The 56,283-nt window shown below is 41.9% G+C and overlaps 4 protein-coding genes across 4 annotated transcripts; 3 read left to right on the forward strand and 1 right to left on the reverse strand.

Annotated features, from left to right (window-relative positions):
• The first annotated feature begins 777 nt into the window (after positions 1–777).
• Positions 778–4,802, forward strand: LOC115391170 (uncharacterized). The gene is made up of 5 exons (XM_030095291.1): positions 778–1,911; positions 2,177–2,986; positions 4,239–4,304; positions 4,416–4,526; positions 4,644–4,802. Exons 1-5 carry the CDS (start codon positions 778–780, stop codon positions 4,800–4,802), a joined length of 2,280 nt encoding a protein of 759 aa, XP_029951151.1.
• Positions 4,803–7,780: 2,978 nt separating this feature from the next.
• On the forward strand, positions 7,781–18,613 carry strc1 (stereocilin 1). Its single transcript, XM_030095292.1, has 19 exons — positions 7,781–7,822; positions 8,088–8,270; positions 9,823–9,861; positions 9,959–10,150; positions 10,525–10,665; positions 11,387–11,448; positions 11,610–11,745; positions 11,848–11,936; positions 12,601–12,730; positions 14,037–14,233; positions 14,343–14,433; positions 14,709–14,880; positions 15,086–15,261; positions 15,369–15,524; positions 16,303–16,445; positions 16,589–16,737; positions 17,234–17,331; positions 17,521–17,671; positions 18,072–18,613. Exons 1-19 carry the CDS (start codon positions 7,781–7,783, stop codon positions 18,164–18,166), a joined length of 2,442 nt encoding a protein of 813 aa, XP_029951152.1. The 3' UTR covers positions 18,167–18,613.
• A 1,037-nt stretch (positions 18,614–19,650) lies between these two features.
• Positions 19,651–25,285, forward strand: eif3jb (eukaryotic translation initiation factor 3, subunit Jb). The gene is made up of 8 exons (XM_030094736.1): positions 19,651–19,769; positions 19,917–20,008; positions 22,492–22,549; positions 22,635–22,741; positions 22,836–22,926; positions 23,572–23,742; positions 23,848–23,921; positions 24,376–25,285. Exons 1-8 carry the CDS (start codon positions 19,757–19,759, stop codon positions 24,502–24,504), a joined length of 735 nt encoding a protein of 244 aa, XP_029950596.1. The 5' UTR covers positions 19,651–19,756; the 3' UTR covers positions 24,505–25,285.
• A 208-nt stretch (positions 25,286–25,493) lies between these two features.
• Positions 25,494–32,346, reverse strand: cilp (cartilage intermediate layer protein, nucleotide pyrophosphohydrolase). The gene is made up of 9 exons (XM_030094438.1): positions 32,315–32,346; positions 31,355–31,501; positions 30,569–30,622; positions 30,220–30,489; positions 29,963–30,139; positions 29,540–29,845; positions 29,328–29,436; positions 28,409–28,557; positions 25,494–28,289 (listed from the first exon to the last, which is right to left on the reverse strand). The coding sequence occupies exons 2-9, from the start codon at positions 31,416–31,418 to the stop codon at positions 25,930–25,932; spliced, it is 3,489 nt and encodes a 1,162-aa protein (XP_029950298.1). The 5' UTR covers positions 31,419–31,501; positions 32,315–32,346; the 3' UTR covers positions 25,494–25,929.
• Positions 32,347–56,283: the final 23,937 nt, after the last annotated feature.

Here is a 56,283-nt window from a genome sequence, read left to right on the forward strand (position 1 = left end):
TGTGGAAGTTGTCAAAATGATGACTTGCCTGATGTTAAAATTGATGTAAATAGAAGAATTTGGAAGAAAACCCATGAGCAAGTGTAAATGACAGCTGATGGAAGAAAAAAAAATCTTATTAAAGAGAAGACCTCCACCCGAATCTGACTATGGTGAGGACAATATGCTCAGATCAACCGGGGTTCAGGGTAAAGGAAGAAGATCAACGCTCAAGTTCGATTTAGTGTATGCTGATGGGAGCAGAAACTTCAGATCAGAAACTTTTAGCTTTTCAGCCTGAAATACTGACAGAAAAGGACAGAGAGACTACAGAGGAAACACACACAGGGTGATGGTGATCAGTGGAGAGAAAGAAAGAAATGACTGATTGCATTAAATGGAGGTAAAAACTTACAGCAGGTCACCAAAAAAATCCATCACCAGCAATCAGAGCCAGTCTGAACCATGAGCCTTATCAAGTAGGGAGAGTTTTGCAGTCTGTTCTAACCATCCTGTTGTCTTTTGATTGACAATAATTGTAAATCTGTGTTTTGCTCAAGGGGAATACAGCATAATGTGAGCTGGTCTTTTGGTGTCCCCCTCATCGACATCCTCCTGGAAATCCTCCTTCCTCAGGAAGAGTCACCGTACACTCATTCGGGGTCAGAGTGCCAGAAACCTCCTGACGGACCTTTGCAGCGAAGCACCTCAGAAGAAACAGAGGATGTTGATTTCCACCCTGAGGTCCTGTGTGAAAATCACAGTCTGGCAAAGTTCAATGACACACTTTGCGCGGACATGGTCATGGGTTCAGGAACTGGATCTTCTCTCTCGGTGTTCACCTTCTGCCAGGCGCTCAGTTCCCTCAGTCCCACCCAGATAGAGAAGGTGTGGGGCAACATGTGCTATTTTTTTCAAGAGGTAATGTCTTCACTTGTCAGCAGGTCATCGGACTGCAGCGTTGGGGCCACGCCGCCTCCCTCTACCTCCAAGGTTCTCCCCGAGTCTCCTCCTGTACCTCACAGAGTAGCCAGAGAAGCGTCCAACCTCAAACAACTCGCCTGCAATTACAACAGCTGGTTCGAAATGGACGTGGTGGACGCCGTTCACGTGTCCCTGTGCAGCGACAATGAGCCTGCAGAGTTTGTGAACCAAGTGTGCAACAATGACTTGTTGATGAGGAAGCTGCTCTTGGACAAAATGAACAACTGGCTGTACGGATACTGTGCTAACTCCTCTGCAGACCTCGCACACATGGTCAGTCGCTTCTGTGTTTATGAGCAGTGGATTGAAAACATCGGCGTCTCGGTGGACTCCTCACTGCTGCAGTTCTGCTTGAGTGTGGATGGTCCCAGACTGACTCAACACATCTGTACACACATCGGATTTTTCATGCTTTTAATGTCCAACCCTGAAAACTGGCCAATAATGCCTAATTGCACAAATATCGACCCTCCACCACAAGTTCCGGGCTCTGGTGTTTTGCACTTACAGTCTTGTCAATACCATGAGTGGCATGATGTGATGCAGATCACAACAGACGATCTGTCAAAGTGCATCCTTCTGGATCAGGCTGGCTTCAGGAAAGAGATTTGCTCCAACAAAACCTTTTTAAATGCTCTTCTGCAAAATCCTGAAATAAGCTGGCTGGAGGGACAGTGCAACACTTCCTTTGACTTTCAATATGAGGAACCTATGACGCCAACTCCAACACCAGTTTTTAACCTGTCAGACTGGTGTGACTACCACACGTGGGAAAGACGGCCTGTGGATGTTTCTGTGGTCGCCCTTTGTTGGCAGCAGGATCAGCTTGCATTTCAGGAAAAGGTCTGCTGCAAAGCGTCTGTGTTTGAAAAGCTGTTACAAAATCCTCTGAACAAATGGCTTTCATCAGCCTGCTCAGACATAAAGGACATCACTGTGCCACCTCAGGTGAGTGTTTAATCCAGATATCAACAGTCTGAATACATCTAATTAGCTCAAGAAGGATGACTGTCAGTTGAAGTATTGGTACAGATAAAGCCCTCCAGTTCCTAGGATGCCGAAATAATTCATTTTCAATTTGAAAATTATACATTTATCACAAATCTTTGCTGAAAAGTGTTTTGTTTTGAGCAGGAGTACACAGTAAAACACGATGGACAGACTAAAGACAACCAGAATGCATCACTTGCACTCATCTTTGTCTCTGCCTCAGGTGTGCAGGTATTCTGAGTGGACTCAGCCGATCATCGTGGACATGACTGAACTTGCTTTCTGTGCAGAAGTGGACCCCCTTAACTTCACCTCCAAAGTCTGCGCCAATGATACCGTCCTCCAGAACCTGTTGGCCAATCAGGACAACACCTGGTTAATCCAGCACTGTGCCAACCATTCAGACCCAGGGGTCCCTCCAGGTGGAGAGGAAGGGCAGAATGGGTTTGACCCTGATGAGCAGTGTCAGTACTCTAGCTGGGTGATTTCCCCTCCGGGCGTAGTGCTGCTGACTTTGTGCTGGGAGCACGACCAGAGCAATTTCATCCCAGCTATCTGCTCTAATGATGCTCTCCTTTCCTCCCTGTCGCGGGAGGCATCCAGCATGTGGGTGAGCAGCATGTGTGCCACCTACGCCAACTACACCACCACCACGGGACGAAACAACACAACAGAACCTGCTTCCTGCCAAGCACGAAATCTGGTGAAGCAGTTCAACTGGAACTGCTCGACATATTTCACCTCAGCTTGTCAACCTTGTGCGACTCAGAATATGGTCCTGCAGACGATAGTGCGCTGCTGGGTGGAAAATCTGAGTTCCAGGGTGGAGGGTCTGCTGACCCCGACTGTGACGACAGTGTTGGAGCAGGCAGTCAGCACAAGTGTGGTCGTCCTGCTGACCCTGGAGGACTTCCAGAGCTCCTCCTGGCATATCACCGAGGCTGTAAGACAAAGCGTGCTGAAGTCTGTCGTCAACTATTTCAAGACGAAAACCAACTCTGTGAAGAAGACGGTCCTGCTGCAGTGCTTTGGGGTATAGCACTTCTTCATAGTGTCTTGGGTAACATGAAGCCTTAGCGTCACAGTCATCTTAGACGTCCCATTAGGCTGTGCAGCTCAAGCATTTTGGCTATACGTTGAAATAAGTAGCAGAGCTTCTGAGATTTGTGGTCTGCAGTGTGAGTCTGCAGAGCTGGGCCGAGCTGCTGTGTCCTTAATTGTCAAACAGGTGAAACTGCTGCTATTAAGCTTTTCCGTTTCAGGACAGAAAACAGTACAGCAGTGTTGAAATACTCAAAATGATAAAAATCAGCAGTGAACATTGAAATATTTTATGTACCACTGTATTTATAACACAAAAATATGTTGATTAGTGGTCATATTTACAGTCTGATAGTTATAAGCGATGACAGCGTTCATCTGAAGGTGACAGAATAAAAAGTGTATTGGCCTTCGTAATGTAATCAAGAATCACTGAAGTAAAACTAAAAGCCTCAGTTCAATGGCCGGAATATCTCAAATGAAAGTGCTTTGTTTCCCTCCATCCATCTCATCTACTTCTTGATCGAGGTAATGTGTTTCTGGAGCCCATCCAAGTTCACAAGTTCTGTGTGAAGGTAGTTTACTCTCAGAAAAGGTCACTAGTTCATCACAGTGGAAACACAAAGACAGTTACACTGGCTCACACGCAGAAAATTTAGACTTAAATGCATGTTTTTGAAAGCAAGGGTATCTGAAAATAAAATGTTCCATGTACAGGGAGAAAAGACCCTCAAAGAGAGCGAGCACCACTACAGCAGCATGCAGCCCCTGTTGCTTCACACCACAAGCTATTTCTGTACCGAGCCACGATGACTCATTTGCATTTCACAGTTTTGAGTATTTGCTGTATTCAGTGCGAATCTGTTGCTCAGTGATGAAACTTGAAGTTCTTTTTTTAGTACCTCTGAACATGAGTCAGTGCTCTCAGAGAGTCTCACTCATCTTTTATTCAGATTAAGCCAATATGTTTATGGGTGCGACAGTTCGTTAACTCTGTAATTTATCCAATTATTCATCATATCAGTTACCATTAGTGTCGCTGTGTACGGGCAGCCTACAGCCGGTGTCCAGTTACATGTCTGTCATCGATATCGACATGACGAATCTCTTCCTCCGCGTGTAATCTCCACTGCCTTACACTTGATTTGACAATTATTGTAATGTGTCAAAACAGACACCCGGATTACATGCTGCTATCTGATTCTCTTTAAATACTGTTACACCTCTGTGTCGGTTCTCTGCAGACTGCGCTGACAAACTTGATGTTGACGACAAGAGACGTCACCAGTGATGAATTACTTCTCATTAAGGTAAAATAAATGAGGACGACGCTCATCTCAGGTAGAAAACATGTGCGTTGTGTGGCGCGTTTGTTTTAAGCTGTTTGTTTTTTCTGGTTGGACATGCTTTCTCATCTGCAGGAGTACTTTGATTTGCCTCTGAGCAGCGTGAGGCCCGTCTTCAGTGCGGCTCACATCCGCACTGTCAGACTGATCCTTCAATACTACAGCAGCAACAAAGACACGCTGCAGGTCACCGCTCCCCACACGCAGCACTTACACACACCTCATTAAGGAGTTTTTCGAATTCCTCTAGTGCAATTCTCTAAAACTCTCTTGTTTCTGACACTAATTGCCGCTGTTTGGCAGCTGTCCGAGGCGTACCTGTCCAGCATGGTGTCAGTGCTGCTCCAGACTCACCTGGTCAAAGATGAGAAACTCATTCCTGAGCTGGCGCCCCTGTTAGCTAAAGCCAGCCCAGGGGACATCCAAGCTTTTCCCTCCCTGCAGAGCGATCCCAGTGTGTGAGTAATGCCATCTGATCGTTTTCTAATGAGCCGTACATAATGGACCCTGAAAGGAAAAATAGCTGCACTACAATTCCTGATCAGAAATACAAACAAAAGTTTGAAGTTTGAAGTTATGTGATTAGGCATCATTGCTGGAATTTGCTCATTCATGTCTCCATGTGTTTGTTTGAACAACATGGAGGAAATTACACAGTATCCTTGTCATCTTTCCAACCACCGAGTATTCAAGATCTTTTAAATGCAAACATTTTTTTTACTGTAATGCATAACTGGCTGTAACTTTGGAAGACATAGTAGTTTTTAATGTACCTCAGGATTTATTTCAGTGGCGCACAATCATGCTGTGTCGCTTGCCTACATGCGTCTTCGCACATCTAGTGTCAGGCGTTTAGAAGAAGTGACGAGCCACCACCCCTTCGCGTGCCAAGAGCATGCATTATATATAGAAAGCTCAGGAAACTCTTTCACTGACTCGATTTCAATCTACAGTGGGGGAAATCAAGTCCACAACAGAAAGATGATCACACAACCCTCACAGAATTAGCCCTTCATGACACTTTGAGTTCCACATTAATTTGAAAAAGAGGTGTAAAATGTTAGCTTATAGTTTCAGATTTAGGATTTTTTTTTTTAAATCTGTGTGACATGTCGACATATTATTCATATTCAAAAACACAGATTGATATCCCTCTTTTAAAGCTATAAGCTATATGACCTATTGTTGTTCTTATCTGTTTTAAATAAAATGTTTATGGCAGGGTATAATCACTCCAACTCTACCTTTTAAAACACATTACCTCTGTCTCTCTGTGTATCTATCTGTCTGCACAACAGGTGTCAGTCTATTTTACTTTATGTATTTTTTTTCTAGACTGGACACCATCAACAGGAACCTGGCCAGCATGCCTCTGGCTCTGCGGCAGGCCTTCGGCTCGTGGTACAGCAGAGTTCTGTCCCCGTCCAGCATCATCAGAGGTCATCAGTCGCTCATTAGGAACACTGGGAACCTGATCGCCTATCTGCCCTTCCAGTACTTCCAACACTTCTCAGCTGCTCAGGTAACGGCCCCTCTGAGCTCCGACACCTGGCTGGGAAACCCGAGAAGCCGGGCCTCGGCTCGATTGGCCCCGGGGCGCCGCGGCGCTGCTTGTCACATCAAAAGAAAGCACAGACACCTCTGTCTCTGTCACCGATGTGTGCCATTTGTTGAGGCTAACGTTCAATAAGTAAAGATAGGACAGCATGAATTAAGAATGACCAGAGGATACACACCTTTCAGTGCCTGGCTGTAAAGGAAGGATCTACGCAACTCTTCTCATTGCAGTTGTTTTGTCTTATGTAAGTCTTCCCCAAAGGTGGGTCAGTATTTAGCGCTCTCACCTCACTGATGAGGTGCCCGGTGAGGACTGGCCACCTGTCCTGGTGCATCTTGTCTGGGATTGACTCTCATTCCTCACAACCCTGGCCCTGGATTAGGTGGTCTAGAAGAAGAATAGATGTTTTCTGTTGGATTATAGAAATACTTCAATCCTGTTCATTAACTATATAGATATAGAGGCCTGTAGGAGAAGTGTAGTTCTCAAGGTAGAAAAAATAATTTTACCACAAACTCATCGCATTTTTTTTTTTTTATTTGTTGGAAAACTACTAAGTAAAAGTCCAAGAGCACAAGTGAGTGTTCAAATGTGAGATACAGCTAATCTAAAGACGCAGTATGTTATTTTTCTTTGTTTTTTATATTGAACAGAAAACGTTAGTCTTTATGTTTTTTTGTTTTTTTTGTTTTTTTTTTATGTCAATATGTGTTGGGTACTGAAGTTAACAAGCTAAACCAGGTTGTCCGTTCATGAAAATGCAGCCTGTAGTCTGTCCTCAGCCCAGAACAGAAGATTAAATGACAAATGTAACTGAGATATATGACCATTTATAACTGGAAAACAACTCTGAAAGTCAAACAAGCTGGGCAGAAGGCAGCTGGGTCCTGATGTGTTACTATCACACAATGCATGAAAAAGATCCAACTGATTTTATCTTCAAAAGAGAATCCAACCACTGACTTTGCTCTTTCCATGTGAGTGGAAAAAGTATTCAGAGTGGGAAGACAGCTGCAGTATACATGAAGTATATATAGAGTATATTACGTAAAAATCTTGACTATCGTCTATATTTATTGGAACAATAGTGGTGTATTTGTTGTCGATATGTGTTTCTTCAGTTGTTAGATGGGTTAGATGTGCTGCAGAGAAACACTCTCACTTCTCTGAAGAAAGAATTCATCGCTCACACCCTCATCAGCACCTACAAGAACCTGTCAGCTCAGGACTTTGCCAGGTTAGAAATCACTGTGTGGAGACATTTCACACCTCTCCTCTATGCAAAATCTTCTCTAGACTCAACTTCATGAGATCAAACCTTTTAGAATAAAGTGATGTTTGGTTTAGAGCTTTACAACAAGTTATAGGGTCACGGTTAAATCCTCTGAAAGATTCTGTTTCTTTGGAAAACATGTATGTAGATGAGAAAATAGTGAATGCATGTGAAACACCTGGGGCAGATAACGAAATCTTAAAAAAAAATGTTAGTGTTTCCATTTATTTTCAGGATTTGTCGATATTTTTACACTATGAACTTCTAGACTTTATATTTTAATAATACATATTTTACAAGATACTTACCTAAGGCTCTGTCTAGAATGAGGAAATGTGTCTCAGTAGGACTGCCTGTACATATAAAGGACAGTAACTCTATATCAATATTTACAAAAGTCTTTAACCTCTTGCTTTTGCTTGCAGTCTTTCTTTCTTTCTTTCTGTCTTTCTCTCTGCCTCATACCGGATGTATAATACAGTACATGTGTCCCAGGGTTGTTCATATCTCTGTTATATTAGTTTGGGTGACATTTCATGCCTGGCGGACCCCGAGGGCCTCCTTGTGTACAAAGGCACTGAAGCCTTCAGTGTCATTCAGGACAGCATCATGAGCTGCAGCCGCAGAGGACTCAGCCTGCCCAGCCAGATGGTAGGAATTAAAAAGTTAATGTGGTCTTCACTATCCAATTTCTCTAAATCATCCAATTCTTTATTATTATCTATATTTCAAACGTGTGCCTCTGTGTTATTTACAATTTTTACATTCATTTCAATTGTTTCAATATATTTTCTTTTTTTTGTTTGAGCGTTCTGTCTTATATCATCTCATATTGATTAGTTTTATCATAAGTTTTTTTCAATACACCGTCATAACATCTGAACGTCTGTGCACGTGTTTGACTTTTTGGTTGTAGATTTTGAATTTTCTGATGAGTGGCTCAGCTGTAGGAGAGCCGTCCTCGCTGACGGTGGACAGGCTGATAGCGCTCGTCCCCGTCATGCCCTCGCTGGGTGTGACGTTCCTGCAGAACCTCACGGCATCACAGCTGCACGACGTCCTCCCCGAAATCACCTCCACTAACTTCACCCCAGAACAGGTAGAAGAGCGGCCTCAGCTGCTGATGTGCTGCACAGAAAGGCCACAGGATAAAAGGCATATAAAGAAAATACTAACACTAAAAAAAACCCCAACTATATCTCATTTACTAATTACCCAAAAAAGAAGTTAAGAATGTTTATTTCATCATGTATACATAACCGCATAGATATCTGTGCTTATCTCGATACAAATCTACAATAAACTCACAAAGATAGCAGAATACCATTTCATTTTCCATCTGTCATCTCATATATCTGTCTCATACTCGATTTTGCAGACCTTTTCCTTAAAATGCATGTTCCTTACAAATGTGGCTCCATATATGATTGAAAAGGGAAATAAACATGCTTCCCTGTGGCATAAGATGTTATTTCCCAGCAGAAATGTTATAAAAAAAGAAATGCTCTGTCAGACACAGATTTCCATACCTTCTTTTTGATATATTTTTCATTTGTACATAAAGAAAAACAAACATGTAAACATGAATATTTGCTGTAGTGTCTCAGTTACCCAGCAGTTTTCAGAGTCTCCTTCAGTCTTGTACTTCTTATTCTGCTTCATGTTTTCTTGCTGCTCCTCAGTGAATTAGTGATCTGGATTGATAGGAGCTGAAGGTCAGGTGTCAGTGGCTCGGTGGGGCATCGCTCCATTTCACAGCACAAACCTCCACCTGTTGTAGACGGTCGGGGGTCCTAACAGCTGCGAGAGCTGCTCTACCTGAGAAACAGCTGACAGGCACTCTGTCTTCAGCCTGTGACCTGCGGAGAGGAGGGAACCACCTGATCTTTCCTTCATCTGTGGTTCTCATCTGAGGAGAAGTTTACTTTTATCTCAGCTTCACAGCTGTTGTCTGGATTTTGTGTCATAAGGGGCTTTAATCCTTTATAAGGTGGAAATTTAAGCACTTATATTTAATGACTTTTTAAAGACAATAGCACAGCTATTTGTTTTTCACATTTTTGACTTCAAAATTTCATTTGATGAGATGAATATCTTACAGAATTTGTAAATATGAAATGTCTGCTCTTATGGCCATTTCATTTACAGCTTTTAGTAATGCGTTCACATATTAAGATAATGGTAAACGTTATACTGTGGCGTGCAGTCAGGTCATGTTTACAGTGTGTATGACCAAATGGGCTCATATTATACAGTATGTTGAATGGCATTCATGCTGAGTGTGCAGCAGGAGGAGAACATTTTCATAATTTTATAAATTCATATTTTTTTATAATGGGATGACACATTGGTGTAGTGGTCAGTTTGTCTCATGGCGAGTTCAGATTCTGGTATTTCTGTGTGAAGTTTACAGTACATGCTCTCACTGTAGGTGGGTTTTTTGTTTTAATTTATTTTGTTTATGCAAAAGTCTAAAGACTTGTATTTCATGTTATGTTCCTTGTATGTGTGTCTCTTTTTCTCTGTTTTTGGCCTGTGATGAACAGGTGACATGTTGAGCTCGTACCTCTGGCCCAAAACAGCAACAAAGATGGATGGATGTAGACAGATCACAGTTACAATTAGCAGTTGATTTTGTTTTTCCTTTTCAGGCTTCTTTGATAGTAGACAAGCTGGCTTCGAGCGACAGAGTGAGTTACCGTGCAAAATGCAGCAAATGACAGTTTGACTTCAGCAAAGCGACTTAAACCTGTATTTCCTGATCGTTGAATCTTTCTGTCTTTATAGCTGAACCCAGATGAGTTGTCGCAGCTCGGCTCTCTCACCGTAGGCGTTAAGACGGAGACTTTGCTGACGCTCATGCCCGACCGGCTGCTGCCCTCGCTGACCGCTTTAGCTCGGCACACGCCAGACCTCTGCTCGCCTCTCAAACACCGCCTCCGACCCCCACAAGCCAACGCCATCACCACAAAGCTATGGGTAGAGCACACGCTCAGAGACGCTCATTGATAAAGACGTAGAGGAGTTCTTTAGACATTTTCCTGGTTTCAGCAGTACAAATGGTTTTATTAGTCATAAAAATTATTGTTTTGGCAACTGTAAACTTCAGATTTGAATTGAAGAGGAAACACATTCAGGTATTTTTGGACAGTTTATTCTAATAATGATTAATGTTGATTCTTGCTTTCATACTAATGTGTAAAAAAAATTATTAAAATCTTAAGGAGTTGATATAGGCTGTCTGATGTTTAACAATGTGTGTTTTCATTCAGCTTGTGCCTCAAATAATAAGATAGCATTTATGATACCAAGAACACAAAGTCATGCTCGGTTTTGTTCTTTGGATTTATCAGGGCTTCCCGGCAGTGGTGCACTGGCTGAATGACGTGGAGCCTTTGCTGTCCTGCACGCCGCTGCTCAGTGTCCGATCCAGGACCCGTCTGCTGGTCAACAACACACTCAACACGTCGGCAAAGTCCTGGAACACGCAGCAGGTATCCGACACAGCCCAGCTCAGGCCTGGACGTGTTGAAGAAGCAGCAGAAACCCAAGTTTTCTTACTTTCAAGTTATTTTAAGACTAAAGTAAGAGAAAATCTGCAGGGAGAATTTTTTGAAGAAGGTAGAAGACGTGAAGATGTTCAGATTTTCACTGTGAGTGATCAGAATGGATCAAAGGATTAAAAATGAAGTTGGAGAGGACAGGCTGGGTTGATGTGGACATGAGGCCGAGTGGATATATTGAACAAAGGATGTTTTAGATGGAGCTGGCAGACAGGAGGAGGAAAGAGGAGATGAAGTGAAGGAGGACAGGTTGTTACAGTAGAGCCGGTGCCTCATGAACATTCAACAAGGGAACAGGTTCAGAGGAAACATTGAAAGCTTTGAGTATTGGTACAACTACAAGCTTTTTTGGGGGACTTTTTGGTGTTTTTTTTTTTTTTGTGTGTTTTCATGCTTCCTATAATAATTATCCTTTGACGCGAGCAGGTGTGTACGACAGTGTCTTAATCCGCTGCTAAATTATTAATAGAAGAAATGAAAGGAAAGACGTCATCATCAGCGACTGTGAATGGACTGGCCCGCGGATACTAACAACATGACCTGGAACCTGTCCCGATACCCGATATCAGCCTGAATGGCTTGTGTTGTTAAAAAAGGGAAGCAGCACCAAACTAAAAGGTCACAAAATGATGTTTCATTTTTGTCCCACCAGGCTAAAGCAATTTTCAATGAAATGCTTGAGAACAGCCCAAATCGAGTCAGACAAGATTTCCTGTAAGTATGAATACATGACATGATAAAGACATAATATGTTCAGTTTGCTCTATAGCAGATGGTTTTGTCTTAATGTCTTAGAACTGTGTTAGTTTTAGCATGGTTTTGTAGATTGGTGGGTTCGCTACACACACCTGCTGACTGCCGCTCTGTTTGAGCAGGCGCCTGGGTTCACTGGGTCAGGGTGTGAGCTGCACGTTCCTGCAGGAGCATCTTCGGGCTCATCCAGCGCCGTCCTCTGTAAGAAGTGTGCTGAAGTTCCTCAGACAACAGCCGACTCTTCTCCACACCTCACTGGTAAAGTGTTTACGTTCACTAACCCTGTTTCAGACACTTCAGTAATAATAAAGAAATGATGTATATTTATTGGGGTTTTTTTTATGTTTGTGATTTGAACAGAAAACATGTCTGATCAAGGAGTTGTATAAGTTTGAGTTCTTGTCTGATCTGGTGGAGGATCTTGGAGCTGAGATTGCTCTGTCCATGCCGTAAGTCTAGCATTAACCTTTACACATTATTACATGCATTAACACATCAGAAAATTCACACTAATTGTATGGTTTCTGAAAATAGTCCCACATTAAACTTATCCACACCAAATGTCAGAGAAAACTTTCCATAGTCTCCTTGAATCTCCTACAAACTTAGATTTTTTTTTTGTTTGTTTGTTTACTAGCTGCTGTGCTATGCATTGCGTTGCATATGTGAGATTAACAATGTTTTCCTGTATCTGTTCACCCTGCACCAACGGGAAAAAAAAATCAAGGAAGAGTCTCAGTCTGAAAGCAGATAGAGGATGTGGTTCAGCATCTTTGCTCTTTTCAAATTCTAGAACTCCTTTTAGGTGCAACACATTGTGGTGACTCTCTGATTGTCACATCATTATCTCTAGAGTTCTCTTTGTTGTCGGTACCATCAACTCCTAGCTGTCTGTGGCAGTAGCCGTCTGTGAAACAGTCTCACTGCATGACATTAGACCACAGATTTAAAACCACAAAGATCACCTCAAACGCCTGTCTTTCATCTGAGCCAGAATCACACAGTGTGCAGCTGCCTTTAGAATAGATATGATGATTAGGAAGCGGTTTACTGAGAGAGACTACATATTATTCCTGGCTTCAGTGTCTTTGTGTTTGTGGCATTTCCCTGCAGGGTGAGCAAGATTAAAAAGTTTCCAAACATGGACTCTCTGAGGAGGATGATCATTGAGGATCCTCGACATTTTCTCTTACTGTCCAGAACAAAGCAGGAGCTGCTGGTGGATAAAATGGTTCAGAGGATGGTAAGCATCACCATACTTCCCCAAATTCCTTCATTTTGTTTCTTTGTGAAACAGCAAAGCAACCACAACAGTTTCATTGCATGAAAATTGGTTCATACAGTCCTAGAATAATAAACATCAATCTAAGTTATTGTCATAAACAGCCGATCATGTATTTCAAAATGCAAAATTTAAACAGCTAAATGCTGGAAAGGTAACATAAAGTGACCTCAGAGATGAGATGAGATGAGATGTTCTTCAGTCCCAAATTATAACAGTCTGTAAATATTTGAATATGGACATAGCTTAGTACTCTGTCCTAGAACCACAAAACAAAACTTTATTGACATGAAAACCAAATGTGAAATGATTAAGGTATTTTTCAAAGGGATATTGATATGTCACTGTAGGTATAACAGGTGGAATTCAGTCTAAGTTGGTTGACATGAACTGTTGAAGAATTTTAATCTAAATAACAGGAGAATTACTTTCATCTCAGCGTAAAGTTCAAATCTTACAAAGTTAAACATATTGAGTTATTCACGCCAAAATCAGAATATTGTTGAAAAATCCTGGGTCGGAATGAACAGAAATAGCTAATTTATGTCTATATGCCATAAACAATACTGCAATTGCCTGTTTTCTGTGCATTGCATTAAAATAGGAAAAATAAAGACGCATTTGGGTTATTGAAAGATTTCAAACTTAACATTTTGTTACTTCTCTCTACCACAATTAGATTTTTGAGTCAATAAAATATTTACATAAAATGGACACTTGTAATTAACTGTAATTTGCAGTAGCAGAGCTGAATTTACTCCCTCATTTTATCCAAATAAATAATGCCCATCTGCATGATGTCCAGATATCTGCATTGGATATATAAGTGACAAATGATAAATAGGGAGCAGCCAACCAGCAGGAATAATCTACCAATATGCAGACCTCAAAAAGGTAAACTAACATTTATTTATTGTGCCTAAAGCATCACAGGTTCCTACAATATTAATTTTCATTTACTTTTGGACTAATAAAACACAGGCGCTTCCTCCAGCACAACCCGAGTTTAATGAAATATCAACAGTTTGTCCTCATCACACGGCTTCATAGATGAGAGACAGCAGCACTGCAACTCAGCCACTGTTCCCCGTTTGGAAGACATAAATATCAAATGAAATGCTCACTGAAGCTGCATTACTAATGTCAGAATAGTTACTAACTCATTGCATCCAGGTGTGATGGGGAAACAGCAGCCCCTCTCTTATCATATATTATCATATTGCACATATTGCAGATTTTCAGTGTTTTCTCGGCCCACCCTCTGCAGGCCGTGTACCCGGGGGTCTTCACCGAGGAGGAGTTTCGCTCGCTGGGTGTCATGGCCTCGTTTGTTGGGGATGAGATTTTTATTCGGGTGGACCGCCACTTCTTCATTGAGAATCTGGATCTTCTCAGGGGACTCTGCTACAGCTACACCAAGATGGAACTGGTTGCTCGCATCCTGCAAGAAACTGCTGTTTTTGGGTAACGCAAACCAAAGTTTTTGAATGAGTTTATTATAAGAAGAGCTGTTTACACAACAGCGATTCAAACAGATGGCGAAGTGATAAAGTGTCCTCATGTTTCACCACAGTCCAGTGAGGACCTGGAGCCAGACGACGCTCAGCCAAGTGGACCGCTTCCTCTTCTTTCTGCCTCACGACAAGCTGCAGGAGATTTCACAAGTGAGTTTGTATCATCCGAAAGATCCGAGACCAATACGTTTTCTCAACAGTGTCAGGAAATATGTGAACAGTGCGTTCACACCAGATTCAGTGTACAGAAATGCCCAGTGAGGCTTCATGATTGGAACTTGAGCGCACGGCGGCTTTAGGCGAACAAAGGGTGTAAAGAAACCCCCCCTGGTGTCACATCTCCAGTCAGTGACAGGATCTGACACCAGGTTTCTTCTTTGCCTGTCAGCAGTAAACATGTGTGCTGCTGTTCTGTGTTTACACAGCCGTTGATGACCGTGGGCCGGATAGAGAAGCTGTTCATGAGCCAGCGTCAGTGGGAGCGCGGAGACGTGGGGATGCACTGCCTAGACGAGAAGGAGAGGGAATATCTGTTCAGTAAGCAGCAGTTTCTGCTGCAGTTTTACCTGGGCTTCCTCAAAATACTGCCTGACTCAGGTGAGCGTCACTGTGGTGCAGTCAGCTCAGCGGAAAGACATCGAGAAAATACGTTTTAGTCCATTCTTGTATTGTCTTTGTACTCTTTATAGAACTTTATACTTTAGAACTTTATTTTTTTAAAAAAAGAGGCCGGGAGTTGAACCACCTCCTGTTTATCAGCAGCATGTTCCCACCACATGTGAACTACTGTCTCCACTGACAGGACCTTTCATGATCCCCACCTGTGAGATTCTGCAGACGACGGCCCCCTCGGCCTGGACGCCCCGCAGCCTCTACCAAATGCCAGCGCCGGCCTTCTCCAACTGTCTGGAGCTGATTGGTCAGGACCCCTTCATGGCGAGCTACCAGCGCGTCGAGGTGCTGAAGAAAGTCAAACAGGTGCGATTCAGTCTCTCGGACATCACCAGTGTGAGGGTGCAGGTCCTCAGTTGGGGTCTCAATGCTGTCTCTCTGTCTTCACTCTGGAAAAACGTCCATGCATGAAGATCTACGGGCCGGCCTCGTCCTTCTCCCAGGCTGTGATCTCTCAGCTGGGCGGGATAGCCACAGAGCTGTCGAGGGACGAGCTGGGCACCCTGAGACTGACCGACAGGAGAAGCATTGCTGCGATGGGTGCTGTCAGCAGCTGGAGCAAAGATCAGGTAGCTTTCACATTCACTGAGTTTTTTTTAACCATTTGAAGATGTTTTACAAATGCTTTTCTTTTGTTTGATTAAATAGTGAACTCAGTTTCACAGCAGAAAACAAAGCACTCTGCATGAAACCGACACTATGTTCACATGACTGCATCCTCAAACTCAGCGACCTTTTTGAAACTGAAGGCCTCTGCGTGTGCACCGGACAATAAAACGGTCTGCTAGTTCAGAGTAATAAGTCTGTCACAGTTCACTCTTCATGACAATAAACCTTCATATATCTGAAGAGGCTCTGGCAGTTTTCAGTAATGAATGGATGAATTATTGAATACATTATCTCATTTTTGAAACAAAGGTTTATAATAACACCCCAAATTACAAGAATAGGTCAAAGTAGAACTCATGCCCATTTTCACATTCCTTCTGAAAACACAGAGGTTGTCAAATTGTGGACGAGGTTGCCCTTTGGGGAGGATTTCTTACTTTTTTTTTAATTTAAGAAATAAATTGTGACTAAATGAAAGATGTGGAGAGTAAAATAATTGCCCAGTTTATTAAACCGCACATCTTTATTTCTGAGTTTATTGACGGCAAAGTGAAATATTATAATAATTGAAATATTCGTCATTGTAAAACATAAGTGTAATATTTGCTGTGCGCATTTAAAAAAAAGGCACAAATGTATAATTTGTGAGAACTTTAATCTTAAAGAAACTAATAATTGTTGCCTTTTTGACTCATACCTCCCCCTGTTGTGACCTCTGACCTCCTGCCCTCCTCCCAGCTGTCTCCACTGTTTGCCAGCGTGTTAAAATCCACCCAGCAGAGTCCGAGCCAGCTGGACTCCAGCACTCTGGTGTCTCTGGGACACATCGTGTGCGGCGCCAGCATCGCCGAGATGAACACTTTTAACCCTATTGAATTCAGGTGAGATAAACGAACACACACACACACACACACACACACACACACACACACACACACACACACACACACCGAGGTGGGGCTTCTTTGTCTGCCCTTCTGCCCCTGACACTCGCTTGTCCTCTGTCTCCCCCTGGTGGCTGCAGCAAGGCGGCGCTCTGGCTGGGCCGCCTGAGGCTGTCCTGCTCGGAGGAGCAGCTGACGGCTCTGGTGGAACTGCTGGCTCACCCTTTTGCTTTCGGCGCCATGAGTTCATGGGACACTGACGTGTTCATTGAGATTGGCGTCCTGGCAGGTATTGTACAATTTTTCATTTGAGTTTTATTTCATAATCTGCATGTTGATATCTGAGCTTCCGAAACACTGGAATACCAGAGAAAAGTCAATTTTCCCAGTGGTTTGATTAACAGGTTTTTTTTTTTTTTATTTATGACACAAAAGTATATGCCAAACCTCATTTTTTTATTCTTCATAAATTTGTCCAAAAATTTGAATTTTTTTTACTGTTTCTCTATTTTTATCTGGAGGCCATAATAACACAAATAGAATAAAATGTATGCAAAGCTTGAACTCTTTCAGTGTAAAATTAACTGATGAAACAAATTTCCCAGTTATATCCTTTTTGTTTAAGAGGCATCTGAAGATGATAAATTGCATTATATTTGGATAAAAATAGTCCAAATTCTCTGCTAAGTAAACATATCTCATTCATGCCGCTGCAGTCTTGTCGATGCATCGCTGTGATTTTTCCTCTTCTCTGCTCTCTGACACATTTTGCTGGTTTTGTGCAGCCGGCCTTCCAGACATGGCCATGTCAGCTCTGGTGAAAGAGCAGATCGAAGGAATTACGCCTCTGGCCATCTCCACAATTTCAAAAGCAAAATTTTCTGTAAGCAAAAACATTGCTTTATTCCATGTTTCTATATGAAATTATTATATTAAAATAATACACTTTTTGTTACTGTTGCATTTGCGTAAAAGCATGTTCGCCTGCAGTTAATTTCCTTCATACATCTGATGTGACCTTTTGAATTTTGTGTGTTCTCACTTTTATGTCCGTTTCATGTCCTCTCTGAAGGTGGCTTTTGACCAGGCACAGATCAGCATGTTCTCCTACGAGCAGGCTGCTGCGGTGACGAAAGAGCAGATGGACGCTCTGACAGAGGTGGAGAGAACCGCTCTTGCGATGGTGCTGACACCCTGGGAGAACAGGAACGTGAACTTCAGAGGTAACCCCCTGAATCTGTCATATAAAAGCCCAATAATACATTTACATTTGCGGCTGTAATGTCACAAAATGTGGAAAAGTTGAAGGGGTATGAATAGTTTCATAAGCCACAACGCTCTGACTTTGCATGCATTTGCTCCCAGATGTGAAAGATAGCTCATCTTACAACGGCAGCTCTCTGTTCATTGTATTTCTTGCACACAGTTGTTTTTTTAATGTATTAAAAAAACTGTAGTTTATAAAAGAATGTCCTCTAATACATTAAACAAAGTTCATGTAGTCTATTTTTATTCTAATAATTCGTGTGTGGATTTTATTGTTTCGTTTTGTTGACCTTAATATATTGCCTACATTCTATTCAAACTATAAGGTTTATTTCTGGTTTGGTTGTGTTCCTGTAGGGCGGTCACAGGGCCTGGCGTTGAGCCACAGTCCTGTGTGTCTCGTACTGGGACTGCTGATGCTGCTGAGCGCCCTGCTCTGCCCCGGGACATGACCCCGCTCACCCCGGCTGGATCAGGAGACCTCCACATCCACATCAAACAGAGTGACCTTATTCAACCGTGCAGTAGCACAAGAGCACTTCAGGGTTTCTACACAGTGTATTTAATGAGAATGTAATTTATTCTGTGCAACAGTCACTTTTACATCAACATGCAACATTAAGAAAATGATTCAGGAATAAGGAAAAACGGTTTATTTACACTGGGAAGTGTGTTCAATATCCACATTTGTCATCAGAATCTGCTTATTTGTTAATTTTTGTAAAGATTGTTTGCTGCCTCGATGTATCCTGAATGAGATGTTAAGACATACTCAAAAAAGTAAGATTTAAATATAGTTTAACTTTTAATACACTTCATAATTGCGGAGTCTGTACACCTACAAAGAAAATTATTTATTTTTTGTGAATTTGTCATAATATTTGTTATTTTTGTATATTTATCCCATAATGTAAAATAATCCTTTCAGTCTGACTGTATTAGAACTGATCATCTTCGGTCTATCATTGCTGTGAATTTTGTATTGTTGTGCACACCTAACTTATTAAATTGTCCACCTCTGCTTATTTATTCATCATTATTTTGTTGCTTCTTACCATCAGAATTAATTCAAAACCACTGCATCATCTCACACAACAAACCTCCACATTTTTCCTCCTCCTAATCTTGGCAAATGCTATTTCTGTTTTCCAGTTTTATTAGCCATTGTATTTTCATGCTTGAACAACAAAGAACTGGAAAAAAATAATGATTTAACTCAGTTGTTTCTTTGAAGTTTTCAAACTAATAATTATTTTACAAACTGGAGTTATATACAAAGGTGTTATGGCAACACAACAGATGACGTTCCAATGCATGAACTATCAGTAGAAGATTTGAAAATGAATCACAAAGACCAGAATAGACCTGTCATACATTTACTATGTTTTTTATATTTTTCAGCAGTTATATAAAAGTCATGATTAATTAAGCCTTCTGTATTGTACCATTAAAGTCCTGAAAGTCACTGTATGTAATGGTATTTCATAGAATAGAATAGAAACATTTTATTTTCATCAAAAATAAGTTTCCATGAGAAGGTTTCAGAGAAATCAAAAGGTAAAAAGCTGACCAGCATGTCATAGAATGATGAGTCCCATATTCATTCTACTCACAAAAACTTGGGGAAATTTAGCCTCAACATGAAACTTGTGGGAAACAAAAAATGTTCACATTGATATTAGCTTATGAAACTGATGCATTTAGGTAGAAGCACACAATGGGGATTTTCTCAGCTCTGAGGCTGGAGACACTTTCGATGCCAGTATTACTGTTTATTTATTTATTTATTTATTTACTGTATATATAAAAGTAATCCAGCAAGTCAACGTTGCTGATCATATATTATTATTGTCATTATTATTATTATTATTATTATTATTATTACGCTCTGCGTGCGTGCGTGCCCCATCCCTCCCTCGGCCTCTGGACATTAGATAAGCCGGAGTGACGTCCAGAAGGAGGGAGCTGCTTCTCAACGTGGCCAACGAGCTGCGGCAGCGACTGCCTCCGAGAGCCTGTCAAACACAACCAACACAGCCAACATGGCGGACTGGGGTGAGAAACTAAGTTAGGAGAGAAAGCTCTCCGAGCGTCGAGCCGCTGCCCGCAGCTTTACTCTCTCGGGTCCGAGGCCCCGCCGGTGCCGGACTCGGTGGTTAGATGTGGATCGGACTAACGAATTTGATGTTGTCGTTTTTACAGACGCTGACAACTTCGAGCCGGACGAGCCGATTAAAAAGGCGGCAGCAACGATGGACAAATGGGAAGGCGAAGACGAGGAGGAAGACGTTAAGGTAATCGCTCCCGGTCCGGGCTGGGCCGGCCGGTTCGGTGAGTGTGGGCCCGGTGCTGGGTTGGACCTCCCCGGGCTCGGGCTCACTTCAGCGGGTTCTGGCAGCCTGTCAACTCTCCGAACCCGGGTTAGCTTCATGCTAACTCATGTGGCTCCGCCAGGCAGCCTGTTGGAGCCACAACTCCGCTAACGACAGCCTAGTAACAGTACAAATGTCACTTTGATATTGTTGATAACAGCCTGCCAGCTGGTTTGTGTGGATTCAAATGAGTTTATGGTTCTGTGTGTTTATTTAGTTTTATCTGAAAGTTCGTATTTGTGGTCATTATTCTCGGGTAGCCGGGCTAAATGCCGTAGCTAACGTTTTACCGGGCCAGTAGGCTAACTAACCAGCTAGCTTTAGCTTCCATGTTAGCACAGCGATGAAGTTAGATACCCGATGGTGGTTTCTAATGGCGGGGGCATTAAAGGCCAAACTTCTATTTCACTAAGACAATGTTTCTGATGTTTGATCCGATCAACGGTGGAAAATAGTTGGTAGGATTGTTGAGTGTAACCTCGTGTTGTCTGAAGTCTATTTCATTGTTATGTTGAATTAAATTAAAGAAGAATCAATAAGGTCAAATTAGAAATAGTGATTATTTGTAATGTGTAATACTTTGCCAAAAATTGCGTGGGTGGTGGCACTAGAAGGCTAAACTTCAATTTAAGGTGTTGGTTTATCTAAACATTTATCTCAAAATGAGTACATCACTCTTGTTTTAATCAACTTGAGTCTTTTAACCATATTTACCTGTCAAGCTGATGTGTTCGAATTGCTGTTGATGTAATAGTACAATGTCTCATTGACAACATTTCTTAAAAGTCGGTGTAATTCACCGATTTACCTTAAGAAATGTTTAACATACAGGTTGGGTTTTTTTCTTGAACACGAGAAAGGGAGCTGACGAAACTGAAGCTTACTTCAGCCCCGGCATGTCTGCTCCGAAATGAGCTTTAATCTTGGGTAACGTCGCCGGTAACAGTCCGTATTTTAAGCAGTTTGGAAACCCGTCGCTACTATCTATGCTGCCGCCAGTGATCTGAGTTGGTTATGGAAAATAAATCGGAGGGATTAGTATTTCTGTCCCGGTTTTGGATTCCCACAAGCCGAACATGAGGCGGTGGCGTTAGCCGGCTAGCCGACTTTAGCCTCAGCCAGATGAAATCATCTGATGACTCAACCGAGGGGAGAAGCAGGCCTGGAACTTTCTGAGTCCAGTGCTGCTGCTCCGCCACACTGCCGGGTCGCTGCTGGACAGCTCAGTCTGTGTCGATGTCTAGAAAACTCAGGGAATTGACCCGTGGAAAGTACTGGCTGAGGCCTCTGACACATCAGGAATCCACAGTGAAGGAGCATATGGCTTTATGTCAGCTCTCATAAAAATCAGCTTTATTCATCACTTTTAAAAGCTTGTGAACTCATTCACTTCCATGGTTGATTGCTATCTAAAGGCCTTTTCTGTGACCCCCTAATGAGTTATAGTGAGTTATAGTTTTACTAATTGACATATTGATCAACTCCTCACTGCTGTAAATTTAACAGTCACATGTACATTTTTTTGACTAAAGAAATATTGTTCATCTCTCACTTTCAATATATTTTAGAGCTTTGTTTCTTTCTGTTGCTGTAAGCTTGTTGTCAAAACAAGACATTACAGGCTTCAGGACTCAATTTCTTTTGGGAAAGCTTTGGATCCAAACAGCTGCTGTAGACATGTAGAGTCTACTTTGCGAGTTGAGTAAATTTTCTAGGACATACTTGCAAAATATTTGGATTTACTGTGAGGTCATACTGTCAGGGAATGTGTACAGGCAAATCCTTTAATTATTAGATTGTAACAGTTAAGTTTGTTTGGTTAACAGTGATTAGTTTTTCAGAGAGCAGTTCATCTGTATTTGCTTATTAGACTTCTCACTTCCTGTGTGATTGTACAAAGGGGTTTCTCAATCATCCTTGAAGAGAGATTTCCAAGTCACTTTTAAGAGAGTCATCTTCTGTTGAGAGATTTGCCCGTTCAATTGCCCAACCTTTTTTAATTTCTCTTCAACGACCTGGCAGTTCCAATGAGTATCTGTGTAAGACCTTGCTGTTTTATGCTTCTTTTGGACTTTAGGCTGTGATTATTTACATTAGTTTTGGTTGTAAACCTGCAGCAGACTTACCAGATCATCGAGAAGTCTTCTGTTGATGGATAGTTGGATGACAAATCATTCAGATATGTCAGACTCACCCTTTCTCGGTTGACTTGATGTTTTTCTTGGTCTCATATTTCATTCAGAATATCTTTTGCGTTTTAGATTTCTGGTCAGAGAGCTGATATTTTTATGAAATGTTTATTTGAAAATATTAAAACCCTCTTCAATTGAGAAAACAACTTATTAATCAACCCAGTGTGTGTTTGTATGGCCTGTGTGATAAGTTGGTGTTTGTTGTCATTTTAGGATAATTGGGATGATGAGGATGAAGACGAGGAGAAAAAAACAGAGGTGAAGAAAACAGGTATGTATTGAACTGACAGTGGAGAACATGTTTGCTACTGTCGGCCAATACAAATGTGTTTTTGCTCATCTATTTGGATGTCCAGAGGTAAAGGTCTCTGAGAAGAAAAAGTTGAGTGAAAAGATCAAAGAGAAGGAAAACCGGTTAAAGAAAAAGCAGCAGGAGCAGATGGAGAGGGAGTTACAGGATCAAGTGAGTTACAGTTTTGACTCTGAAACCTTTCTAATGAATGCACTCTGTTGTGTTTTGGCCTGTTTGATATTTAATTATTTTGGTTTGTTTCTAGGATCTCACTCCTGAAGATCAGCTTGCAGAGAAGCTAAGAGTGAAGAAATTGCAGGAAGAGGCAGACTTGGAGCTAGCAAAGGATGCTTTTGGTAAGATGAGGAAACTCTGAAATACTTATTAATCTTTTTCACATTGCATCATTTTTTTTACATGACACCATAACCAATTCCTCCATCTGGGGAAGAAAAAATCCAAATATACCCTCATGGTGCAAGCTTTTTTGTAGAAACGCCAAAAAATGGTTTTTAGCCTGTCATTGCTGGAGTCGTCTTTGAAGGCAAATACATAATCTAGTAAAATGTTGATGTTATGTTTCAAGCAAGCTTTAATTTTAGAGAACAATTTTAAAGACTTTAAACACAAAATTCAGTCAAGATTCTTTACTTATAGAAAGACTTTGTTTTAATACACTTGCCCATATTTTTTATTTGACTTTGATGGATTAGAGGCTGACTAAATGTTAAAAAGTGTCTGAATAATTATTTGCTGTCTGTAGTCCAAATAGCATCAGAAAGTTGATGCCAGTATTGATTATTTTGTAAATCCATTTAGAAATTGTGGACAAAGTCTGTAATACTGAAACAATCCTATTCTTGCTTTTACGCGAGTCTTTCAACACTAGGCTCATCATCACAGCAACAGCTTTGTCCTCTGGTTTAAAAGCAGACTCCTGCAGCTGTAACTCAATATGTCCAGTGAGGAGTCATAAATTTTATGTACCGATGTTCTTCCAGGCGTCAGCAGCTCTTCAAACTGTGTCACCGGGATTGATGCCATGTGTCCCTCCTCCAAAGAAGACTTCACAGAGTTTGAGAAAATGCTGAAAGAAAAGATATCCCAGTTTGAAAAATCTGTGCACTATTCAAGTTTCTTGGAGTCATTGTTTCGGGAACTTTGTATTTCATGTAAGAGCCTGCTGGACCTTTCATCTTCTTTCCTGTTAATAATTTCATTGTTTATTTAGAATGTGGTGAATTTCTGCTTGACTGACATTTTGTTTCTTCTTCTAGTGGAAGTAGACGACTTGAAGAAAATCAGTAATTCCCTGTCAGTCCTACTTAGTGAAAAACAGAAACAGGAAAAAGTAAGTGACAATCCCTCTTCTTCTACTACTTGAAGGAGTAGATCCAACAGGGGGCGCTGTTTACCTTGGCTCGTCACCGATCGTGTATTTATGAAGAAAAAATCTTTGGCTTTGTCTCTGCTCTGGCCTTGGATGAAGTACTTGTAGAAGTGTGTGTGTGGTGTGTGGTGTGTGGTGTGTGGTGTGTGGTGTGTGGTGTGTGGTGTGTGGTGTGTGTCCGTCCTTGTGGGGACCAAATGTCCCCAGAAACATTTCTTTAGGGCTACGCTTTGTTTTGGTGTGGGTTAGGGTAAGGGTCAGGGTTAGGAGTTAGACATGAATGGGAGTCAATGGAAGGTCCCCACGAGGATATAAATACAAACGTGTGTGTGTGTGTGTGTCAGAATGAAGTGGTTATTATGGAGCCGTTTATGTATTGACAAGGATATTTCAGTTCTATTATTTGTGCTTGCAGCAAAACAAAGGGAAGAAGAAGAAGAAAGGAGTGGTACCTGGGGGTGGTTTGAAAGCACAGCTGAGAGACGACCTTGACTATGCAGAGTTTGACGGCGGCTACGCGCAAGACTACGAGGACTTCATGTGACACTGGCTCCATCGCCACTGCCCTTACCCCCTCCCAACCCTCAGAAATGCAGCTGTACCTTCTCATGCTGTCCAGTGCCATCCTGGAAAATCTGAACTATGTGTTGCCCCCTTCATATTGCTTCAATGACCAGAGGGACTAAACCAGGGAGCATCCAGTCTCACCACTCTTTATGTTCATACATATGGAATTGCCTTTTCTGTCTCATTCAGCCTCAATTCTCTCACACACACACATAACAAACCATGGTATCTGTTGGGTGACCCAGCTTCAATAGCGAATACATTTTAACTGCTGTTGTCTGAGTTTTATGGGGCTTGTTTTTTTTGTTTTTAATAAAACAATGCTCCCCTCAAAAAGACAGATACAGTATTGCAGTTACAAGTGTAGTGACATAGAAACCAAGGTTCTATGCAAATTCTTTTTAACCAGAATGTCATGTGTATATATTATAGGTCTCACTTACCTGTGGATCGTCCTCTCACAGGAAAGTGTATATAGTATCTATAACTTTGGTTGCCAAATGCAGAACAATTATTCAGTACATGATTCATCTTTCTCTCTGGAAAGGTTGCATTGTATGAGATTTCAGACTGACGCAACATGTAAGTAGTAGTTTGTCATTTTACAGAGAGCACATGACATTCACTGTAAGATAAAGGGGATAGAGAAATATAATAAATGTGACTTTGCAGCCTCACAGCCATTCTCTTGATACATCTCTGGATATCCTTGAAAATATGGAGCAAAGATTGCTTATTGGTATTTTTTGTGCATGACAAAAAAATGTAATTTACCAATTTAATTTCTACTAATGAAGAGAAAGTGTGGACCAGGCAAGTGTACTAACTTGCTACAACTGGTCTCCTGATCATTGCTTCTGCAGGCTTGTATCAAGTGTGATGAGGAGCGGGGGCTTTCTGGGCTTTACCCCACCATGTCTTCATATGGGCTACAGTTTGTTGAAAGGGGCATATTTTTCCTCTTTGTTTTCTAGCAATTGACCAGTTTCAATGTTACATGGACAATTGGATAAATACAATGTGGAAGATACAGCATCTGCAGTGTTTTTTAAGCATCTAATTTAATAAATCACTGGTCAAAGACATGTTTCGTTTTTTTTTTTTCTTTCTTCAAACTGGCAGACAAAAAAATCTTCAATAAAAGAACAGTGATTACAGATTTTTAAGGCCTGTGTAATAAATACTCTATTTACAGTTTCAAGTAAATATTTACCACAGTAAAGTTTAAAATTGGAAAGACAGTTCAAATGTTCCTTGAGAGGAAGTTGCAAAGGTCTATGTTGTATATATATTTACTTAATGTGGAAAAGTCCATATAGAATGAGTTAAGACATGAGGCTGGACGTCGGCTGGCTGTAGATGTTCATTTGGTCTCCGTATTGAGGACTGGATTCAGTGTTGCTTAGCTTCTGGTCTTCACCCGCTTTCCCTCAGGATTTCTGGTGCTACGTCGGCGACTGCTGCGAGGTGCGTTGGCCCTCTGCCTGCGCCGATTTTGCCGTCCCTCTCTTACCACGCTTGTTACCGTTTGACCTTGAGAACCCTGCTGCATGGTTTGGAAGACACTCTGTCGAGTCACCTCACGGTCTCCGCAGGTGAAAGTTAGTGCCACGCCCTCGTTACTCTTCATGACGCGAGACGTGCCATCAGAGGTACCGTCAAAGCAGCGTCCAAGCGCTATTTCTTTGGCCGTACGGGGATCCTGGTCAGTCACCGTGTAAATCCCATAGTTGTGGCCTAGAGGGTCAAGAGGCGCCAACATGGTAAACTCATTGGTGTCATTGTTGACGGCCAGGGGCAGGTGGTTCACCAGGTACTCCTGAAGCATTGCATTAACATGATCTCTCTTACAGCTTCCTTGTGGGATTACTTTGACCAGGGTACGATCTACTCGCTCTTGATCGTACAGCATCCCGCTGCACTTGAACTCCAGGCACACTGCTGAAATAGTAGGTTGGTCCATATCTCGGATGCTGCGAGTGTCTCTGAGGCCGTAGAGCTGCCCTACAGTCTTGGGATGGGTTCCACCCATGTTGCGGGAGCGCACGTTGATCTCGTGTGGACTGGTGATTTTGATCTTGATGTAGCAGGCCCTGTATTCCAAGGGTTTTGGCCACCAGCTTAGGTAATCTTCTGTCCAGCTCATTGGGTCGTCTTCATTGAATGGCACTGTGTTGTAGTCATAGCGGTCTCCTTCCACTCGTGAAAAGCGGAAGTGTGCTGCACTGAATGGGGCCTCTTCACATTCTTTCAAGTTCTCAAATGCGTAGACCGGCCCGTTGCCTTCCTCAGCTGTGTTTGGACTCGGCTTTGCCACATTGATGCTGAACGCCGTTTTCTTTACTCTTGGGTCCTCGTGGTCAGATCGTCTGTAGTTCAGTTTGCTCAGGTAAGGTTGAGGCACTCCAATGATGTTGGGATTCAGTTTGGGAGCAGAAGGTACAGCTTCCAGTTCTTCTCCTCCGAGGTTGGCCATGACATAGGCAGAGTAGGCGTCAGGTTTCCGATCATCACAGAAGGCTGGAAGGCAGGCTCCATTGGGGCCGGTAACAACACTATCGAATCGACCCCATGCGCGTGGATTAGAGGAGTAGCCAGCTGTGGGCTCCATGTTTATGAGACTCACCACAACTCCTTCCACTTGGTCAGCGACTGAGAAGCGTTCTCCCCTAAAGGCCCTCACTTTCACATAGCACCTGCGGTTCTCTGGGACGTCCAGGTTAAACAGACGCCGCTCTCTGATTTCCATGTTTCCAATCAGAAAGGTTCTCTCCTCTCTTTTGCCTCGTTTTTTCTTCTCCATCTGCAGACTGCCCTCCTCCTCCCACAGGCCAGTTTCAGGATTCAGTGACCATAGCTTCATACTGTCAAGGTGCTCTGACATTTTCACCTGAGCTGAGTCCAGGAACACCTTCACTTCACCTGCATTCAGGGGTTCATTGTTTTCCTCACCTCTAAAGTCGACTGAAAACATGCCGTAGGTCCTCAGTGGCAGGGTATCGCCTTCACTTCCCACAAAGTTGAGATCACTTTGAGCTGCAGCGGCTGTGGAGATATCTCTAGGGTCCAGAAATGTCACGCTGGCGTTAACGTTACCTGTGAAGACCTCGCCATTCTCCTTGTAGAAGGAATGAGGGGGAATCTGGATTTGAACCATCGTCTCTTGGCCCTCGACCTCCCCGAGCTCCAGAGTGTTGGTTTCTGAAGAGCTGATGGTCACGGGAGCTTTCTTTCTCAGAAGTTTGATCTCATGGTAAACTGCCCCTCCTTTTATATTGAAAGGAAGTACCTTTGTGGTGTTGACAAACTTCTGCATGTTGTCCACAAACGTCAGCACTAACCTCTCTGTGTCAGGGGGAACCTGGATGGAGAAGGTACCTTTGTAGCCTGTGCGGCTGATTCGCACGCCATTCATGAAGATGTGGCCAAACCTCATTGGCTCACCATTGTCTGTAGCAATGGCCCTGCCATGCACAATGGCCTTGGTGTCCACACATTTCTGGCAGCCGCATTCGGTCACTACCATGGTGGGCAGCTGGTAGCCTTGGCATGTCAGCAGCCTCTCCTCCATCTTTGCCACGCCACAGCAGTAAGCCACTTTGTCTTTGCATCTGATGCCATTATCCAGTTGACCAGCGCATGAGCTTGAGGGGCACTTGCCCACGTCGATGTAGAAGGAGTCTGTGCTGTTTTGGTAGCAGTCATGCGGAAGGCGAATGAGGTTGGACTCAGGTTTGGGGTTGCAGGACGGCTCATCTCTGCCTGTGTTTGAGGTGCAGAAGCGTCAGTTTATTTCTTTTACACAATCAGGCTTTGAAGGTGCAGCTGATACTACTTTTTTTTTTTTTTTTTGCTAAATTCTGCATTCTGATTTAACACACCTAAGACTCTGAGAGTAGCTGGTTTGGTCTTGATGGATCCAGTTGGACCGACGGCTCTGCACGAGTACTCTCCAGCATGATCCGGATGCAGATCTTTCAGGACCAGAGTGCTGTCAGACTGCTTCTCCATCAGGCTGTTGTTATGAAACCTAGACACAAGAAGGGAAAACACTTGAAATATTACAAACATGACAACCAGAACCGTGAACTGTTCAATAGTAGAGTGACATTAAATAATGAAACATGAAAAGTCAGCATAATTTTTTATTCCCTCAACAAGAAAGTGTATTATTTTATTTTAATGCTATTGTTACCATTTATAACGTGTCAAGCAAGATGATCTGACTATAAGTGGTATGGTTTTGATTTAATACATTTTCTACAGTTAAAAAGCCAATATCAAATGTAGAAGTTGTTCATTGTATCTACTTGTGCTCAATCAATGAATAGTTTGATTAAAACTGTTTTCACACTGAAATATTGATTCAAGACCATTAACCCTCTGAGTGTGTTTGTATTAGCACACACAAGAAAACTCCGGTGACATTTCAATATTTTTGTGTGAACTGCTAAACTGCGGTATTTTTTTGGAAGTTAACTCGAAAATCCTTTCAGCTGATAGAGAACTTTCACTCTGAATAGCTTTTAATCAATACAAAACAAGATTTATTCATATATGGCATGATGACTTCCTGTTTTTGACTGACTCGGTAGTCACACCTGCATGTAACAGATGTTTTTGTCTTTTGTAACATGTTCTTGTTTTAGAGCATGTGAAACCTCTAAAAGTAATACATTTTGAACAATTTTGGGATTATTCACAAAAAGCAAAAGAAATGAAATCTAAATGAGTAAAGAATGCCGAAACTATTATCCCAAACCTGTATAAGCATATTTCCAACTAGAAAGGCAATCCTACCATTGGTATTTGTCTGGCTGTGGCGTCCCTGCCACTTTGCAGCAGAAGGCAGCGCTCTGTCCCTCCCTCCGGACTTTGCTCATCGGGCTGTTCACCACATGAAGCATCTCTGAGAACACGCATGATAATATTAGGCACAAGCTTGGCTGCGGTTCATTTCTTTATTGAAGTGCGGTTAAAATACGAATATAATCCATGAGCATTTCCTGTACCTGATCTCTTGAGCTGGACGCTGAGGACCGAGGTCTGCTCTGTGCTGGTGGGTACGACAACATTTTGGGAGATGTGACCCTGCAGGCTGACTGTCAGGGTAGTGTTGCCGTCGGGGCAGACGCCGGGGATGCGGAAATGTCCGTTGTGGTCTGTAAGTGTGAGAAGTTTGCCGGAGCGGAGGATGGCAGCGCCCTCGGCGGTGAGACCGCCGGCACTGCGCACAGCGCCCAACAGGATGTGTTGTTCGCACATGCATGCGTCACAGTCCGCGTTCACTTTTCCCATCACGCACTGCAGCGAGCAGTCTGAAACAAAAGAAATGGGAAAAGTTAGGACCTCAGAAGTCTGTCATTACTTTTTACGAGGTTGCCCATTATTTGCACAATGTGTTGGCGATTCAAGTGTAACTGAAACAAGCTCACCTGTACTTGGGCACTGAGGTCCACTGCATGATTTTCCTTCTACTTTATTTCCAATACACGGAGTGGAGCGAGATTGGCAGGTCCGATGGCGAAGCTGGACCCCCACCTGTCCGCAGAGGGCGGGACATGCACTCCAGTCAGACCAAGGTCCCCAGGTGCCCGGAAGGTTCACACCCTCTGATGAAGACAAGAGAAAAAAAAGCTCATGTCACTCTGAAAGACAAAGATTCTGATAGCAGCTGAGTGTCAAAGCAAACCTTTGGCACAGAGGAAACGGACTGCGTAGTTGGAGCAGTTGCGGTCAGGACCCTGCTCCTCGTTGAGGCACCAGAATCCCACGGTGGGGTCCGCATGCACCGTCTCCCCGGTCTCACGGGCCGGCACCCAGTTGGTGGTTCTGGCCTCGATGGCCCGCGGAGTCTCACACACCCGAGCGCGGTAATAAAAGCGAATGGCGTCCAGCTGCTCATAATCTCCACGACCTCCAGGGTGGTCCACGTTGAACCAGGTCGTCCACTCATAGTGTTCTGCACACACGGGTTTACAAAACAGGCTGTGGACGTTTTGAATGCATTTTGAGTTTGAATATATTGTGGCACAAGTTACCCTCTGAACTGTAGGCAGCAGGACCAGAATCTTTGGGATCTCTTCTCCATAATCCTGGAACAGACAACCACAGAGCACGATTAATGCCTTCACTGTGTCAAAGGACTGATTGACAAATGCAATAATTTACATTTATTAATATCTCTCAACTAGCATTTGGTATTATTCTAAATTTGGCTGAGTGAAAAACAGCATTTAAAATCTACTGTCTGCAACAAAATGACATAAACATGTATTTAATTTTAGTTTGCTGATGTGTGTGGCGTCAGTGACACACTAGAATATTTTCATGGCATTGCGATGACCGTTTTTTTCCTTCTAAACTGATTCAAAGTCTACGTCACTGTCAGTGGTGAAGTCTTTATAATCATGTTTATATTTCAGTAAGTTGAAGAATTGATAGAAAATGTGCGATGCAACTTTTGTATAACGGGGATTTGGAAGACATGAGACGACACAAACAACTGATTTTAGGTATATTTTCTTTCATCTGCAGACAGATGTTTTAAGGGACTGCATCTAATTTTTTAATCATGAAATAATCTGTAGCTAAGCGAGAGCATTCACTGGATATCTGTTTCATGCTGCTGAAGTTAATCAGTTAACCTGCTAAATTCTGTAGTTTGTGACACCAAAAAATAAAGGCAAATTAAAAAATACAGCAGAGGCGGGAACTCTTGGAAAAAAAAGAAGAACTAACTTAAAACATAAAATACTTTATAAGTGAAGAAAATAATCTCTGTTCCAACGATAAATGTCAACAATATTGTGGAAAAGTTCTTCTACCTTGAGCTGTAGCGGCGAAGGCTGCGACGATTCCCAAGAAGAGAAAACGAGGTCGCAGGAACATTTTCACACTTTGCTTCCACACCTGACCTTTGAACTTTCACCTCCGTTAACTTCACAGAAAGCTAGGCCCCGTGCCAGAAACTCCTGAAGGGAAGATGAAGTTAAAATATGTCGGGTACATACCACACATGCCTGCACTAAGTCATGTTCAAAAAAGTTACCACACTTCAAACCAGTGAATGATGGGAAATTTCAATGAAAAATGTAGGCAATAGTGATCAATAACATAAAACAGAAATGTTCTTACAAAATTTTTCTCTGTGCTTGTTTTTTTTTTTTTTTTTTTTTTGGTTTTTTTTTTTGTCTTTAAGGTTTTCGGGTGAAAAAAACATGGTTGCATGGAGCCCCATCCTCAGATTACACACACATCTGTGTTCGCCATCAGCATTCATCAGGGGAACACTCAAGTATTTCTGCATCTACTGCTGAAACACTGGATACCCAATCCAAACACCCACACACACATACACACATTTACACACACAACACACACACACACACACACACACACACACACACAAGAGATGCATGGATGCAAATTAAATCAAGGAAATGGAAAAATGGGACAGGACAGATTAATTTTCCATCTCTGCTGTCGGGCAGTGAACGCCGGACGGGTTGAGTGTTATAGATCAGGGAAAACTTTCAGTGGAAAACAAATCTGACACAGATTCTTCTTGTAAGGCGAAAGGAAATACTACAGGCTCTGAAACAATATCTGTTCATTATTTTCCCATAAAGTCACACAGCTGAACCTTTTTACTTTTCCACAGACACTGCATGCAGTCAACCATTTACTATTCACCCAGTTTCATTTAATAATATTTATACCCCTTTATACACTCCTGACTCCCAAGTTTGCAAACTAATCAGGACAATAAGTTGTTTCCTTCTTACCTTCTTGGTCAGCACACAGTCTTGTTCCCAAGCTTCAGGTTGTAAAGATTTGTGTAAAGACCGTCCTTCTCTTATATTTCTGTCTCACATTTCTCTCCTCCTCCTCCTCGTCCTCCTCCTCCTCCTCGTCGTCCTCCTCCTCCTCTTCCTCGTCCTCTTCCTCCTCCTCCTCCTGGAAGTGTGCTCTACTGTCTTTTGATTACAACATTGTCTTTAACATTTATCACCTTTCCTGACCCGCCAGGACAGCTGCTGGTTGTTAGACCGTGCTGCATGAGGAAGAGGAACTGTCAGGGTCAGAGTGATCGGAACCAGTGTTCATAAACTGACCGTGTCCTGTTTTTACGGTCCAGTCACACTGAATCACACTGGACATCTTTCTCATTCATCACTCTGCATGCTGAGAGAAAAAAAGAAAATACATTGTATTCAAATGAACATGGAAATCAAGAGCTGAAAAAACATGTAAACACAACAAATACAAGAAACTACAATTAATTTTAAAAGGGATCAAAATTCAAATGATACTAAAACACTCAAAGTAAACTTTGAGGTGATTATAAGGCATTATTATGACTGAATCCTGAGTTTTACTCGAGCTAATACTTCCTGCACCTGGCCTTCACATCGCTCACAGCATTTGTCGACATGCCGTTATGTAATGCTGACAAACTGCAGTTTGATTCGATGTGTCACGGAAAATCTGCCGTGAAATTTGTCATGATGTCATGAAATTCGAAACTATAAACATTTTCACATCTGATCTAACTGTTCTATTGAGCTGCACACACTTTTACAGGCGCTGTAACTAGAACAGAAAACCTTCATTCAGAAAGTCTGAAACAAGTTAATTAGATTAAAGTCTTAGCTGCGGATGACTGGAATGAAACGAACAAGTTATACTGATGAAAATGATTCTCATAAATGCAAATTTTACCAAAAATATTGAGATGAATTTTGGTGATAAAATCAAATCAGTCACCAGACATTTGTTTATTTGTTTATTTGTTTATTTACACACCTGACTTGACAAACATTCCTCTTAAATATATGTGTTTATTGGCCTGCTTAACGCCACTGCTCAATATTCTCTTAAGACTTAAGATAACTCTTTTTTTAACAGCATTTTCAATGAAATCAGCTCAGTTTTGCAGCCAGTTGAGTGGAGCTGCAGCTTCAGCTAATAACCCTGGTTGCCACTGCAAGTGGTCACTGTCCTGCCACATTTGACTTTTATATCCAGGTTCTAAATAGAAGATGTTCAGCGATGTCTCAGAGTTCCCCTTAAGTCGTCAGTGTTTGTTGTTTTTCCAGAAAACATTCATTACCTGACCTCATCGCGTCAATTACAAGGCAAAGGGCGTCTTTCAGGGGAGGAATATGACCCGGCGCTGCACCTCAGATCTCTCAGACGTCCCTCAGTTCCCAGGACAGGTGAAGGAATAAATTACTATTACCAACCATCAACAACTTGATGCATGAAACACAAGCACTTGTAATGCATGGATGCAGCTCTATTCGTCCTCAGAGGAATTTCCACCAATTACCGTGTTTACCCAGCAGAGGTGGGCTGGTTCGGTGTGAGGAAAATAAGCAGTGTGGGAAAATGTTGAAGGCAGTTAAGGACAAACAGTCATCCTCCTCAGCAGCTGGGATAATAAAAACAAAACAAAACAAAAAAAATCTTAATTCGCATCTTTTTTCAAGCTGGACTGTCTGAAGGCTAAATGAGTCTTATTAACATGCTCAAGCAAGCACAACAAATCTAATGCAAAACAAATTGCATCAATATTGCTAATATCAGTACAGACCACAAATTTGTTGAAACAACATTTATCCTCGGAATGAACTGCACCCACTGCAGTCGGGAGGTTTTCCTCACGTCACGTCCAGACAGACTGGACAAACAGCTTTACGGCCCTCTTGTAAGCCTTTGGAGAAGTTTACGTTGCTCCAAACAAGCCGGACAGCGTTGATGGGTAATGATGTCAGGAGCAGGAGAGTGAAAGGAGTGAGGGAACGGACACACACAAACACAAACGCACAAAGTTTGGTCTCCTGGCAACAAGAAGAAGACACACCTCGACAAACACGGACACTTCAATCAGGTCAGAGAAGTCTGTGAAAAAGGCCACTTTTTATGAGCCCTGAACATGATGCTGCCTGTCAGCGCGGCAGTGTCCTCCATCGTTCACTCAGAGTCAAACAACATCAGTTCAGTCTGGACCGCACTCTGAAACAAACACTGTTGAAGCTCGTATGAAGGACCAGGGTTTGAGGTGTTGGGAAAGTAAAATATTACGTATCCATCACTGGAAGCCTGCTTGTGGCAAGAAAGGTTGAAAAAAATAGGAAAAAAGTCTACAGTACAAGTTGTAAATGACTGTGAAAACAACCAGATAAAGGTTACAGCGAATGTCTGAATTGAGATTTTTTTTTTTTTTTACTTAATCGTCTGTTGGGCCAGTTTAGGATTGTGGGCCATACATCCTGGCTTTATTCAACTCACAAATTCTCCAGTTAATTTTCCAGTAGGGAGGAAAACAAACAAGTTTTATCATCCACTGTCACGCAGACAACATTTAATTTCACAGATCTATTTTACTGCTCACATTCCTGCAGTGTTTGTGGAGCGGAATATTGAGGAAACCTCACAATCACCCTAATGGGGAGGCGGTCCGCGTTCTTTCATGATCATATATCTGGGCTCTTATTTACGCCATTGTTATACGAGCGCGGGACTTCCTGACCTCTCACACCATCAATTACAAGAAGAGTGGTGGTTGAACCACAGAGATGTAAAACTACTGCAGTGGCTGGACTCGAGCCGCTGCTGCCAGAAGACGTGATTCCAACCAACTGAAGGGAGGTTCAGACACATCGAGCTCTCAGATTAGCATGAAATGAGAACACTTTCTTCTATTTCCCTCTTTGGATGCATGAAACATTTTAGACTTCATCTCTCAGCTCAATATCGTGAGATGAGGATCGCCACAGATAATTTAACGGTCATTTCGCTGAACATTTGCAAGGTGCCTCATAAAGACTCAACATTTAATCCACCAACCAACCCAGAGGTTGCACATTGAAATCAACATGAGATTGTGATCTTTGCTCTGTATGAGAGGAATACATGTCATTGCTTTTTATAAAATTATTATTAATATCATTTGGTTCATGATGTGAGAATAATTCACATATTTGGTTACAGAAGGGTTGGAAATCTCAGACATAACCAGGTACAAGGAAGGCGCAGTGATCCTTTAACATAACTCTGCCACGTCTACATTGAGGTGTGTTTACGGTGAATTCTTAAAGACAAGAAATCCTCACCTCAATAATCCAAACTGGAGCTTTCAGGTTTTAGCCTGACAGGGACGACAGACTGCTTTCAGTAAATGATGAATGAGGTTATCTCGGTCATTTCTCGGTAATTTCAACAACAATCTGTCAGAGCTCAGATACAGTGCTTCAGATTTCTCCTCCTGTAATTCAAACCAGCTTTATCCTCCATAAGAAAAAGCTCCGGGTAATAGGAATTGTCAGTTTTCATCAGAGGTGTCATTTTGTGTGCCTTCGCTCAAAAGCAGAATGTGTTGACTTACAAGCATTTCTCCTTAAACCTGACAGAGCCGGAGGAGGCAGAGCGCTCCCTCTCTCTGTGCGACTGGCCCCTAATGACAGAAGCAGAAGCTGCTCTGCATATTTCCACTGCTAGAGTCGTTACAGAGCCTCCCCCACCCCCCGCCGCCCCATGCCGATCCTCCATCTCCTCCATGTCCTGTCTGTCTGCAGATACAGTTTACCAGGCCTGAACTCTTTCTTTGTCGAGGACTGTACTCAGTGCTTCACAGCTCAGTGTTCCCGTTCAGCTGTTCAGTAATGCTCATTTTATATTGCAGCTAGAGCTGTCAAAAGATTGATTTTTTTAACATTGTGATTCATCGCAGGACTTCTGGAGTTTAACTGCAATTAGTTGCGTTTTGAATTGCATGTGTAAAATTCTGTTATTTTGCATTTCAAGGCAGTTTTAAGTCCATAATATAAAGCATTTGTTACCACTTACCTCTGTGTCCAAATTGTGAATCAAATGAACACAAAGAAAGAATTTCCTTCTTGACCTTTTATATTTTCTTAAAAAAAAAAAAAAAAGTCTCAATTAGACATCAGGTCAACAGCAGGCAATGTTCTGTTGACAATGAGAACATTGACCTTTCTCAAAGTGCTTCCTGGTTCTCAGGTTATCATTTAAACTTGAAAGTAACACAAGTTTCTTTCAGAAGATATTGCAGTTTGATGGTAAATTAATTCATTCATTTACTGAGATGTTTCCGTTGCAGCGTCAAAAACATTGATTGGATGAGAGCTTTAGTTCCCCTGTGGAGGAAAAGGAACATTTACAGAGTGTTTGCAGGTGGATTGTCACGTTTTCACTTTCTTCTAATTCCTACAAGCACAAGAAAACCAGTTTTTGAATAAAACCTTGAGGATGTGAGGTTTTCACACATCCTGTATATCCCACAGTAGCTAGAGTTTCCATGAACCTTGAAAAAACTGTTTGGTGATTGTGACAAAAGACATTATTTCTATCAATATTTCCTCAGTGATATTTTAAACAATATTTGCACCAATAAATGTAAAAGAAAACATATTCAAGACACGTTAAATAACCTCTGAAGCCTTTCTAGATCTGTGCTCGATTAGAATGATTTTGTTATATAACTGAATTTTTTTTGCAACAAAGGAGGAATAAATTGATTACTCCCCAACTAAGACATGTTTAATAAACTTTCAGTATCATTAAAGTATCTTCAGATCCGGGCAAGTGTCCTCTAGTTTTTTCTGGAGCTCAAATACGGTCCTGCGATTCAACAAAGCACAAATAGCAACACAACAGTCATTCATTCACCCCTTGAGATTTCAGCTATAGCGTCAAATTCTGAGTGGGTGTTTTAAAAAGGACAGTACGCTGGAACCAAAGCTTCAGCACTGAAGCAAGAAAGCAAGATGAAGTTCTGACAAAAACAAGATCTTCAAATATAACCGGTGAAAAACTAATCTTCTATATTAGCTACGTATAAGACAACCTCAGTTACTCAAACATTTATTAAAGAAAATTCTCACTTTCCGGTTGTTCTAACACCACATTAGAAGCAGCTTGTTTGTTTTCTTTCCATAAAATACATATTCATCTCGAACTTGACTGATCTGCTGTTTGTAACTCTGTTTTTTTCCAACAGTGTCTCACGACTGAGAGTCCCAGGAGCCGGCGGGAGGAAGCCGACTCCTGCGCAGCGTTAGAAGCAGCCCATTACCCACATCACACACCATCAAAGTGCAAACACGTTCCCACTGTAAAGACACGTTAACCCGGAGACAGGCGGCGGGAGAGGGCCTGTGTTCCTCTGCTGACACCTTATAGGGAGCACATGTAAAGGTTATGGCTCTTCCTTCATGTCTCCTGGCTGCTTCAGATGGAGAAAGCATGAAGACATGCGGAATTAAAGGGCAGATTAGAAACATGTGGGGCCGGCCTGGAAGACTGATGATATGTGCTCGGCGAGGTCGTTCCTTCTCCTCTCGGACCAGAGTTTCAAGACCTCCGGAGGCCCTGAAGGTCTGAAGGAGGAGGATGTTTTACAGTTCGGAGGGGAAAAGTGGAAAATATCTCAAAAGAAAAAAATACAGCTTTTAGTGGAAAGGTTACTGTAACTCAGTTTAATCAGCCAATAAACCCTCGGCTCTAAAAAGTTCCGCCATCAAACTTTAAGGTCACTAAAACTAAATGAGTAAATTTGACACTGTTATTGTTATGATTCTATTTTTGTTTTTGGGTTTTTTTTAGTTTTTCACATTGTTTCTGGTCTATATGACGTAACTCAACAATGATATTGAAAACAAGAAAAAAAAATCCAATGACAGAATCTTAGAGATAAATATTATTATAATAACAGGAAATACTTCTTTGTCAGGAAAATAATAAAACAAGAGGTGGCGAAGGTATGAAAGCACTGTTTGATAAAGGAAAGAATTGAACATGGAGCCGGGACGCTGGAGCCGATCGCCTGTATGAGCGAAGCAGAAAACATCTTGGACGAGTCACCAGCACAACAAAGAGATAACAAACACAAACACTGATAATATGTAGACAATTTCCCTCAAACGGAAACAAACACAGGGAGAGTTCAAAGCCCAACCTGGAACTGAACGGACGCTCCTCTCCCTGTGAGGCAAGAGTCCTCACCACTACACCGAGACACAGGTCAAGAAAAACATCTAAACACGTGAGAGTTTCTTCTACTTGAAAAGTAAACCATGTTGAAAAAAACTGAAATGAAAAAACAAGATCTGCTATCAATGTAAAAATAATCATAATAATAGTAATTATCTGTCTTTAATAATAATTGGTGTTGTGAACATGACAATAAAGAAGCATGGCAATAATCACTCATTCCCAAATCAATGTGAAACTGGCGGCCGGCGCTCTGTAACATGTCAGGACATCTGATTTCTCAGAGTTTTTCGCTGCTCAGGTCTCTGTCACAGATTGTTTGATGAGTTTTCCAGCTGTGCGAACTTGATCATTTTCTGCCAGAATCACAGCAGAGTTAATAACACGCTGCACTGCCGCTTCCAAACATGGCAGGAGCAACAATGCACAATCACACTCACGGCCAGTTTCTAAGTTTGAAAGGGAGACGCAGTGTTTGAAGTCTTGGCAGGACGCTGACCGGCAGATGTTTGCCGGATCTGCCGTCGTTCTGCAGCCCCTCTTTACTGGAAAAGGCAGGAAAGCGCATCACCATTCAGGCCTTTTAATCAGGCGTTTTAGGATCCGTTTTAAGATTTTATTGCTATCTAAATCTTTCCGCTGGTTCAGCCCAAACTGTATATCTGACCTTCTAAAAACCTCATGTTCTGTCCTGCAGCCTCCAGGTGAAACCAGGCGGAGAGAGCTCTTTCATCTGCAGCCTGAATCTCTGGGCTGTGAATGTCAAACTGCAGACATATCTGTCATCATGTCTTCTTCTGGCAGAGAGAATGTTGCATCTTGGATTTATTTCACTTTATACTATGCGTTTGGCATTTTGACTCTTTTCCACTGTGTGAATTTTGAACCGTTTTCTCAGAGAAACACGGCTGTGGCAGTGGGGGTGATTTCAACTAGTTGATCAGATATCTACTAACTATAACTACTGACTGCTGTACCAAATCTGCCCGGGAAAAGAAAAATCCCCAACATATGGAGCATTTATCTGTTGTGCCTATCATGGAAACATCCATTCAGCAACTGAAGTCACTTCCTTAGGCCATTTGGGAAAAGTTCTGACAGATAATAAGAAAGAAATACAATCATGAACCTGAACGTTGACGGGAATAAAGAAAAAAAAATGTCCTCACAGAGGAAACAGATCATATGGAGGACAATAGAGAGCAGAACGACTTTGATCCAGAACATGCAGAAGAACACTGATGTGGAGAAAATCATTTCTACATGCTTTCTGTCCCAGGACAGGAAACTCAGCAGCTGCAGGACACACACACACACACACACACAATCATGAGGTTCAGCTTTCTTAAAGTCTGGCTCAATTAGATGCACTTTAACAGTACAGGAGGGAATCTGGACAAAACGATCAAACCACGTTCCACAGAGAACTGTTCCCCCGTCACATGACTCAGTCACTCATGTGCAAAAACAGTTTTGTTGAAAAATGGGAAAGAGAAATGGGATAATGCTCCCTTAGAAACATGACTCACACATGTGCAGACTGAGGGTTACCAGTCAGCTTTATTTCCCACTAAGAGTGTCTTCATTTGACCTCTATCATCGCTGATTTCTCTTTTTGCTATGAATAATCATGTGAGTTAGGCTATTAATTGGAAAAAAATTTTATGAAATCATTGAATGTTTTCTGCTATTTGGATCATCCTGCTAATAGAAAGAAAAAAAAAACATCCTAGTTTTAGTTTTTAGCTGGAGGTGTTGTACAGAAATACAAAGATAGAGAATTCATTTCCACTCTGCTGTGGTCACCATATTTAGCTTTATTCTTCCTTCTTTAACAAAACATTTATAATTACAAAACTGTCCTTCCTCTGCCTTGTTCGTTGGCAGTAATAATTGGTTTGGATAAAGACTAAGCAGTCCTTGCTATGGGCAAAAATTAACAACTTACATATGGTTAATTGTTAAATGTTGCTGCAGATAATTAATGTGAATTAATAGTTAATTAATTTATAGTTTTTTTAGTCATTGTTGTATAAATTGTTCATTAAACAGGGCACAAAAACACCAGTGTGAGATCAATACCAAGCCAAAGGCAGCTCTTTAAATTTCACAAACAACACAAAAAATGAAATAGTGATGTTTTCACAGAGAATAAAGAACCCTGGCTACAGGAATGTAACACATTTTTACATGATTCTAATACTAATCCATGTAGGATCTGAAGGATTTAGGTGTTTCCCAAAAAGAAAAAGTGAAGTGAAATGCTTTCAGACTCTAAGGTTTAGCAGATTCTTGCAGTAATCATCCAACAGGCACCTGGAAAGCTAACACTGAAGAAACAGCAACAGAAAAAAATGCACAAAAGAAGCCTATCAGAAGACATCATGCTTCACCAAGTATAGGATGAGAAAACATTTTGCTGGCCGTAAAAGACAGAAAAACATTTTTCCATTTCCAGCCAAAAACAACAGAGGGCCTGGAGACGGTTTGAGACGGAGCTGTGAAAGTGCTTCACGGGGTGAAACTCCAGTTATCCTGCGACCCTGCAGTGTGCTGTGAGGAGTAGGAGGGCCAGCGATGTCAGTCAAACCCGTCAGCAAAGAACTGTTTGTGCAGAAACAGTGAACAGCGAATACACAGCTGACTGAGAGCTTTCAGAAAATACAAAACTCTAAACACCCACCATAACGAACACATTTAACATTTTGAGGGAATATGTGGAATGAAAAGAAAGCATGCACTTTTTCATCAACGGGGTTTGAAGGAAACGAGACTATTTTAAACCATTACACCTTAGTATGTTAGTTTGATATATTTGAGTCTGGTTGTTCATGTTGAAGTCTAGTTTAGTAAGTCAGAGTGTGGTTTGGTTGATCTGGGTCTGGTTTGACTATATGCAGCATATTATGTGGCTCTATCCCATAAAGTCTCAATAAAATATGTGTTTTTAATGTGACTGCCACTGTATGGGTCTAGATTGATATATCTGAGACTACTTTGATAGAGTCTTGTTTGGTGGAGTCTAGTTTCATGTATACATGAGTCCAGTCTATGTCAGACTCGTTGAATCTGTTCAGTTTGTTTGAGCTGAATTCAGTAGTCAGCTTAGTTTGGAATATGACAATCTAGTTTAGTATGTTTGACATATAGGCCTAGTTTGCTATATTTGAGTCTAATTCAGTACTTGTGGTTCTGTTGAAGGTTTCTTCTTCTTTAAAATGAGAGTTTTTTTGTTTTTTTTCTTTTAGCTGTCGCCAAGTGCTGCTCACTGGGAAAAGTGGTTCGTCCTCCTCCTCGACCTGCCTGCACAAAGTCAGAGAGGGATTCTGAATGGGATAAAAACTTGTGATGGATTGGCGTCCCGTCCAGGATGTACACTGCCCTTGTCCTCACAACCCTGAACAGGATGGAGTGGCACGAAAGATGGATGGATAAAAATGTGCCTACTAAATGCTTGTGTGACAGCTCTGCTGCCAAAGGTACAAAACACCATTATGAAATAACATTAATTTCATAGCTAAAAAAAAGAAGAGCTAAGTTCAATATAAAATAACGATTAATCAACATAAAATGTACATGTAAGTAAATATTTACTGACTTAATTGTAGTTTATGCTGTGTGTTTAGTCTGGAGAAGAGAAAGCTTGAATCACTTTTAAATAATGTAGAAGAGGAGCAGTGGCTCATCAAAGCGACGAAACAGCTGCTCTTTAACTGATAAATGCAAACTGTTGTGCTTTACCTGTCGCAGCGACACCCACTGCATTCCCATCAGAAAAACTGTCCACCTCAAAATGGATGTGAACTTATTGTGCATCTGGCAAGAACTCATCATAAGCAGGGTTTTTGTAAATTTAAAAAATATATAACTTGAACGTTAATCAGCAAACACAAAATGTTGAAAAAGTATTTAACCGAAAATGATAATCTACTGAAATAAATGAACTTTTTTTTTTTTTTTTTTTTTTTTAATAAAACTCTTCTAAATGAAGTCTAACTTAAACTTTTTAAATACAATAGTGAATGATTCTGTTATGACTGGACCTCAGTATGGAAATCAGAGGTAAAGCTCAGTGGTACCAACACAGAATTCCCAGCATCCTCAGTGGGAAGCAGATTGTGAATTCCTCTGTGGTGCTGATGTTTTTGTGAAACGCATGACTTCACTGTCTGGGAGCTCCTTTAGTTTCTCTCCTTGTCGGACTTATCAAACCAGCCACAGTCAGAGTGGGAAGCCGATACTTCCTGTTGGATGGTGATAATCATTCACTTTCACAGAACAAACCAGAACTCAGTCTTGGGTGGTTTAAGGTCCCGAAGGTGCTGTGGGATGCTTAGATCTGGAAATGATTAACTCCGCTTTCATCTGTTGAAGTGGGGACATATTCTACGCTGATAAAACTGTTATGTCACACGATTTTCTGCTTGTAATCAACCTGCTTAAAGGTGAAGGTGTAATTACAGGCTATAATGCTGGCATGCCGATCTGCTCCACTCTGCTGCAGAGCGCTAATCATCAATCTGAAATAACTGACTGCAGAGATGAAGTCTTGAAGGGTTTTTTTTTTTCTTTCAATCTCCATCTGTTTGTAATTGCAGTGTTTTGGCGACCAGTCAGAGTCACTGTGTGTTTATGTGAAGTCACACAGAAAAGAATTTCTCTGAAAACAGTTTAACGATTTTATACTCAACACGTCTTTGAAGAAACAACATTTTCATGCATACAAAACTATAATTACTCACTTTTTTTTTAGCTGATTACAAAGAAAATCAAACTCTGCCGATATGTAACTGGAAAGTATTTGGAAGAGAAAAAAAATACTATTGATTTATTCAGGTATTTTTTGGCTTTTATGGCTGGTTTGCAGATGTGAAAAGATGAGCCTTTGTTTCCTTTATCCTCAAACAAAATCATTCATGACTGTGTGCCAAATGAGAAAACCGAACCAGAAACATATAAGGCATTACCTTGAGCAGTTCTGCACTTAAAGCTTCCCTTCATTCATAAAAAAAAAAAAAACCTACCTGCTGCAGCTCCAAAATGTCATGTTTTATTTGCATTTTAGATGACTGGTTTTCACATTAGTCTGGTTCATTCTGTGTTTCATGTTCAAGATGTCACGACATAAAGACTGAACATTCAGATATGAGCAATCTGTGTCTTATGTAAGTTAAAATCAAAAATGCATTCCTTTGTGTTTCAGGTTTATCTTTCCGTTTTTTCATAAATCATCCAGATGTGGAAAACCTGTTTGTCTGAAGCCAAACATGAACATCATCCCTGTGCAACCGGGAAATATTCAAACTGGGAAAGTCATCAGACTGAAACGCTCCTGCACACACACCACATTGTGTTATCATCGTTTTAGAGAACACTGCACTGACTGGAACTTACTCACTCCAGATCCTCGTCTAACCTACACTTAAATGCTGCACTGATTCATGTTCAGGTCTTAACATCACACTCTGAGTATGGTTGGGAATCCTTGTTGCCTCAGACAGCCGGACTTTGTGCTGAACTTTGTTGACTGCCCCGTGTTTTTGTCTTAGTGCAGGTTGGAACAAGTGAGTGATCTGTCAGGTCACTCTTGGAATCTTCTCTTAAGTTTGACTTAAGGCCCCAGATGACTCTGCTGCTCTCTAGTGGCAGCCTCCATCTGATGCCCGCTTACCCATGGATGACAGTTGTCTTGCAGTTTCTTCCAGCTAAATGTAAATAATGAGCAATCTGCTACAGCTGACTCGCAGAGAGGATTCATTGCTTTTAAAAATAACACGTATGTCAGATCTCAGGTGTTTCTCTTTATTCATTGCCCCTAGGTGTAAATATGACTTTGTATGGTTCTCTAGTTTATGCTGCTTTCACCCTCAATCAGTTGGGTGAATGAATGGGAGGTGGTTCCTGCTGTAGAAAGAGGCTTGTAACCTGCTCAAATGGATCAGGGCCTGCCCTGTCCTTCGGCAGTAATGAATGATAATGCATGTTGTAAATCGCCCCAGTAGCGAGGTGATCATTCTTCAGTTGGTATCTGCTCTCATCATCTGGTGCAGTATGGACTTTTGAATCAATGCTTTCAAAAAACATCTTTCTGAACTTCATCTAGGCTTTAGAGTGGGATCACAGTATGAGTTGCTTGTCTTTCCTGCTCCTGTTTTCCAGTAGGTGTCAGTGTTTGACAGTGAATTGTGACCAAAGCCATCATCTCATCACACAATGAGCCTGATGAGAGTTCATATGAGATTCATCAGCCAAGAAAAAAAAAAAAAGAATCTGACTCCCAACAGAGCTGAGATATGAAGCTCTGGTGAAAACAAAAGGTTGCAAAGACTGAATGCTCACATCCAGAAAGCTGCTCTGAACAGAATCCACATTCACATTAGCGCTGATGGCTTTTAAAGGTTAGCACAGATGACTTTAAAGGTCAACACTGGAATAACCTATGAGGGGAAACGTCTGATGAAAGAATGCCCATTATTCTTTAAAAATTCAACAAAGCCATTTCTCTTTGTCCACTTATGTCGTCCGTCTTTCGTTGCTCACGCGGCTGAAATAAACAGCAAGCGGAGCTCCAGGAAACAAGAAACAACCGCGGAGCTGCCGCCTCCAAGCGTAAACACGCATAGTCTATTTACACCCATATGAATGTGAGTGCGTGTGCAAAACGTGATAGTGTGTGTTCTGCCGTGCATGCGTGTGCTTCCCCAGGTGTGAACTCACCACCCAGTCTTGAGTAATGGATGTAATTAACTGGTCACTGTAGCGTAGAGCCTTTACATACCATAAGTAATAGTCATGGCTGAGGAAATCACTGGGTAATGGGCAATACTCCTCCCAGCAGGGACACTAAATGTCTCATCACGCTTTTCCTAATTACCCAATTAAAGCTTATGTGGCAGATTCGTTTTTTTCCTTATTGTCTTTTGCCTCCTCTTGATGGCATGAGGTCCTTTCAGCAGCACACAGGAAGGCCTCAACATGCAAAATACATGCAAACACGTGTGTGTTTCTACACATGCACTGTGTATTGTGAACTGTAAATAAGAATATATAATTAGATTGGTACAACGTAGTCCAGTGAAACTGCTGCTTTAACGCAGATAACTGTTCAGCTACGAGAGATTTTAATATTGCAAGATGTTGATATTGGAGGCGGGGGTTTGTGGTGAAGCAGAGCTGAACTGCTTTATAGTGACGTAAGTTGATATTAACGTAATGGTTAGCACTCTGGAAGGTCTCAGGTTCAAGCACACACTGACTTCTGTGGATGGAATTGTGTCTTCTCCAGAGCAAACATGCATGTTAAATGAATGAATGTCTTTAACTCGACGGTATGTGTGGATGTGACTGTCTCAATGTGAGTGTGGACCTGTCCTGGATGAACGCTGCCCTCACACACAGTCAGTCAGGATCACTTCCAGCATTACAGTTGTTCATTTTATCATAGGAATGAGTGTGTATGTGACTAAGATCTTCTCACCATTTCAACCCCAGTAAACTGGGACTTTTAACAAAAGAGCATGTTAGATGATTATTTAACAAAAAGTGACAAGTGGTTAAAATGACAAGTGAAAACTTGACAGGCAGCTGAACTACAACCACAAGCTGACGCTCACCTCTGACCCAACGGTCCTGTTTGGTATCTTTAATACTGCAGCAACTCAGGTGATAAAAAGACAAACGCACACTGTGATACAGCGGCTTGAACGAGTCGTCTGAGGACAAAATCTTAAAGAGGACTCACTCGTTAACGATTAAATAATAGATATTACTTTACAGTAGCACTGTTTGCAGTGTGACGAGATGTTTAAATGTAACCCCAGTTAACAGATTGTTTTCAGCTGAGATGTGAACAGAATATATGGGATGTAAATGTGAGGAAGGGACACTCATTAAAGGTCAGACACTGGAGCACGGCAGAGGAGGAAAACATGGACATCTTGGGTGAAATAGAGAGTATCTACACGGTGAGGCATGACTGGTAAAGGTGACAACACGCCACACGGGTGTCCAGGGTACGGCGGAGATCCCATATGGTTTCTGGAGCTTATTACAGGGTGAGTATTGAAGTGCGGCGCCTGTCTGTCAGCGATAATAGATGAGTGTGGACTCACAGGGTAGGAGCCGCCTGCAGGAGGGCCACGGCGTTCAGAGGTTAGATAGACTGGCCGGGTGCAGCGGCGGAGCTCCGGAGACCGTGAGGAGGGGAGCAGGTGGCAGGCAGAGGTTCACGGTCAGCCGGTCAGGGACCGTAATGATGAAGCTCCCCTTGTCAGGTCCATCATCTCAGGCCTGACAAGATCTGGGTGGCATCCTTCCAAACATCTGGGAGGATAAATCTACAGTAGGTAGACGAGGATGCTGTGGGTGTTAACCTTTACATTAAGAAAGGAGGTTAATTAAAGTGTTGCTGTGAGCCAGGAGAGCTTCTTGAGAATCCATTTGTGACTCATTGCCACTCATTCACCCCCGGGCTCTGAATATAAGCATGTACTGTATAATCATCTCCTTTCTCTGCTCACTTATTCAGGTTTCATCTTACATTTTTCACCCTCTAATAAATTATTGATCATTTGTGGCTTCAAAAGATTAAAGTTTGAAGACTGCAATTTACACAAAGGTCGGTTTTTCTTTATTTTTCGTCATCTTCAGAATTTTTCCGAGTGTCTGAAATCATGTACAACCATTAGTTCCCACACTCAGTGGAAAACATGTTAGGGCATGACCACACGGCGGAATAGTGGCTTTAGAGTGTTACTTCCCAGTGAGAATATCTCCGGTTTTGTGTGGAATAAAAGTTCTCCCTGTGGATCCATGGGTTTGCTCTGGGCACTACTTTTTTTATTTAACAAAGGAATGTATATCAGGTCAATTAAAGTCCTGAGATTAGCTGTTTAATGGTGTTTGCACTGCAGTGGACTGGTGTACACTCAGGTTTTGTTTTTTTTTTGCCAATGAGGCCTGGGATCAGCTCCAGTCCCTCATGATCCTCAGAGATGTCAGACACTGTAATGGACTGGAGACATGTTCAGGGGTTCCCTGCACGATTGGCTCCAGCACCGTATGATTGTAAACAGGATAAAGTGGTGTAGGATGGATGGATGGATGGATTTGTAAACATATCTCCTTATTCTCCAGGAGAACAAATGCAGGATCACATCCAATTCCCATAGATAAATATTGTTAGCTAGAAGAATTCCTTGAATCTTTCTCATTTTCATTTATTGATCTCACCCCATCATTAAATTGGATCAAGCGGAATAAAAGATGAACACACAATCTTGCTTTGTGCGTCATCCCACCTCAACCTGAGGAATCAAGCAGTTCCTAGGCCATGTGAGCTCTACATTACCAAACGTACTTCCTCCGGGTGCTGAACACTGTAATTGCTGCACTTCACACAACTTTTTCCTATTTTTACCATCAAGTGTACATTAACCATAAACTCAGTGTGTCGCCTTATGAGTGTTTTCTGCACACTTATGCACTAAGAAGAGTGAGTCTGATTGCTGAAGTATGCGGCTGAAGGCACGTCATGCCATCATAATTTCTTTTCAAACTGTGTTGAAGTAAAGTATTGATTTCTGGGTACATATTTTCTGCTTTAATCACTTTGTGGGGGGATTTTTTTTTTTTTCACACCTCTCAATCAGAAATTATGAACTACTTTAACAGCTCCAGCATGGATTAGGTACTTTGATAAAAGAAAAAGCAGTGAAAATTGTGGCGAATCTGTCCATGATATAAATGATTGTGGAAATAAATGTAATGGATTATACAATGAATCTGAAGCATTTTCAAGCGCAAACCTGTTTCTGACAGTCTCCCACTTCAACGCACTGAAACCGTTACCAGCTCACATTTTAGCTCTCCTCAAACATTTTCAAACTGATTTTGATGGAGAATCTCCGCAAACAGCAAATCTCTCCCTTTTTCCTTTTCTTTGGTGATGCTATTCAAAGTGTTTTAGTTCATTACCCTGCTGAAAGACGCACAATCTCTTCCATGGCGAGTTTGCCAACGTATTTCTTGCAACATTGTATAGGTAATTTTCAGATTTCATCATCCCTTTGATACATTCCCTGGAGTAGCAGAGGCTGAAAAGTAGCTCCGCAGCAAAATACAGCCTCACCCGAGTCAGCTGTAAATTCTCTTTATATGTTCGATTGCATCAGCCACTAACCGATGGCTGATGGGAGTCCCAGAGAGCTCTGGTGGGGTTTGATGATTCCTTTTTTAGTCTCTCTGTGAGTAATAAAGAAATAAAGTAGAAGAGTTGTCCTCAGTTTATACTAAATCAGAAAAGGCTTCTGGGTCAGACTGAAAGCATCAAAATTATTTTATGATTGAATTTCACACCATTCCAAACTGCTAAATAAGGGATTTAAAGAAGACTGTAGTCTTTGATAAACAGCTGTGATTTCCATAACTTAACTTCTGATTCTGATCTTGTGATCATAGAAACACGGGGGAGCCTGATCCGCTTCAAGTATGAGAACTAAATAGAGTTTCTTCACTAGAGGATGAGTTTGACCATTGCGTTGGTGTTAACACTCCTGTCTCATCGCTTGGGAGCCTTTCTGTGTGGAGTTTGCAAGTTCTCCCTTTGCTCTGGTGCTTTTTCTAAAACCGTGCGCATAATGTTTAGTGACTCTGAATGGCCGGTAGACATGTCTGACAGAATGCATCATGGGATGGACTGGTGACCAGCTATATTCATCAACTTTTATCAACCATTTTGATAAAAATCTTCCGTTCTGCACAAATATTAAAAATTGATGAGCGCTGTCAGCAATTATGAGAACGGCTGGAAACACGTTGACTATTTTTCTTGTAACTTAAGAAAATCAAAAAGGCTTTTTTCCCAGTACTTTTATGTGAAGCAGAAAAAGACTGTCCGTCATCGTTTTGAATAGTTTTTCATACTAATTGGGATCCTTTTAACATTTACCTTCATCATTTCAGGTTTTTCACTGTTTCAGTTCAAACCTCGAGCCCTGTTTATGTAGACTAAGTACAGTTATGTGTAGAGTCTGTCAGCCTCTGGAAAGACTCACATTTTAAACAGTATGTCACTGGTTCATGCCTGAGTGAGCAGCAGCACTGTGCTGCTAAGTGTTATAGATTTCTTTAGTGACGCTGGCCACAGTGAAGATTCTGTGCTTTAGGACTCATTAAAGCTACACATCTCCAACAGTGGCGCTGGAGAAATACACCAGAAGTAATTGTGCAGGCAATCACTGCAAATTAGGCTCTGTTACATACTTCCCATCTGGGGCTGACTGGTGGAATCCGGGTTAACCATCTCTCCACTTGAGAAAGCATAGTTCGATTCCAGCCGGAGGTTTCTGTGTGTACAGCTTGCATGCACGCTAGGTTGATTAAAGCTGATGAATTTCCTGAAAGAGGCATTATCTGTTTCCTCGTGTTAGCTCTGTGACGGACTGGTGGGTTACTGTCAAGTCTGAGTGAGCTGGGAACATTTCTGGAAATGCAGAGCAGGAATTAATGACACGACTTCTCACTGACTTCAAACAAAACCCCAAAGATTAAGAATCTTAACATTAAATGTGCAACAGGTGAAAAAAAAATAAAAAAATTAACCAAAAGACATTACGAATATGAAAGTAAAAGCACTGTTGGTGACAGAGAGCACGGGCAGCTGAAGGCAGGTCAGGTTTACAGTAAGTTCAGGAATGACATGTTTACATGTCCTCCTGCAAAAGTCCTAATTTAAACTCTTCTGGTATAATCAAGGTTCTGCACGCTTTACTTTCATTTCAGTCAGTTGTACATTCACATTTAAAGCAGGCATGTGTTCCTATATGGAAACACACAGGGAGGATGCAATCAATACCAAGACTTTCCCTTAGATAGATAGATAGATAGATAGATAGATAGATAGATAGGTAGATAGATAGATATTAAAATCTGTCTATAATTTACATACAATATCAATATTAGCATTAATCTTTTTTTTTTTTTTTTTTTGTATACATGCGGATTCCTGTTCGGTGGCTGGTGACACCTCTCGCCTGTTCCTCCATTCTCCCAGCGGGCCGTTAGCTCCGCTGCACGTCTGTCACCGTCCCAGCAGTGCGTTGCAGACACAGAGGGGGAAACAGAAGAGGCCATCTGGAATGGGTCACACTGTAGCGGCGACCACACGAGACGCAGCCAGAACTCCTCTCCAAGCCATAATAACCGTCCAGGGTGGGAAGAAAACCCAGAGAGGCTCTGGGAACGTTTCCCCTCTGTGCTTACAGTGGCGCTCTTTCTTCCCATATACCCCCCTACCTCTCCCTGGATCGCACTCTTTCTTCACACCTCTTGAGATAGTTCTGCTTACATGAGTTGATAAATCCTTTTTTGTGTTCCCCCGTTTATCCACGCTTTGTCTCTGCACTACTGGCTTTGCTTCATTCAAGAGGAAAGCAGTGTATCTGCATTGAGCGAACATTTGGGAAAGAGCCCTTTGTTGCCGCTCTGAAAGAGCAGCTTCCAGTCTGACAATTGGTCGCATACCGATAGGGAACAAACAGCGGCTTGTACACATTCACCGATACACAGTTTCCTTGTACATATGCAAGCCACGACACTCATCACACACACATGCATACTCGGAGGGATCAGCTCCGGTCCTGCTAGTTTAAGCAAATGTCAGCGAGGACCACAAATCTCCAGCACTAACGGCACAAAACGTGCAATTCAACTTTTTTTAAACGTGCATTTCCATAACACTGGAACAGTTGCTTGTACAATAAAGTACACTTCTCTTTCCTCTCCGGCATTGTGGAGGTGTCTGCTCCAGATGAATACCATGCTGTGTTTTGCGTCTGACACTCTTGACCTGCATTTTTTGGACCTGCATCCCTTCTGCCCCTCTTTGGAGAGCTGAGAATTCCCCCCCCCCCCCCCCCCCCCTCGGCGGACGGCATCCCCCCCCCCGTGAGCACCTCCCGGTGTTTCTTCCTCTCTCGCCACGCAAGATAATGAACCCTCGCAAGAGAGTGGGTGACCCTCTTTCACAGTGTTTCCATCTATCTTCACAGAGAAGCAGTGCGGAGCAGAGAGAAAGCACCAAGTACGGAGTGGCAATAATATCACAGAGACAGAGATTGAAGCTTGCAGGCCGCGCTGAGCCGCGCTAGTCTCGATAATGGATGAGGTTAAGTTGGAAGTGGCCCCATCTCTGGCAGATGAAGAAGGAAAATGTCTTTCTTGTGGTCTGCCCAGTCCAGTAGCGCATTGATTCACCTCTGGACAGAGCCGAAGTCTATTATCTTGGAGATTACTTTCAAAGCTTTTCATTTTGTCCTTGTGCCTGTGGACCGGCCGGGCTCTATAAGGACTGATTGAGTGCCCTGCAGCCACACAGTCACAAGTCTGACCTGAATGCAGCGCGGACATCGGCCTCAAACAACCACAGCCTCTAATTCTCACTTACCGCCACCCTCCTGACCCTCATTCTCTCCTCTTCTTATCTCCCCCATAGAGGCTCCTTCCTTCTCGTGGTAACCTCGGCACACTGCCGCTGCTCTTTGGCCTCAAAGCCTGAATTGTCTTTTCACCCAAACAGATCCTGACTGTGTGAGATAAGTTTGTGTTTTTGACCAAACAACCTTCACAGGAAGTCAAAGGATCAAAGGACTAAAAACTCTATGCAGTAAACGAGGCACAAATCCTCCTTTTAGTGCTTCACCGAGCACTTAAATCGTCAATCATTCATCCACTTGGACATTTGAGAGGACGTCAGTGAGTTTCAGTGGCTTTATTTTATAGAAATAAAATGAAGAGGTGGCCAGGACGTGAGATGTGTGGACTTCGGACAGGTCAGCGCAGTGAGTCTCCGAGCAAAATCCTGGATTCCTGCTGCTTCCCGTAACTTTTACAGATTAGTTTACTATGAAGAGGATGGCTTCAATGCAGAAAAGAAATTTCCTTAAGGGGAACAATGAAGTATGCATTCTTCTTCTTATTTCCAGACTTTAAAGTAAACAGGTTAAAACATTCAAATATTCTATTTTATTCATTCACCCTGACCTGAAATGTTACGCTTTATGGCTCACAAATGAACTACAAATAAAAAAAATAAAAAATATAAACTACAGTTCAGTTCGGAGGCAGGCGATCCTCCTGAATTTAGTTTCAACCCAATGTTGAAGAATATCAGAGTGAGAAGCACCAACACCAGCATGTTAATTATTTCAAATGTACTATGACATTGGAGTTAATTATTAAAGCGCTCAATTCATTATTAATCGCCTATGTCTGAAAATATTTTCATTACTACCAAAAAGCACTCGGTGAACATTACGTTCCTCGTTTGATTATCATTATCCACCAAGTACTTAACAGAGGCCAGTCGGGTTTAATGGTGCACAATGGAAATGGAAATTACAAATCTCACAGCTGCACCGAATTGTTCAGTTTGATTAAAATGGTATGCAGCTGCTGACTCTGACATTCATTTATTCAGGTATTTTGAGCTTAGCAGCTGTACATACACAGTGTTTTTTATATATATATATATATATATATATATATATATATATATATATATATATATATATATATATATATATGTATATGTATATATATGTTTGTATAAAACACCAACACTTGTTCTGCTTTTCTGCTTCATCGTGAAACACTGGTTTAATAGAGTTTTTGGTTCAAACATGTCTATTTAAAACTCAATCCATTTTCTCAATGCTAACGAAGTTAGCAGCCCAGCAGTTGGTTGTAAGCAGAAACCATCACATTGTGTTTGTGGTGAAAAGCCTATACATACATCAGTATATCACAGATTTACACCTGAGTGGTGAGAAGCACTGAGGCCACTTGCAGTTCTGCTTCGAACCCTCACCTCTCAGTGAAAAAACTTAATGTTAGTCAAGAGTTTGCATGCTTTTAAAACGTGTCACATCACAAAGCTGTTCTTGCACACACCGCCACTGAGCCTCAGCTCAGGCGCATTACGAGTCTCAGAATTATAAAAGATCGAGGCATCGGATGAAAATGCAAACCGTTAAACTTCTGATCTGAGCTGTAAACTCTGATATATCTGATTCCAACAGAGCTCATAGATCAAGAAGTTTCTTAAGATGTGCATACAGAGACACATTTCAACTGATGGCGTGTCTTTTCCATGTATGCTGTTTCTAGGATCTGTTCCCCAGCGACTGACAGGAACTTCTTCCCGTGTCATAACAATGTCAATCAAGGTTTTAGAAACGCTGCACTCAGATGCTGGCAAACCGGAGTCGGCGCCGTTACTAAAGTATAATCTCAAATCACGTACTTATTAAATCCTTTGTCTCCACACATTAAACCTTGGTGCAGTGTATCAGTGGTGTGTGTGGTGAGAGGGTGAGGCAGGCGCTCGGGGAGAGTCTAATGAGCGGGTGGGTCGGCAGCAGAGGGATGGAGTGTGTAACCTGATGCAGGTTGAGACCGTTTTCCTGTTAAATGTATTTTATAGTCGAGGTCCCGCAGATGCGTATGCATGCCATTTTGTGAATTTAATGGAAAACACGTAAAAGTTATTTAATGAAACGGGCTGCCGAGAGACGATAGCTGTACATAAAATAAATATTCTCTCTTATTATTTCTCACCTCAAGCTCACCTTGTTCTGAGGAAGCTCCGCTGATGGCTGACCACCAGTGACGGCCGCAGACACAATTTCTCTTCATTAGACTGGTTGTCAGCTGGAAATGGACCAGTGGAGAACTTGTTGACTGGAGGTGATATCATTTCACTGTCGGTCAGTTACAGATTTTCTCCAGTGATTGAATCTATTTCTTTTATGAGAAATTGAATCGCTTCTCATCCAGCAAAGTTTTTCTGAATGCCTCAAGTTTTACTACAGATGTCACCAATTATGTCTCTGCTTTGGTCTTTGATTTGTATTCGACTTTTTGTCTCAGAAGTTCTTTCATTTCTACATCCCTCTCTGTCTTGCGGCAGTTACCCAGGCCATCTGTCCATCTGTGAGCAGGATGCTCCTCTGAGGACGAGCAGAAGAAAGGTCTTCCCGTCAGCTGTGTAGAGTCCGTCCACCATCACAGGTGCAGGTGTCAATCAGTCAAACGCCGTGACGACTTAAAGACCGCCTTGACCGACCCGCCGTTAAAGGCAGGTATGGAAATTGAGCACATGATTAATCTTTGACTTTGTTTGTTGGCTTTTAATTTTTCTAATTGATTGTCGGAGGGTTTTGCAACTCAGCAGATGAGGGGCCAAAACCAGTTGGTCAATTCTTGTCCCTCTCCGCTCGGGGCCAATTGATTTTACGTCAAGGTTGTATTACCCCGACTGTACTGATCAATTAATCATGATGGATTTCCAATTGTCAGAGGCCACAGTTTCTCGGATCCTCTTTTATTACCAGGGAGACTGAGAGCCGCCTCTCGTCCCTTTGAAGGAAATCATTTCCATACAAGGCGTTAGAGCAAAAGTTTTCAGTGCACTTTAACATTTAAATTTATTTAGAGAGAATGCAACTTTAAATTGACACTGATAGCCATTTTTATTGAGGTCCTACAGGAGTAATAGCATATTTGATGTGACTTTGAAGTGACGAGTGAGTGATGGGTTGTGACAGCGACAGTGTAATTGGTCCCCGACGTGCCATTAAAGCAGCACACATTGAGGAATATCCCTGACACCTCATTAAAAAACACTGCGATATTTGTATTTCATATCATAAGAAGTCAAATTAAACCCTCTAATGAATTTATTTGATGGTGGGGCTGAGTTCCTGGCGTCGAGCACCAGATTCCGTGCAGCCCCGTGGCTGCGAGGCTCCGCCTCTTCTTTGATTAGAGTCTCAGTGGTTCAGATGAAGGGCAGGAGGTGAATTGATCCGAGCGGTGTCCTGTTCATAGGCAGCAGCCCGGCCGTTTGATGGAAGTCAGGAGGGGACAGCCAGTCCGTCGGTGGGGACGCGGGAGGCTGAATGACATTACGCCGCCGTGGGGGGAAGGGAGCGAGGGAAGCAGAAAGAAAGGAGAGGGAGGGAGAGGGCGACGAGATCTGTTGCTCAGCCGTGCTGTGACCTTCAGCGGACCTTCGACAGACAATAATAACCCGCATGCAATGCTTTCCACGGCTTCTCCAACAGTCTCTGCTCCCCTTATATCGCCAGCACTCAGTCATCATTTTCAACTGACAACTTCAAACTGTACAAATACTACGACTATCTCTGTTTGAAGGTTTTCTACGACAAGCCTGCGTCAAATTACATTCATATGCTTCAAATGTACAATAAGAAATAGTGACATTTGTTTGAATATTCAGATGTCACAGTTTAATCAAAAAGAGCACAAAACACTGTAAATTACCACTTTCACTGTTGAAAAAAGCCATAATCAAACCATGAACAGCTTGATTTGTCACTTTTTTTCAGTTTGGATGTTTCACTTGGCCTGATGATTCTCTCCATGTGATCATTGCTCAAAAGAACGCAAGCAGAAATACAACACTACTAAACAGATCATACTAGTGCGTCGCAGAAAGAAGAATATCATTAAGAAGTTAATTGGTTTATATTTCTACCCTTAAACGTTTATTTATTTATTTCACCATTTTTAAAACCAGAGGTCATGGTTTAAAATATCTAAAGAAGATTTTAAGAAATATTTTGGAAAATGTCATGACTTCCATGGCTTATATGCTAAAGTTATCAAGATATTTTCAAGCTTTGGATTATTTAATTCATGAAGAATCTTAAGGTAA

The sequence above is a fragment of the Salarias fasciatus genome, chromosome 1 (assembly GCF_902148845.1).
Source record: "Salarias fasciatus chromosome 1, fSalaFa1.1, whole genome shotgun sequence".
NCBI lineage: Eukaryota > Metazoa > Chordata > Actinopteri > Blenniiformes > Blenniidae > Salarias > Salarias fasciatus.

What these genes read in the sequence shown, in the direction of transcription:
- LOC115391170 (XM_030095291.1), top strand. Translation starts at nt 778, where the DNA reads ATGGTCATGGGTTCAGGAACTGGATCTTCTCTCTCGGTGTTCACCTTC. An exon ending in ACATCACTGTGCCACCTCAG is followed by an intron (nt 1,912 to 2,176) that starts GTGAGTGTTTAA and finishes TCTCTGCCTCAG; the next exon opens with GTGTGCAGGTATTCTGAGTG. An exon ending in TCCTGCTGCAGTGCTTTGGG is followed by an intron (nt 2,987 to 4,238) that starts GTATAGCACTTC and finishes GGTTCTCTGCAG; the next exon opens with ACTGCGCTGACAAACTTGAT.
- eif3jb (XM_030094736.1), top strand. An exon ending in ACGAGGAGGAAGACGTTAAG is followed by an intron (nt 20,009 to 22,491) that starts GTAATCGCTCCC and finishes TTGTCATTTTAG; the next exon opens with GATAATTGGGATGATGAGGA. An exon ending in AGAGGGAGTTACAGGATCAA is followed by an intron (nt 22,742 to 22,835) that starts GTGAGTTACAGT and finishes GTTTGTTTCTAG; the next exon opens with GATCTCACTCCTGAAGATCA.
- cilp (XM_030094438.1), bottom strand. Translation starts at nt 31,418, where the DNA reads ATGTTCCTGCGACCTCGTTTTCTCTTCTTGGGAATCGTCGCAGCCTTC. An exon ending in TGCTGCCTACAGTTCAGAGG is followed by an intron (nt 30,490 to 30,568) that starts GTAACTTGTGCC and finishes CCGTGTGTGCAG; the next exon opens with AACACTATGAGTGGACGACC. An exon ending in ACCTCAGTGCCCAAGTACAG is followed by an intron (nt 29,846 to 29,962) that starts GTGAGCTTGTTT and finishes CTTTTGTTTCAG; the next exon opens with ACTGCTCGCTGCAGTGCGTG.
- strc1 (XM_030095292.1), top strand. Translation starts at nt 7,781, where the DNA reads ATGAGCTGCAGCCGCAGAGGACTCAGCCTGCCCAGCCAGATG. An exon ending in AGTCCTGGAACACGCAGCAG is followed by an intron (nt 10,666 to 11,386) that starts GTATCCGACACA and finishes TTGTCCCACCAG; the next exon opens with GCTAAAGCAATTTTCAATGA. An exon ending in ATAAAATGGTTCAGAGGATG is followed by an intron (nt 12,731 to 14,036) that starts GTAAGCATCACC and finishes CACCCTCTGCAG; the next exon opens with GCCGTGTACCCGGGGGTCTT.